The following is a 72089-nucleotide window of genomic DNA, read 5'->3' as shown; positions in this document are numbered from 1 at the left end:
AGAACTAGGGATGTGACAGTAGGTGATCGATACGTTGCATATTAGTAGCGGCAAAACCCTGTGTTTTCCAGCCAGTTCCGCTTTCCCGATTTATTTATGGTGGTTATGGTGTACCCCTATTATCTACACTACGATCTGCCTACTAGCTCTACGCTCTCATTATCATGGTATGGCAATAAACTTTCTATACGGTATATTATGAACCTATCATCTGCCAACTATCCTTACATCTGGAGTGTAACGCCCACGATGCGGCTATATCTCCCACGTGTCGAGGCACGACTTGGAGGAATAACCGCATGGTGGTTTTGTCGCAAGAAGGGTCATCTTCACACAATCCCATGTAATGAACAAGAATGGGATAAAGAGTTGGCTTACAGTCGCCACTTCACACAATACATAAATTAAACATACATCATTCAAAGTAAAATTAAGGTCCGACTACGGAACCAAAATAAAAGAAGACAACCCCAAATGCTAGATCCCCGATTGTCCCAACTGGGCTCCACTACTGATCATCAGGAAACGGAACATAGTAACGACCAAGTTCCTCGTCGAACTCCCACTTGAGCTCGGTTGCGTCACCTGCACTGGTATCGTCAGCACCTGCAACTGTTTTGGTAGAATCTGTGAGTCACGAGGACTCAGCAATCTCACACCCGCGAGATCAAGACTATTTAAGCTTATAGGAAGGATGGGGTAATGAGGTGGAGCTGCAGCAAGCACTAAGCAAATATGGTGGCTAACATACGCAAGTAAGAGCGAGAAGAGGAGCAACGCAACGATCGTGAAGCTAGAAGTGATCAAGAAGTGATCCTGAAACTACTTACGCACAACCATAACACAAGAACCGTGTTCACTTCCCGGACTCCGCCGAAAAGAGACCATCACAGCTACACACACGGTTGATGCATTTTAATTAAGTCAAGTGTCACGTTCTCTACAACCGAACATTAACAAATTCCCATCTGCCACATAACCACGGGCACGGCTCTCGAAAGTTTATACCCTGCAGGGGTGTCCCAACTTAGCCCATCACAAGCTCTCACGGTCAACGAAGGATATTCCTTCTCCCGGGAAGACCCGATCAGTCTCAGAATCCCGGTTACAAGACTTTGTGACAACGGTAAAACAAGACCAGCAAAACCGCCCGAATGTGCCGACAAATCCCGATAGGAGCTGCACATATCTCGTTCTCAGGGCACACCGGATGGGCAAGACGTCTGGTTGGCATAGACCCTGGTTGCCCAGGGGGCACCGGACATCACCCGGTTTGGACCAGCACTCAGAGGAACACTGGCCCGGGGGTTAAAATAAAGATGACCCTTGAGTCTGCAGAACCCAAGGGGAAAAGGCTTAGGTGGCAAATGTTAAAACCAAGGTTGGGCCTTGCTGGAGGAGTTTTATTCAAAGCGAACTGTCAAGGGGGTCCCATAAATCCCCAACCGCGTAAGGAACGCAAAATCAAGGAACATAACACCGGTATGACGGAAACTAGGGCGGCAAGAGTGGAACAAAACACCAGCCATAAGGCCGAGCCTTCCACCCTTTACCAAGTATATAGATGCGTTAATTAACTAAGAGATATTGTGATATCCCAAAATATCCATGTTCCAACATGGAACCATCTTCATCTTCACCTGCAACTAGCAACGCTATAAGAGGGGCTGAGCAAAAGCGGTAACATAGCCAAACAACGGTTTGCTAGGAAAGGCGGGTTAGAGGCTTGACATGGCAATATGGGAGGCATGATATAGCAAGTGGTAGGTAGCGTGGCATAGCAATAGAGCGAACAACTAGCAAGCAAAGATAGAAGTGATTTCGAGGGTATGGTCATCTTGCCTGAAATCCCGCAAGGAAGAAGAACGAGTCCATGAAGAAGACAAACGGACGTAGTCGAACGAATCCTCACAATCACAACATAACCGGAACTACCAAGGAGAAGCGCAACCGGAAAGAAGCAAACATCATGGTAAACAACCATCACATAAACATGGCATGATGCACAATCAAGTATGATGCATGTCCGCTTTAAAAAGGCATGGCATGGCAAAGTGCAACAAACAACACTACAAATTAAGTGGAGCTCAATATGCAACGAGTTGCATATTGACGAAACACCACATTCAAGTTATTTACTTCGCTCTCGTTTATGTACCCAACAATATTAAATGTTATTAAACATGGCAAGGGGTGAAGCATATGAACACTACCTATCTAGGCAAATTTAAATGAGGCCGGAACAACAAACAACAATTCCGAAAAATCCTCATGTCCATATTTTAGATTTGGTACTGTTCTGTCCCAAAGCATATTTTAGAGTTGTTAAACATGCAAAGTAATGCCACCATGTTAAACTATGCATTTTTCTACCCCATTTACATATAAAGTTTATTTAATTTGGAGCTACGGTTATTTAGTTATGAAATAAATCATTTTACATGGCATTTAGCAAATTAAACGCAAGCAGCATTTTAAACATTTTAAACAAGGATGCAAGCAGCATATTATGAAACTAGATGAAATTCTAAGCATTTTACATATATAATTCATTTTAATCCGATGCACGGTTGTGGAGTTATTAAATGCATGATCATGAGGGTTTTTCTGCAAAACAGTAAATCACTGGATAATGCTAAATTCGCAGAACTGGAAAAAAAAACATGTACGGGCCGAATCTGCACTTGGGCCAAATGTGGAAGGGGCGTAGCGCTGGCTCACCATGGGCTGAGGCCCAGATCGGTGGAGAGGGCGCTGGTTGGGCCGGATCTGGAGGCAACGACGCGGTCAACGGGCGCTATGGGACTTGGCGCTGGTCGTCCTCCTCGCACGCAGAAGCAGGGGAACAGCGCGACGAAGCGGTCAGGCACACCGGCGCGATGCAGAGGAGGCAGCGGGCGACGGGGCACGAGGACACCGGGCGGAGCTCGTCGTGGACGTCGAGAGGAAACGGATCCGGCGGCGAGTTGAGGCCAGGGCCGCGGGGTCGATGCGGATGAGCGAGACGAGCGCTCTGGCTCGTTGCAGAGGAGAAAAACCGACAGGTTCAGGGGACGATGCCTTGCAGGTGCGAGAGAGCGTCGAGGGGTTCCAGCAACGCGTGAAGGACGAGGTCGCCGGAGGGTGGCAAGGACGGGGCCTTGGGCGACGACTTGGCGGCGGGGACGAGGTGCTCGGGGAGCCCCTCGGGCGCGAGAGGAGGCTGGCGTCCCGGCGCTCGCGGGCACAGGGGCCACGAAGGAGGAGGACGAGGTGGCTGGTTGCATCGGGAGGATGGATCTCGGGCGCGCTGAGGGAGATGGACGTGGGTGAAGCTCCAAGGCCATGGCCTTCCTGTGAACCAGAGAAGAGGAAGACAGTGCGGTCAGGGGAGAGAAGAACCAGGGGAAGGGAGAGAAAGGAAAAGAAGGGGGCGCGTGGCTCATCTTGAACGAAGCTCGTCGGTGGCGCGGAGACGAGGCGGGGTCAGGCACTGCTCGCTGCTCCACCGGGACGAGAAGGAGCTGCCGGTTGGCTAGGGGCTGAAAACGAGGGGAGGTGGTGGATCGGTAGGGATCGCGATGGAGAGAGTGGCGGCTGGTGGATGGGTAGGCGGATGAGATCCCGAGGAAGGAGGAGAGAATGGACAGGGGTGGCGGCGGCTAGGAGGAATTTTAGGGAGTTGGTCCAGGGTTTGTCCAAATAGGCATGTGGGTGAACTATATATAGGGAAGGGGAGAGTTTGGACCTTCCGATCAAAAACCAACGGACGGGAATAAATAGGCTAGGGAGTCCAATAAAGAAAACGGAGATGTTTTATAGATGTTTGGGGATGATCTGAATCCAACGGTCACGACTGCCCGGGTCGGGTTCGGAGAAGTTTCGGACACGCACGCGAGGGGTTTGAGTATTGTGTAGAGAGGGTCAAACGGGCGGGCATCAAAAGAATGGTCGGTCTTGAGAAAGGTCAACAGAGACGAGGAAGAAGCGGCAACTATCACCGGGTGCAAGTTTTTTAGAAAACATGTGATGCAATGCTCATGATGACATGATGAATGCAACAAACAAAAATAAAACACACGGCGAACACGAAAAACAAGGAAGGCGTCTAGAGCGTCGGTCTCGGGGCGTTACAACACTCCACCACTACAAGAGGATCTCGTCCCGAGATCTAGGATGGCACCGGAGAGAAGCAGAAAAGAAAGAGAAGAGGTAAATCTAAGTTGCTTCTTGTACAAACGAGTGAAACCAAAGAACCTTGAGAGGTTAAACAATTTTGAGAAAAGAATACAACGGAGATGAACGAGATTACAAACACTCCGTTAGAAAAGGGGAACAAGGAACATTATGAGAACCTTGTGGGTTGAAAGACATGAAACAAGGGCTTAACGAACCAAAAGAATATGAAACCACACCGGTATAACGAGATAGCCAAGGAACAAGAATGACATAATTTTGGCAGCACTCTGGTTGAAAAAGAGAAGGAAAACTTGATAAGATGAAAAGAAATTGAAGAGATGACACAACACTCCGGTTAAATGGATAAGCAAGGAAAGAAGATGATCTTGACAAAACAAGAAGATGGGTCGAAGAGAGCAATATCACAATGCCTCCGGTAGAAATGAAAGAATGCAATGAAAAGAATGGGGAAGAAAACAACATGTTCTACCTTAAGTGAATTTGAGAGAGCATCCTTAAAAGAAGGATAGAATGGAGTTGTTGAAAAATCAACAAAGAAAGGATATGATCTTCATGGGCTTATGGAGACATCTCAAAACTTGAGGTGAAATTCTGCCACTAACGAAAACAATTGCTTGCTTGAGATCAATGAAGAGATGAAAACTTCTCTCGCTGAGAGGATAGGAGAAAACTTGGATCATTGATAAGCACCATAATTAGCAACATTCCTTCGAGAAGGCTTTAAGTGAAATCTATACCAAGATAACTCCAACAAAGAGATTATTATGGGTTGAAACAACTCATGGACGAAGAAAATATGATGGGTTTAAATATCTCATTCTTGACAACTTGTGAATCATGAAACATGAAGAAAATTATCAAGAATGACATAACACCACCTCAAAAGATAAGAGAGAAAGAATTGCACTTCGGAATGCAAGATGAAGAATGCTTGAACTCCTCAAAACAAACATGTATTGAGCACCATGTTTATTTTAGAGTATAGCTTGACGGATCTTGACTCCGAGAGAAATCTTGAAGAACAATTGAAGAATGAAAGGAATCCTTGATGAAGCACCATGTAGAGCCTCCATGAAGAACTCCGGTAAACAAAAGGATGATAGAAAGAAATAGAAGTTGACAACACAAGGTGAAGCCTTGCAATGATTTAGATGGAGCTTCAGGACGATATGATGAGAAAACTTTGAACTCCGGAAAAGAAAGATGAACAAATGAAATCAAGAATTTTGATGAACCTCCGGAATAAGGAATTGAATTTACTCAATGAAACAAGAATAAGAATTACATTATGCTCATCCTTCACCAATTAAATTGATGACAAGCAATGGATTTGGCATACTACTTACTTTCGTAGAAAGGATTAAGATAGATATGGCGCAAACTTGGGAAGGTCTTCAATGAACCACCGGTAGGATTGGAAAGAACGAATGAATCTATATGATAACGAAGGAAGAGAACTCTTGAACGAACCACCGTAAGAACTGAAAATGAACGAAGAAAAGATAAAGAAACATCGGGAAGAATTAGAAAATGAACGAAGATACTTGAGAGAATTTAGATACAAGTGAACGCAGAGATCCCGAGCTGATTAGATAATACTTGAATGATGCACTGGTATGATTTGGAGAACAAGAGCTGAAAGCTTGAATGAATAATTCTGAGATATGGGCTCCAGAGAATCAAACTGAAAAGACTCCTGAAATGCTCTGGATGGGTGAAAAGAATTCTCACAATCGAAAACAATTATGAGAGGATGGCATCAAGCTAGAACCATGAATCTTGAAGAGAATGGAGCAAGATTTAAGAGAAACTCTTCTTCGGTCTTCAAATATTGAGAATGACGATGAGAAACACCACCATTAATTGTTGAGGCACTCCGGAATGAAAATTGGAAAGGTTGAACCAACGACGAAAAGAATTTGAAAGATCTTGGAGAAAGACATATGACTGATGATAACCCATTCTTATGTCAAACTTTGAAAAGAATTTTAGAAGCTCCGGGAAAATTAGAAGAGTCAGGTAAGATCCTGGGAAAAGACCTGTGGGTTAGGGCCCACTCAAAAGATACACCGTTGAACGATTTAAAAGAGAGATTGCGCCGGTTCAATTAAATGGCTTGAATAAGGTAAGACCTCGAAATAGCTAGAAAGGATTAAGAATAGAAACATGAATCCTCTGGGATACCTTCAGCACTCCAGATAAACATGAATAGCAAGAGGTGGATGATTAAGAGGTGCACCGGCATGAGAAAACATTTGAATTGAGGAAAGGATATGATCGACAAAGCTTGAATTGAATCCACCAGAGAAGAAAATGTGACGAAGAATTGATAAACTTGAAGCTCCGTTAGTATCATCCTGAGAATCACCGGATAAGAACATTGACGGAAAAGAATGGAGAGACTTCCCATCAATAAAAAGGATACTTGATTAAGAGATCTGGGTCCTTGAAGAAATAAGGGTGGGAGGGCGGGAAAACAAAGGCAACTTGGGGACGGATGAAACGAACAACATTGGGAAAACTATGATATGAACTTGCGAATGTTGGAAATGATCGGATCCACTTGAAGAGAAGCACACCGGTTGAGAAGAAATTGAGATCACAACCTCCATGATCAAGAAGGATTAGTATCTCCACAGAAATATGAGAACACCGCTTAGAATAAGGTTTGGAATCAACATTTGACTTCGAAGCAACTTGAATACCACAACTCAAAACAAAACAACGGATTGGCTTGCAGAATAAGCCGGAACAAACATATGATAGAGATTTCGTCCGAAGTTTTCGTGGTGGGGCCCACACGGGCTTGATCGTACAGCACCATCATGTACAAGGCAGTGCACATGACATACGAAACGTCCCCGAGTCAGCATAGCCAAGGACTCTTTAAGACACAACGAGACCACTGTAAAACCAACCGTGGATAGGCGGACCACTAGACGTCGAACCCCAATCTCATATCATGCATCTGTCGGAAAGATATCCTAGGAGCTACTTGAATTCCCACTTATAAACTCCCGAAACTTTCTGGTTATGCAATCAGGTGTTGGGGATACAGGGGACGCAATATATCTCACCCAAACTAACAATACCTAGATCCAGTTGTATCCATCCTTCAACACATAACCAATAAACCTTCGGAAATCATTTACCTCAACCTTCGAAAAGCATCCGTTATACGAGTTATGGCAATACTGTCGAACTCCCGCCCCAGTACTGGGTGGCGTCGAGGTGATCTCACCAACAACTACATAAAAGAGATTTTCGATGTCGGCGAAACTCAGGTATTCCAGAACTGCAACGATAAAATTGTGACGACAACACCTCGGAGCTCAGCTCCCCGGGACACTGCCACAACCCCTAAATGTCAGGAGGCACCAAGAACAATGTTCTCGTCACAAACCCATCGAAACGATTCCAAGATACCCGCGTGATCCTAAAAAAATTTCCCGTGAAATTTGAGGAGAGGAAAGTCCAAACATCTACGTCAGGAGGCCTCACCAGAGCGACGAAGGGACTAAGGAGTAAAAATAATCCTACTCTCCGATATATATAATCCTAACACTCAAAACAATTTTTGTTCTACACTCAACAACATCAGCGATTCGATCAAGCATGGGGCTCCTAAGTCAGGGATGGCTCTGATTACCAACTTGTAACACCCACGATGCGGCTATATCTCCCACGTGTCGAGGCACGACTTGGAGGCATAACCGCATGGTGGTTTTGTCGCAAGAAGGGTCATCTTCACACAATCCCATGTAATGAACAAGAATGGGATAAAGAGTTGGCTTACAGTCGCCACTTCACACAATACATAAATTAAACATACATCATTCAGAGTACATTCAAGGTCCGACTACGAAACCAAAATAAAAGAAGACAACCCCAAATGCTAGATCCCCGATCGTCCCAACTGGGCTCCACTACTGATCATCAGGAAACGAAACATAGTAACGACCAAGTTCCTCGTCGAACTCCCACTTGAGCTCGGTTGCGTCACCTGCACTGGTATCGTCGGCACCTGCAACTGTTTTGGTAGAATCTGTGAGTCACGAGGACTCAGCAATCTCACACCCACGAGATCAAGACTATTTAAGCTTATAGGAAGGATGGGGTAATGAGGTGGAGCTGCAGCAAGCACTAAGCAAATATGGTGGCTAACATACGCAAGTAAGAGCGAGAAGAGGAGCAACGCAACGATCGTGAAGCTAGAAGTGATCAAGAAGTGATCCTGAAACTACTTACGCACAACCATAACACAAGAACCGTGTTCACTTTGCGGACTCCGCCGAAAAGAGACCATCACTGCTACACACACGGTTGATGCATTTTAATTAAGTCAAGTGTCAAGTTCTCTACAACCGGACATTAACAAATTCCCATCTGCCACATAACCGCGGGCACGGCTCTCGAAAGTTTATACCCTGCAGGGGTGTCCCAACTTAGCCCATCATAAGCTCTCACGGTCAACGAAGGATATTCCTTCTCCCGGGAAGACCCGATCAGTCTCGGAATCCCGGTTACAAGACTTTTTGACAATGGTAAAACAAGACCAACAAAACCGCCCGAATGTGCCGACAAATCCTGATAGGAGCTGCACATATCTCGTTCTCAGGGCACACCGGATGGGCAAGACGTCGGGTTGGCATAGACCCTGGTTGCCCAGGGGGCGCCGGACATCGCCCGGTTTGGACCAGCACTCAGAGGAACACTGGCCCGGGGGTTAAAATAAAGATGACCCTTGAGTCTGCAGAACCCAAGGGGAAAAGGCTTAGGTGGCAAATGTTAAAACCAAGGTTGGGCCTTGCTGGAGGAGTTTTATTCAAAGCGAACTGTCAAGGGGGTCCCATAAATCCCCAACCGCGTAAGGAACGCAAAATCAAGGAACATAACACCGGTATGACGGAAACTAGGGCGGCAAGAGTGGAACAAAACACCAGCCATAAGGCCGAGCCTTCCACCCTTTACCAAGTATATAGATGCGTTAATTAACCCGGGAGACTTGGACTCCACGACAAGAAAGCAACGAGGAAGGCACGAGGCAGGGGGGCGCGCCCACCCCCCCTGGGCGCGCCCTCCACCCTCGTGGGCCCCTCGTGGCTCCCCTAATGCATTTCTTCCTCCTATATATACCAATATACCCTAAAACCATCGGGGAACAGAATAGATCGGGAGTTCCGCCGCCGCAAGCCTCTGTAGCCACCAAAAACCAATCGGGACCCTATTCCGGCACCCTGCCGGAGGGGGGAACCCTCACCGGTGGCCATCTTCATCATCCCGGCGCTCTCCATGACGAGGAGGGAGTAGTTCACCCTCGGGGCTGAGGGTATGTACCAGTAGCTATGTGTTTGATCTCTCTCTCTCTCGTGTTCTTGATTTGGCACGATCTTGATGTATCGCGAGCTTTGCTATTATAGTTGGATCTTATGTTGCTTCTCCCCCTCTACTCTCTTGTAATGGATTGAGTTTTCCCTTTGAAGTAATCTTATCGGATTGAGTCTTTAATGATTTGAGAACACTTGATGTATGTCTTGCCGTGCGTATCTGTGGTGACAATGGGATATCACGTGATTCACTTCATGTATGTTTTGGTGATCAACTTGCGGGTTCCGCCCATGAACCTATGCATAGGGGTTGGCACACGTTTCTGTCTTGATTCTCCGGTAGAAACTTTGGGGCACTCTTTGAGGTTCTATGTGTTGGTTGAATAGATGAATCTGAGATTGTGTGATGCATATTGTATAATCATACCCACGGATACTTGAGGTGACATTGGAGTATCTAGGTGACATTAGGGTTTTGGTTTATTTGTGTCTGAAGGTGTTATTCTAGTACGAACTCTAGGGCTGTTTGTGACACTTATAGGAATAGCCCAACGGATTGATTGGAAAGAATAACTTTGAGGTGGTTTCGTACCCTACCATAATCTCTTCGTTTGTTCTCCGCTATTAGTGACTTTGTAGTGACTCTTTGTTGCATGTTGAGGGATAGTTATATGATCCAACTATGTTATTATTGTTGAGAGAACTTGCACTAGTGAAAGTATGAACCCTAGGCCTTGTTTCCTAGCATTGCAATACCGTTTACGCTTACTTTTACCACTTGCTACCTTGCTTTTTTATATTTTCATATTACAAAAACCTATATCTACCATCCATATTGCACTTTTATCACCATCTCTTTGCCGAACTAGTGCACCTATACAATTTACCATTGTATTGGGTGTGTTGGGGAGACAAGAGACTCTTTGTTATTTGGTTGCAGGGTTGCTTGAGAGAGACCATCTTCATCCTACGCCTCCCACGGATTGATAAACCTTAGGTCATCCACTTGAGGGAAATTTGCTACTGTCCTACAAACCTCTGCACTTGGAGGCCCAACAACGTCTACAAGAAGACGGTTGCGTAGTAGACATCAGTAATACCCTACTTCCTGCTTGATTGATCTTGATGAATATGAGTATTACAAGAGTTGATCTACCACGAGATCGTAATGGCTAAACCCTAGAAGCCTAGCCTGTATGACCCTTTTCGGACTACACCCTCCGGTTTATACAGACACCGGGGGGTCTAGGGTTACATAGAGTCGGTTACGTAAGAAGGAATCTTCATAGTTGGTCGCCAAGCTTGCCTTCCATGCCAAGGAGAGTCCAATCCGGACACGAGTACAGTCTTCGGCCTTCATGTCTTCACAGCCCACCAGTCCGGCCCATTGATAACTGGCCGGACGCCCGAGGACCCCTTAGTCCAGGACTCCCTCAGGTGGCCTCCTCCGTCACGGAGAAAGGCGTCAAGGAGCTCCGGGAGGCGGGGTACCTGACTACGGGTGTCGCGCACAGGCTCCCTGCCAAGAAGCAAGCCATCCCTACTCCGGAGCCCGGCGAGAGTGTCGTGTTCATCCCCCACTTCCTCCGCGGGCTAGGATTTCCCCTTCACCCCTTTGTCCGCAGCCTCATGTTCTATTACAGGCTAGATTTCCATGATCTAGCCCCGAATTCCTTCCTCCACATCTCGGCGTTTGTCGTCGTGTGTGAGGCGCTACTCCGTATCCCCCCACACTTCGGCCTCTGGCTCAAGGTCTTCAACGTGAAGCCGAAGGTGGTCGACGAGCAGCACGCGGACTGCGGCGGTGCCATGGTGAGTAAGATCCCCAACACCACCTGGCCAAAGGAGCCTTCTTGGAGACCGTCAAGGTATGACAACAGGAGTGGTTCTACATCACCAAACCCCGCGGCGCCAGATGGCCGGCCACTCCTGAGTTCATATCCGGGCCCCCTATGCGGCTCGCGTCATGGACCAACAAGGGTCTGGACTGGGGGTCGACCGATGAAGTGATGATGCTGCAAAAGCGCATAAAAAATATGATAGGCAAGAACACCAGTCTCACTGACGTGATTCAGGTGATGCTTTTCCGCCGGACCCTCTCCTGCCAGCGCCAGCCTCTCCATATGTGAGAGTTCAATCCGGAAGGGTCGCGGACCCTGCAGCGATTCTTCGGCACACCACATGAAGAGATCTAGAAGCTGCTCTTCAAGGCCCAGAAGACGTGGCCGAAGAAGACCAACGACATCGGCCTCGACAGTGCGAATCCGGCCACTCCGGTAAGTATTTTGTTTCCGTACATAATGTCGGTTATAGATTAGAGGATATACTGAGTTTTCTATTCCTCATTCAGGGCTGGACAACAAAGGCGGAGCGGATCAAGTGTCCGGCTCCGCTACCCGAAGGCCCAGCCACTCCTCTGCTAACGAGGATGCTAGTTCCGGCACCGTATCAGGCGCCGAAGAAGAAGGCCAAGAAGAAGAGCAAGGAGGCTAAGGATGGCCTCCACCGTAAAGGTACTTCAGACGCAGTGTCCAGAGAGACCGAAGCCCTCTCCTCCCACGAGGGAGATGAAGATGAAGAGGAGGAGGAGGAGGCAGAAAGTGATTCTCCCTTTAAGGGGAGGAAGAAGAAAAGGGTCGCCTCCGTAGACCCGGAGGCGGAGGCGTCCAAGTGGGGGAAGATAACCCTCTCGGATGGTTCGGGCACGGATGCCGAACACACCCCCAAGAGGCGCCCCAGGGAAAATCCCCTGGCCACATCGTAAGTACCAAAGGATACTTTACAGATATCCAGTCTTTTATGATTGTAACACATTATGTTGTGTGTTTCAGTCCGGCCTGCGACCTTCCCCCACCATCGTCATCTGAGGGGAACTCTCTGGCACTGAAGATGGTGGAGAGCGAGTCGCCTCCGCGAGCCTCTCTGCCAACCACCGTGGATGACACCGAGGTGTTGTCTCGAAGGGCCTCTTCGGGTCACGGAGAGGTGAGGGAGGCCGCCAAGACGGCGCCAGAGGGTAATGCCTCGTCTACCGAGAACATGGGGGTGCAACCCCCATGGAGACTGACGTCGGGGGCCCTAACCAGTCCGGCCCCCAGCCGAACACCATTTCGGAGACCCATGTGGCTCCGGAATCGAGCGAGCAACCCCCTTCAAAGGAGGGGGAGCGCCCACTCCAACGGCGACCTCCACTAATCCGAAGGCGCCGAACACTCTAGTGGAAGCACTGGGACGTGCTTCCATCATGGAGGAGCACCGCACCCTGATGGCTGTGGTGGTTGAGAAGATTTAGTCCGCAAAGAGCGGGCTGAATGAAGCCTTCACCAGCCTGCTAACAGGCTTCGAGGTATGCGATGTAATATTCTTAGCCGCTTTTCATATGAAAAATTATGCCTGGTATAGATAGTAGCCCCTGAGACTATGTTTGGTTTTGAAAAAGGCCGAACAGAGGATCACATAATATTCGACAGAGGTGACGGACTTTTCTATTTTTATAATAGGCTTCTCTATTGGCGGCGACCGCCCAGGCCGCAGAAGTTTCTGAACTCAAGCGGAGGCTGCAGCTGGCTGACGATGATATCGACCGCATGAACAAGCGGTTCGATGAGGCACAAGGTATGTTTAAAAGATCTCGTACATACCTGAACTAATATGCAAATCTTGAGTTTAAGCTCATGCGCTGCTATGTTCGTGATTGCAGGCAGCGCGGCCGAGGTCGAGACCCTCAAGAGTGCCCTTGCCCAAGCTAAGGAGCAGGTGAAGGCGAGCAAAGCGACCGATGATAAAGCGGATGTGGATATAAAGACCGAACAGGTCGCCCGCCGCCAGTACAAGGAGAGGGTGACCGAGGTGGAGCTAGATCTCAAGGACGCTGCTGGCAAGTGCGAGGCCTTGGAGGAGAAGAATAAGGCCCAAGCGGCCAATCTCGCCAAGGCCCTTCAAGAGGTTAAAGAGGCGCGGTCCGAGTCCCAGGCGGCTCGTGAGGAGATCCGGCAGGCCGAACAGATAGCGGCTGGTAAGCCCTTTCTTTTGCCGAGTATTTTTGGCGGTCAAAGATATGCCTTGCTCACTCGGCTGTGGAGTTCTCCAGACGCCTTTGCGGATCTTCCGAAGAGTGCTGCCGACGCCGTGCAATTCTTCCGGGCCCAGGAGGGCCATACGACGGAGAAGCTCTTCTGGTCACAGTACCTGGTGCCAGAGCGTCCGACGCTGTTAAACAACCAGATGATGCAATGGGCGGAGCTGCATAGGATGTTCGGATTGGCCATGAAGGACGTTATAGTCCAGTTCTGGCCGACCGAACCCATTCCTAGCAGCTACTTCGGCCTGGTGAAGCGACTCGCCGACGCACTGCCCCGAGTGGAAGCTGTGAAGCGCTCGGCATGCATAGAAGGTACGCGGATGGCCTTTGCCCATGTCAAGATGCACTGGGCGAAGATGAAGGCAGCTATCATGGCGACCGAGGGCCCACCCGAAGCCAAGGACCACCGCGAGCCGGAGCAGTATTTTGACGACGCCCTGGAGGGTGCCCGGATAGTAGAGGGCCGATGCTCGAAGGATATCATGTTTGAGTGAATGTATCCGAGCTTTCCGGGTGTTGTTTTATGAACCAAGGCTTTGTAATATATTTATGCATTTATCTGAAATTACTTTCCTCCTGTGTGGCCGTTTATTAATCTTGAGAGTTTTCCAGTTGTCGGCTTCAGCCCCCATGTAGATACTACGGGAGTGTTCGGAATAACGCACAATCACTCTTGACCCAACGTCTTGGTCTGTAAAGGAGGTGTCTGCGTAGCAAACCAGGCAATCAGACTATGCGGCTTTAGCACTTTCACTTAGCCATAGGAGTTTGACAGTGGGACTAAGTACTAGCCCCTGGTGCGTATGCGGCCATCCGAACTGGGATGCCTTTAGGCACATGACTGGACGGAGGCCAGTTCTTCGTATAATATGGAAGAAGTCGCAAGAGATTTATAATAAGTCATCGAATCACTGACCAGCTCTCACCGTATCATGACAGTCAGTTTTCGGCTTTCTCTACTAAGGTGCTTAACCGGACGAACCAGAAACACAATCGCAGTAGTTCTCCCTTTACTACCCTAGCCGAACGAGCGGAACATAAGGTAGTAACCACGGGAGCCGGGCAACCCAACTATTGACCAAAGACATGATTCGGAGTTGATGCATATAATGCAATATTCGGGACGCCGAAGTATACTCTGAAAGTGTTCGGACTTTATTTTTTTGAAAATATATGTGGCCGAATAGAGCCCCTGACATTTTAAGCCATGCTGAAGCGTATATGCCAATCTGACGTGAAGAGGGAATACAGATTATGAAATAAACCAATACCGAATAGGGTTGGTAAAAAACTGTTTCCATTATAGTCTGATTGATACGTCAAAACGTGCTCTTACAGATAATGCCATAAGCATCAAGGCTATTTTACATGCCGAGAATTTGTAAACAAGGGAAAGTTGTATACAGGTCCTAAAAGAGAAAAGGTGGTCTTGAAGATCCTTTGGACACCCTGCCGCACGTCTGCGTTGCTTTTTGCCTTGCTGGAGGATCCTTTGAGAGGATCGATGATCGTGTATATAAAAGGGGCCCGGGAAAGGTCCCCTGTACCACCGTAAAGTGGTTTAGGTTTTAAAGAACCTGAAATATGAGAGAAAAGAGAAAAATGAAGAAGGAAAAGAAGAAGAAGATCAAGGTCCGAATAGGGTCGAGCCGCATTATGGACCTCGTCCTCAGTGTGCCTCCGTCATCGCCCAAGGTATTTTGAGTGCGTAGTTATGCACGCGCAGTACATATGACGCGATTAGATGGGGCAACTGACGGAGGTGGAATTGCTAGTCCAGCTCTGGATGGACCGAGTTGTCGTTCTGCAGGGTAGACCGGACTCGTTTGACAGTGTCTGGGGGCTTGATGGCTGATGAAGTGTTTGGCTTGATAAGGCCGCTTCGTACCTCGGCTGCAAGGGCCGCGGTGTGCTCCTCAGTATGGAGGGAGTGCTCCATGTTTCCATTGACTGTGATAACGCCACGCGGCCCAGGCATTTTGAGCTTTAAGTAAGCATAATGTGGGACCGCATTGAAGTGGGCGAAGGCGGTACATCCGAGCAGTGCGTGATAACCACTGTGGAAGGGGACGATGTCGAAGATCAAGTCTTCGCTTCGGAAGTTGTCCGGTGAACCGAAGACTACTTCCAATGTTAGTGAGCCTGTGCAGCGGGCCTCGACGCCGGGTATCACTCCTTTGAAGGTGATGTTGCTAGTCTTGATTCTTGATAGGTCAATACCCATTTTACGGACGATGTCTTGATAGATCAAGTTAAGACTGTTGCCGCCGTCCATAAGGACTCGAGTGAGATGGTATCCGTCAATAATTGGATCGAGGACCAGAGCTGCCGAACCTCCATGACGCATACTGGTCGGGTGGTCCCTGCGATCGAAGGTGATCGGACAAGCCGACCACGGGTTGAATTTAGGGGCGATGGGCTCTACAGCGTAGACGTCCCTTAGCGCGCGTTTGCGCTCCCTCTTGGGGATATGGGTGATATAGATCATGTTCACTGTTTTCACCTTAGGGGGAAATTTCTTTTGTCCCCCTGTGTTCGGTGGGCAAGGCTCTTCATCGTCCTCGCTTGGCGGCCCTTTCCCCTTATGTTCGGTATTTAACTTACCTGCATGTTTAAAGACCCAACAATTTCTGTTGGAATGATTGGCAGGCTTGTCAGGGGTGCCATGGATCTGGCAAGGCTGATCGAGTATTTTGTCCAAACTGGATGGACCATCTTTATTTCCTTTGAATGGCTTCTTCCGCTGACCGAATTTAGAGCCACTGAATCCGGCATTAACCGTCGTGTCTTCACTTTCTTCATTGTTTTTGCGACGCTTATGTTTGTTGCGTCGTGGCCTGCCGTTGCCATCCCTGGGTTCGGAGGTGCCAGGGTTGCTGGTACTGTTGCTTCTACGAGCCAACCAGCTATCTTCTCCTGCGCAAAAGTAGGTCATGAGTGTGGTAAGAGCTGCCATAGACTTCGACTTTTCCTATCTGAGGTGTCGGGCGAGCCACTCGTCGCGGACGCTATGTTTAAAGGCCGCGAGGGCTTCGGCGTCCGGACAGTCGGCGATTTGGTTCTTTTTAATTAAGAACCTAGTCCAGAGTTTGCGGGCTGACTCTCCGGGTTGCTGGACTATATGACTAAGGTCATCAGCATCTGGAGGCCGGACATAGGTACCTTGGAAGTTGTCTCGAAAGGCATCCTCCAAATCTTCCCAACTACTAATGGAGTTCTCTGGGAGGTTGTTTAACCAGTGTTGTGCTGGTCCTTTCGGCTTTAAGGGGAGGTATTTGATGGCGTGGAGATCGTCATCGCAGGCCATGTGAATATGGAGAAGAAAATCCTCAATCCATACCGCGGGATCTGCGTTCCGTCATATGATTCAATGTTTACGGGTTTACACCCTTCTGGAAACTGGTGCTGCATTACCTCATCGGTAAAGCATAAGGGGTGTGCGGCACCTCTGTATCGGGCAACGTCACGACGGAGTTCGGATGACATCCGTGTTCGGTTTTCAGCCCGCGTCAGGTTATGCCTATTGCGCCAGGCTTGATGGTCGTCTTCTCGCGTTGGGGCACGCCCCCTTGATCCATAGATTGATCTAGCCTGGCCGGCTCTATTGTCCAGGTCCTGGCATAAGTCGTAGGTGTATCCTGGAGCCGCTACCTCTTTGCCTCTACGGCGAGGTGGTGCGGGTTGGTGTTCGGCGTAAGCAGCCGCTTTATCTTGCCCATGTGGTGGTCGGTCCGGTTCATCAGCGCGGTCATATCTTGACGGCATTGGCTCAAGGGCCTCGCCGTCGAATTGTGGCAGTAGCCGACGCTTCGGATAACTCTTTGTTGGGCGCTCGAGGCTGTATTCCTCAGCGGCTAGGACCTGTGTCCATCTGCCATTGAGCGTATCCTGCTCGGCCTGAAGCTGCTGTTGTTCCTTTTTTAGGCTCCTCGCAGTTGCGATTAGCTGTCGCTCGAATCGTTCTTGCTCGCGGGGTTCCTCTGGCACGATGAAATCTTCATTGCCGAGGCTGACATCCTCTTCGGAGATTGGTAGATAGTTACTATCCTCCGAATCCTCATTCCCGACCGGCTCATCGGGGTTTACTTGTCCCTCTTCCCATTCATCCTGCCCGGACGCAGGCTCGACCGGGTCTTCGGGGTCTTCCGCATCGTCCGGAGTGTTATTTTCTCTGGTGCCGGTGTTGCTGTCCTTTTCGCGGCGCGATTTTGAGCGGCGCCGCTGACGTCGACGTTTTGGTGGTGCCTCGACGGGCTTATCCTCGCTTGGATCCTCCCTGCCATCGTCGTCATCCTTTTTAGGTGTATCCACCATATACACATCATATGTAGAGGTGGCTGTCCAACACCCCGTAAAGGGCGGGTCTTGTTTGTCTCCGGCATCGTCGTCCATGTCATCGATGTCTTCGGATGCGTAGTCGAGCATGTCGGTTAAATCTTCGACAGTGGCGACCAAGTGGGTGGTGGGTGGGACGCATCCCTGCACTCAGCCCCTAGTTCGGGTTGGGCGTAATTCGGAGGTGATACCTCCGTGATGGCGAGAGACCACATTAAGTCCAAGGCATCGCTTAGGAGTGAAGGCCGGACAGGGAACCGAGGACCTGCGGGGCTAGGCATGGCAGATTCTACCAGGCTGTGTTCACTAGACGCAGGCCTCAAGAGTTCGGAGTCGGCATCCAGAGGCGAGTTCGGTTCTCCGATGACAAGGAGAGTCCTATTTGGTTCCAGGTTCGCCGGATACATAGTTGCCCCTGGGTCTTCGGCAGAGAGCTCCATGATAGGAGAGGGTCCGGTGGGTTTTAAGCTCCCATCTTCGGATGAGGTGGTCTGCCCTGGCTCTGTGGCCGGTGCAGGGGTGATAGTTCATCCTTGAGCGGTGCCTGATGATGGATCCGATGGGTTTCCTTCTTGAAGATGAGGAACAGTGGTCGAGGCTGTGAATTCTTCGAATATCAAATCTCCTCGGATATCGGCGACGTAATTCAGGCTCCCGAATCTGATCTGATGACCAGGAGCATAGTTGTCGATCTGTTCGAGGCGTCCAACTGAATTGGCGCGCAGAGCGAAGCCACCGAATACATAAAGTTGACCGGGAAGGAAGGTCTCCAAGGAAACAGCATCGTTGTTGATGATCGAACGAGCCATCGAACCTTCTGCCGACGACACATGGAACTCTCAATGAAAGCACCAATGTCGGTGTCAAAACTGGCCGATCTCGGGTAGGCAGTCCCGAATTGTGCGTCTGAGGATCGAAGGTAACAGGAGACAGAGGGGAATCGATGTTTACCCAGGTTCAGGCCCTCTTAATGGAGGTAATACCCTACTTCCTGCTTGATTGACTTTGATGAGTATAGGGGTTACAAGAGTTGATCTACCTTGAGATCGTAATGGCTAAACCCTAGATGTCTAGCCTATGTGAATTCTAATAGCCTCTACGGACTAAACCCTTTGGTTTATATAGACATCGGAGAGGCCTAGGGTTGTATAGAGTCGGTTTACAGAGGAAGGAAACTACACATCTGGACGCCAATCTTGCCATCCACGCAAAGGAGAGTGCCATCCAGACACGGGGAAAGGTCTTCTACCTTGTATCTTCACGGCCCATCAGTCCGGCCCATGCTACTTAGCCCGGACACCCGAGGACCCCTTAATCCAGGACTCCCTCACTCTTGAAGAAGAGTGTGCAGTAAACTTCTTGAATTGCTCCCCCCATCAATATGGACAAGGGCTTTATAGAGCCTGTCTTCACTACTAATGTAAGTTTGTCCTCCTCGAGCCTTCAAACTTTGTTGTGTATATTTGGATAGCTATGAGTGCAAATGCTGTTTATTTTTGTCGTTTGCATCAAATTGCTTGTTCAAAGTTTATAAAGAAGAAGTACATAAACATAAGTTTGTCCTTCTCAATTTCAGTCTTTAGTTGTACAACCTAGTTCCTTATTCGTACCATGTAAATTAAACTAAACATAGCAAGTTATCTTCTTTAGCACTATGTGTATGCTTGTGTTCTTGATCTGTAATCCAGTGATGTGGTGAAACTACCAACAACAGCACAATGTCATATCCTGCTATGTCTCAACTATGAACAATGCCATATTATATTAATGTTATTTAAATCGTGTCTCTTTATTTACCAATCTGAAATGGTATAAATTGACAAAGCACTCACCATTCATGCTTATACGTTGTTTAGAACTACATGTATGCTTGTGTTCTTGATCTGTAATCCATTGGTCTGGTGAAGCTGGCCACTCCTGCACAATGCCATTTCCTGTCGTCTTAACTATGAACAATGCCTATTATGTTAATGCTATTTTAAACCGTGTCTCTTTATTTCTGACAAAGAAATGAGATGAATTGACAGCGTTGATGCTTATACGTGCAAAACCTGTTATCTACCTACTTGTTTCTCTTTCAGGGTGACAGCACTGCTGCTAGGAAGAACTACCACAATGATAGTGAGACGAACCAATTGTTTGTCCCTCTAACATATATTCTAGAGAAGAAGGCAACACATCTTGAGGGTAGGGATACAACCACAAAGTCATATCTTGATGTAGTGTCGAACTTACTCAGTGACACAAGCTCGATGAAGTCGCCGCCTGAATCTGTTCGACTTCTTCAGTCTGAAATTCAAGTAGAAAGACATGCTTCCGCTCAAATCCGACTGGAACTCCAATCTCTATGCAAGATTAACCTTAAGTACAGGACATCTATTGATGTTATGCAACTTAAGTTGGTGGATATAAGCGTCAAAGAAGCGCAGTCTCATCAGGTTGCTAAGCTGCTTGCGCTGCAGCTCCTAGGCCGGGCTTACCTTTCTTGAACTATGTTGAAGTGCTATCAATTCTGTCTATTATTTTGTCGGCCTGTTAACTTCCACTGGTGGCGACCTGCCCAGTTTATGGAATCTGTTGTCTTGTTGCCCTTTATTATCACTGGCGGCGAACTTTGATGCCCAGGGGATATAACATGCTGTTGTATAGTCTAGGTTTATTCTCCGTCACGATGCTGTAATTTATTTGTTGTTTCTGCTATCGTCGCTCTGAAAAAAGGTCGTAATCTTCGATCGGTGCGCAATGAGCCAATAGGTTAGGTTTATAAAATAATAATTTATGTACTAAAACTGGCTGGCCGCCAATGTTGGAAATATGCCCTAGAGGCAATAATAAAATGGTTATTATTATATTTCCTTATTCATGATAATTGTCTATTGTTCATGCTATAATTATGTTATCCGGAAATCGTAATACATGTGTGAATACATAGACCACAACATGTCCCTAGTGAGCCTCTAGTTGACTAGCTCGTTGATCAACGGATAGTCATGGTTTCCTGACTATGGACATTGGATGTCATTGATAACGGGATCACATCATTAGGAGAATGATGTGATGGACAAGACCCAATCCTAAGCATAGCACAAAGATCGTGCAGTTCGTTTGCTAGACCTTTTCCGAATGTCAAGTATCATTTCCTTAGACCATGAGATTGTGCAACTCCCGGATACCATAGGAGTGCTTTGGGTGTGCCAAACGTCACAACGTAACTAGGTGGCTATAAAGGTGCACTACGGGTATCTCCGAAAGTGTCTGTTGGGTTGGCACGAATCGAGACTGGGATTTGTCACTCTGTGTGACGGAGAGGTATCTCTGGGCCCACTCGGTAATGCATCATCATAATGAGCTCAATGTGACCAAGTGTTTGGTCACGGGATCATGCATTACGGTACGAGTAAAGTGACTTGCCGGTAACGAGATTGAACAAGGTATTGGGATACCGACGATCGAATCTCGGGCAAGTAACGTACTGATTGACAAAGGGAATTGTATACGGGATTGATTGAATCCTCGACATCGTGGTTCATCCGATGAGATCATCGTGGAACATGTGGGAGCCAACATGGGTATCCAGATCCCGTTGTTGGTTATTGACCGGAGAGTCGTCTCGGTCATGTCTGCATGTCTCCCGAACCCGTAGGGTCTACACACTTAAGGTTCGATGACGCTAGGGTTGTAGAGATACTAGTATGCGGTAACCCGAAAGTTGTTCGGAGTCCCGGATGAGATCCCGGACGTCACGAGGAGTTCCGGAATGGTCCGGAGGTGAAGAATTATATATAGGAAGTCTGGTTTCGGCCACCGGGAAAGTTTCGGGGGTCACCGGTATTGTACCGGGACCACCGGAAGGGTCCCGGGGGTCCACCGGGTGGGGCCACCTATCCCGGAGGGCCCCATGGGCTGAAGTGGGGAAGGGAACCAGCCCCTGGTGGGCTGGTGCGCCCCCTTGGGCCTCCCCTGCGCCTAGGGTTGGAAACCCTAGGGGTGGGGGGGGGCGCCCCACTTGACTTGGGGGGCAAGTTCCCCCCCCCCCCTTGGCCGCCCCCCCCCCCTTGAGATGGGATCTCAGGGGGCCGGCGCCCCCCTGGACCCCTATATAAAGAGGGGGAGGGAGGGCAGCAGCACCCAAGCCCTGGCGCCTCCCTCTCCCTCCCGTGACACATCTCCCTCCTCCTGCAGCGCTTGGCGAAGCCCTATTGGAATCCCACTACTTCCACCACCACGCCGTCGTGCTGCTGGATCTCCATCAACCTCTCCTCCCCCCTTGCTGGATCAAGAAGGAGGAGACGTCGCTGCTCCATACGTGTGTTGAACGCGGAGGTGCCGTCCGTTCGGCGCTCGGTCATCGGTGATTTGGATCACGACGAGTACGACTCCATCAACCCCGTTAACTTGAACGCTTCCGCTCGCGATCTACAAGGGTATGTAGATGCACTCCTCTCTCTCGTTGCTAGATGACTCCATAGATTGATCTTGGTGATGCGTAGAAAAAATTTAATTTCTGCTACGATCCCCAACAGTGGCATCATGAGCCAGGTCTATGCGTAGTTTCTATGCACGAGTAGAACACAAACTTGTTGTGGGCGTAGATGTTGTCAATTTTCTTGCCACTACTAGTCTTATCTTGATTCGGCGGCATCGTGGGATGAAGTGGCCCGGACCGACCTTACACGTACGCTTACGTGAGACAGGTTCCACCGACTGACATGCACTAGTTGCATAAGGTGGCTAGCGGGTGTCTGTCTCTCCCACTTTAGTTGGATCGGATTCGATGAAAAGGGTCCTTATGAAGGGTAAATAGAAATTGGCATATCACGTTGTGGTTTTACGTAGGTAAGAAACGTTCTTGCTAGAAACCTATAGAAGTCACGTAAAAACATGCAACAACAATTAGAGGACGTATAACTTGTTTTTGCAGCATATGCCTTGTGATGTGATATGGCCAAAAGGATGTGATGAATGAGATATATGTGATGTATGAGATTGATCATGTTCTTGTAATAGGAATCACGACTTGCATGTCGATGAGTATGACAACCGGCAGGAGCCATAGGAGTTGTCTTTATTTTTTGTATGACCCGCGAGTCATTGAATAACGCCATGTAAATTACTTTACTTTATTGCTAAACACGTTAGCCATAGAAGTAGAAGTAATCGTTGGCGTGACAACTTCATGAAGACACGATGATGGAGATCATGGTGTCATGCCGGTGACGAAGATGATCATGGCGCCCCGAAGATGGAGATCAAAGGAGCAAAATGATATTGACCATATCATGTCACTATTTGATTGCATGTGATGTTTATCATGTTTTACATCTTATTTGCTTAGAACGACGGTAGCTTAAATAAGATGATCCCTCGCAATAATTTCAAGAAAGTGTTCCCCCTAACTGTGCACCGTTGCGAAGGTTCGTTGTTTTGAAGCACCACGTGATGATCGGGTGTGATAGATTCTAACGTTCGAATACAACGGGTGTAAGCCAGATTTACACACGCAATACACTTAGGTTGACTTGACGAGCCTAGCATGTACAGACATGGCCTCGGAACACGGAAGACCGAAAGGTCGAGCATGAGTCATATAGAAGATACGATCAACATGAAGATGTTCACCGATGTTGACTAGTCCGTCTCACGTGATGATCGGACACAGCCTAATTGATTCGGATCATGTTTCACTTAGATGACTAGAGGGATGTCTATCTGAGTGGGAGTTCATTGAATAATTTGATTAGATGACCTTAATTATCATGAACTTAGTCTAAAATCTTTACAATATGTCTTGTAGATCAAATGGCCCACGCTAATGTTGCCCTCAACTTCAACGCGTTCCTAGAGAAAACCAAGCTGAAAGATGATGGAAGCAACTATACGGACTGGGTCCGGAACCTGAGGATCATCCTCATAGCTGCCAAGAAAGATTATGTCCTAGAAGCACCGCTAGGTGAAGCACCCATCCCAGAGAACCAAGACATTATGAACGCTTGGCAGCAGCGTGCTGATGATTACTCCCTCGTTCAGTGCGGCATGCTTTACAGCTTAGAACCGGGGCTCGAAAAGCGTTTTGAGCAACACGGAGCATATGAGATGTTCGAAGAGCTGAAAATGGTTTTCCAAGCTCATGCCCGGGTCGAGAGATATGAAGTCTCCGACAAGTTCTTCAGTTGTAAGATGGAGGAAAATAGTTCTGTCAGTGAGCACATGCTCAAAATGTCTGGGTTACACAACTGCTTGACTCAGCTGGGAGTTAATCTCCCGGATGACGCAGTCATTGACAGAATCCTTCAGTCGCTTCCACCGAGCTACAAGAGCTTTGTGATGAACTTCAATATGCAGGGGATGGAAAAGACCATTCCTGAGGTATATTCAATGCTGAAATCAGCGGAGGTGGAGATCAAAAAGGAACATCAAGTGTTGATGGTGAATAAAACCACTAAGTTCAAGAAAGGCAAGGGTAAGAAGAACTTCAAGAAGGACAGCAAGGGAGTTGCCGCGCCTGGTAAGCCAGTTGCCGGGAAGAAGCCAAAGAATGGACCCAAGCCTGAGACTGAGTGCTTTTATTGCAAGGGAAGTGGTCACTGGAAGCGGAACTGCCCCAAGTACTTAGCGGACAAGAAGGCCGGCAACACCAAAGGTATATGTGATATACATGTTATTGATGTGTACCTTACCAGCACTCGTAGTAGCTCCTGGGTATTTGATACCGGTGCGGTTGCTCATATTTGTAACTCAAAGCAGGAGCTGCGGAATAAACGGAGACTGGCAAAGGACGAGGTGACGATGCGCGTCGGGAATGGTTCCAAGGTCGATGTGATCGCCGTCGGCACGCTACCTCTACATTTACCTACGGGATTAGTTTTAAACCTCAATAATTGTTATTTAGTGCCAGCTTTGAGCATGAACATTGTATCAGGATCTCGTTTAATTCGAGATGGCTACTCATTTAAATCCGAGAATAATGGTTGTTCTATTTATATGAGAGATATGTTTTATGGTCATGCCCCGCTGGTTAATGGTTTATTCTTAATGAATCTCGAACGTGGTGTTACACATTTTCATAGTGTGAGTACCAAAAGATGTAAGGTTGATAATGATAGTCCCACATACTTGTGGCACTGCCGTCTTGGTCACATTGGTGTCAAGCGCATGAAGAAGCTCCATGCTGATGGACTTTTAGAGTCTCTTGATTACGAATCATTTGACACGTGCGAACCATGCCTCATGGGTAAGATGATCAAGACTCCGTTCTCCGGAACAATGGAGCGAGCAACCAACTTATTAGAAATCATACATACTGATGTGTGCGGTCCAATGAGTGTTGAGGCTCGCGGAGGCTATCTTTATGTTCTCACTCTCACTGATGACTTGAGTAGATATGGGTATGTCTGCCTAATGAAACACAAGTCTGAGACCTTTGAAAAGTTCAAGGAATTTCAGAGTGAGGTTGAGAATCAACGTGACAGGAAAATAAAATTCTTACGATCAGATCGTGGGAGGGAATATTTGAGTCACGAATTTGGCACACACTTAAGGAAATGTGGAATAGTTTCACAACTCACGCCGCCTGGAACACCTCAGCGAAATGGTGTGTCCGAACGTCGTAATCGCACTCTATTGGATATGGTGCGATCTATGATGTCTCTTACCGATCTACCGCTCTCATTTTGGGGCTATACTTTAGAGACTGCCGCATTCACTTTAAATAGGGCTCCGTCGAAATCCGTTGAGACGACACCGTATGAATTATGGTTTGGGAAGAAACCTAATGTCGTTTCTAAAAGTTTGGGGATGCGATGCTTATGTCAAGAAACTTCAACCTGAAAAGCTCGAACCCAAGTCGGAAAAATGCGTCTTCATAGGATACCCTAAGGAAACCATTGGGTATACCTTCTACCTCAGATCCGAAGGCAAGATCTTTGTTGCCAAGAACAGGTCCTTTCTGGAGAAAGAGTTTCTCTCGAAAGAAGTAAGTGGGAGGAAAGTGGAACTTGATGAAGTACTACCTCTTGAACCGGAAAGTAGCGCAGCTCAGGAAGATGTTCCTGTGGTGCCTGCACTGACTAGAGAGGAAGTTAATGATGATGATGATCAAGGTACTTCGGATCAAGCTCCTACTGAACTTCGTAGGTCCACGAGGACACGTTCCACACCAGAGTGGTATGGCAACCCTGTCCTGGAAATCATGTTGTTAGACAACGGTGAACCTTCGAACTATGAAGAAGCAATGGCGGGCCCAGATTCCGACAAATGGCTAGAAGCCATGAAATCCGAGATAGGATCCATGTATGAAAACGAAGTATGGACTTTGACTGACTTGCCCGATGATCAGCGAGCCATAGAAAATAAATGGATCTTTAAGAAGAAGACAGACGCGGATGGTAATGTGACCATCTATAAGGCTCGACTTGTCGCTAAGGGTTATCGACAAGTTCAAGGGGTTGACTACGATGAGACTTTCTCACCCGTAGCGAAGCTGAAGTCCGTCCGAATCATGTTAGCAATTGCCGCATTCTATGATTATGAGATATGGCAAATGGACGTCAAAACGGCATTCCTTAACGGCTTTCTTAAGGAAGAATTGTATATGATGCAGCCGGAAGGTTTTGTCGATCCTAAGAATGCTAACAAGGTATGCAAGCTCCAGCGCTCCATCTATGGGCTGGTGCAAGCATCTCGGAGTTGGAACATTCGCTTTGATGAGATAATCAAAGCGTTTGGGTTTACACAGACTTATGGAGAAGCCTGTGTTTACAAGAAAGTGAGTGGGAGCTCTGTAGCATTTCTCATATTATATGTGGATGACATACTATTGATGGGAAATGATATAGAATTCTTGGAAAGTATAAAGGCCTACTTGAATAAGTGTTTTTCAATGAAGGACCTTGGAGAAGCTGCTTATATATTAGGCATCAAAATCTATAGAGATAGATCAAGACGCCTCATTGGTCTTTCACAAAGTACGTACCTTGACAAGATATTGAAGAAGTTCAATATGGATCAGTCCAAGAAGGGGTTCTTGCCTGTTGCAAGGTGTGCAATTGAGCACGGCTCAATGCCCGACCACGACAGCAGATAGAGAGAAGATGAGTGTCATCCCCTATGCCTCGGCCATACAGTCTATTATGTATGCCATGCTGTGTACCAGACCTGATGTAAACCTTGCCGTAAGTTTGGTAGGAAGGTACCAAAGTAATCCCGGCATGGAACACTGGACAGCGGTCAAGAATATCCTGAAGTACCTGAAGAGGACTAAGGATATGTTTCTCGTTTATGGAGGTGACGAAGAGCTCGTCGTAAAGGGTTACGTCGATGCTAGCTTCGACACAGATCTGGATGACTCTAAGTCACAAACCGGATACGTGTATATTTTGAATGGTGGGGCAGTAAGCTGGTGCAGTTGCAAGCAAAGCGTTGTGGCGGGATCTACATGTGAAGCGGAATACATGGCGGCCTCAGAGGCAACACAAGAAGCAATCTGGGTGAAGGAGTTCATTACCGACCTAGGAGTTATTCCCAATGCGTCGGGCCCGATGACTCTCTTCTGTGACAACACTGGAGCTATTGCCCTTGCCAAGGAGCCCAGGTTTCACAGGAAAACCAGGCATATCAAGCGTTGCTTCAACTCCATTCGTGAAAGTGTTCAAAATGGAGACATAGATATTTGTAAAGTACACACGGACCTGAATGTAGCAGATCCGTTGACTAAACCTCTCCCTAGAGCAAAACATGATCAACACCAGAACTCTATGGGTGTTCAATTCATCACAATGTAACTAGATTATTGACTCTAGTGCAAGTGGGAGACTGTTGGAAATATGCCCTAGAGGCAATAATAAAATGGTTATTATTATATTTCCTTGTTCATGATAATTGTCTATTGTTCATGCTATAATTGTGTTATCCGGAAATCGTAATACATGTGTGAATACATAGACCACAACATGTCCCTAGTGAGCCTCTAGTTGACTAGCTCGTTGATCAACGGATAGTCATGGTTTCCTGACTATGGACATTGGATGTCATTGATAACAGGATCACATCATTAGGAGAATGATGTGATGGACAAGACCCAATCCTAAGCATAGCACAAAGATCGTGTAGTTCGTTTGCTAGAGCTTTTCCAAATGTCAAGTATCATTTCCTTAGACCATGAGATTGTGCAACTCCCGGATACCATAGGAGTGCTTTGGGTGTGCCAAACGTCACAACGTAACTGGGTGGCTATAAAGGTGCACTACGGGTATCTCCGAAAGTGTCTGTTGGGTTGGCACGAATCGAGACTGGGATTTGTCACTCCGTATGTCGGAGAGGTATCTCTGGGCCCACTCGGTAATGCATCATCATAATGAGCTCAATGTGACCAAGTGTTTGGTCACGGGATCATGCATTACGGTACGAGTAAAGTGACTTGCCGGTAACGAGACTGAACAAGGTATTGGGATACCGACGATCGAATCTCGGGCAAGTAACGTACCGATTGACAAAGGGAATTGTATACGGGATTGATTGAATCCTCGACATCGTGGTTCATCCGATGAGATCATCGTGGAACATGTGGGAGCCAACATGGGTATCCAGATCCCGCTGTTGGTTATTGACCGGAGATTCGTCTCGGTCATGTCTGCATGTCTCCCGAACCCGTAGGGTCTACACACTTAAGGTTCGGTGACGCTAGGTTTGTAGAGATACTAGTATGCGGTAACCCGAAAGTTGTTCGGAGTCCCGGATGAGATCCCGGACGTCACGAGGAGTTCCGGAATGGTCCGGAGGTGAAGAATTATATATAGGAAGTCCAGTTTCGGCCACCGGGAAAGTTTCGGGGGTCACCGGTATTGTACCGGGACCACCGGAAGGGTCCCGGGGGTCCACCGGGTGGGGCCACCTATCCCGAAGGGCCCCATGGGCTGAAGTGGGGAAGGGAACCAGCCCCTGGTGGGCTGGTCGCCCCCCTTGGGCCTCCCCTGCGCCTAGGGTTGGAAACCCTAGGGGTGGGGGGCGCCCCACTTGACTTGGGGGGCAAGTCCCCCCTCCCTTGGCCGCCGCCCCCCCTTCAGATGGGTCTCAGGGGCCGGCGCCCCCCCTGGACCCCTATATAAAGAGGGGGGGATGGAGGGCAGCAGCACCCAAGCCCTGGCGCCTCCCTCTCCCTCCCGTGACACATCTCCCTCCTCCCGTAGCGCTTGGCGAAGCCCTGTCGGAATCCCGCTACTTCCACCACCACGCCGTCGTGCTGCTGGATCTCCATCAACCTCTCCTTCCCGCTTGCTGGATCAAGAAGGAGGAGACGTCGCTGCTCCGTACGTGTGTTGAACGCGGAGGTGCCGTCCGTTCGGCGCTCGGTCATCGGTGATTTGGATCACGACGAGTACGACTCCATCAACCCCGTTCACTTGAACGCTTCCGCTCGCGATCTACAAGGGTATGTAGATGCACTCCTCTCTCTCGTTGCTAGATGACTCCATAGATTGATCTTGGTGATGCGTAGAAATTTTTTAATTTCTGCTACGATCCCCAACAGCCAATCGCTAGTACGGGCCGAACCATGGGCCTACAATCATCTTGGGCCATTAGTTAGGTCTAGTCTTAATCTGGCCCACTATTAGTTTCGGGCCTTTAAAAGGCCAATTAAACCGCTTGCCTTAATTGGGCCAAAAATTAAATAGGCTTTTAACAGTGAAAACTAGATTCATCCTTAATTGTGGCGAACAAATCACGGCCCGACAGCGTGCTGTAATATAAATCGGCCCATTATTGGCCCATTCGGGTGACGGACCATTAACAGGGTGAAATGTTTCTGGGCCTTGGCTGACCCAATTACATGATAGGCGGGAAGCAGGCCGGATGTTATAACGGCCTAGATTAGGCCCAACACTCTCAGGGGCCTTTAACGGGCCAATAGGCAATTTGGATAGAATGTATCCACGAAGACTACGGGCCGTTAAGAGGCCAAAAGTAACTAGGGGACATAATTAGGCCCAGGTGCAACTCGGGCCTTTAAATTGCCGAAAGTGAAACCGGGCCAAAAGAGGCCCATATGTAGACAGGGCCGCTGACAGGCCGAAACTAATATCAGGCCGAACTGTTAAACGGGCCATTAAGAGGCCGAAGAGCAAATCAGGCCGCCAATGGGCCCAATGGCACAGTAGCTGTTAAAAGGGTCGTATCTGTTATGGGTCGTAATTTGGCCCAAGAAATGAAAGTCAGTTAACGGGCCGGATCAGGTATGGACCGTAATTTGGCCCAAACTATTGCAGGCTGTTAACGGGCTGGATCTGATATGGGCCGTAAACTGGCCCAGAATATTGCAGTCATTTAAGGGCCCGTATCTGATGTGGGCTATAATTTGGTCCAGCAAATGTTAGGCTGTTAACGGGCCGGCCCATTAGATCTGACGAAATCTTGTGGGCCTGTTCCTGGACCGACTTTTAAACCTATATGGGCCTCTATTGGGCCGTCCCACGTGTCAACGTTTCATTGGCGATTCTTGTCAAATGGACGGTTGACATCTGTCCCAACGCTGAGCCGACACGTGGATCGTCGACGAATGAGAATTTTACACGTGGAAAATCGTCATTGGTTCGGGCTGTTAACGGGTTATCGGATCCAAACCAGAACCCGATAGCTTAACGGCGACCCGTTACGGTGGATGCCACGTGTCGGTTACCCTTGACGAAAGCACTTCTATGACGCACGATTTATCGTCATGGAAGTGGACACTTCTGTGATGATAATTTTGGTAATGTCATGGAACACTTCTACGACAGCACAGGTATGACTATCTTGATTCTGTCATAAAATCGTCATGGATGTACATGCATGACAGAAAACGTGACCTACTGTGACAAACACGTATCATCACTGAAATGTATTTTTAGTGCTTGTTTGTTTCAGCTTCAGCGGGCTCCAAATTAACTATGGATTCACTTCACTAGCAAAGCTGAATTCGCATAATCAGCTTTGCCATTGAACTCCGCCGGAACATGCTTCGGGAAAATACACTGAAAATGGCCTGAATCAGATTCAAGATTTGCAACTAAAGCTAGTTCAAAATAGTTGTTTATTTCAGATTCAGATTTTTGAAAGCCGAAATAGACAGTGCCAAGCCCGGGTTATTTGAGGTTCAACGGCTTCGAATTGCATGTGCATTCGCTTCACTCGCAAAGCTGATTTCGACACTGAAGTACTCTGAGACGTGCTCCAGGGAAATACACTGAAAATGGATCTAATCGGGTTCAAGCTTCGTCACTAAGGTCCAGTTTGTTTCAGCTTCAAACGGGCTTCCAATCATATGTGGATTCGCTTCACCAGTAAAGCTGATTCTGGTATAGAAGTACACCGAGACGCGCTTCAGGAAAATACACTAAAAATGGATTGAATCGGGTTTGAGCTTTGCCATTGTAGCTAAAACAAACAGGGCCATGTCTTTAAAAGCTAAAACAAACAGGGCCATGTCTGGTATGTTTCAGCTTCAATGGGCTTCAGATCAGATGTGGATTCGCTTCATTGGCAAAAGCTGATTCTGGCACCGAACAACAGAGACGTGCTTCGTGAAAATACACTGAAAATGGCTTGAATTGGATTTGAGTTTTGCCATTGAACCTGATTTGAATAGTTGTTTGTTTCAGATTCATCTTTTTCAAAGCCAAAACAAACAAGGCCGCGTCCAGTTTGTTTCAGCTTCAACGGGCTTCAAATCATATATGTATTCGATTCACTCCCAAAACCGACTCTGGCACTGAACTACACCGAGACATGCTTCAAGAAAATACACTGAAAATGGCCCGAATAGGATTTTAGCTTTGCCACTGAAGCTGATTTGGAATAGTTGTCTGTTTCTGATTCAAAATTTTCAAAATTCAAAACAAACAGGGACAACTCCGGTTTGTTTCAGCTTCAATGGGTTTCGAATCGGATGTGGATTCAGTTCACTGGCAAAACGGATTCTGGCATTGAAGTACACCGAGACGTGCTCCAGGAAAATACAATGAAAAATGACCCTGAATAGGACTTGAACTTTGAAAATGACCATTAAAGTCGGTTCAAAATAGTTGTTTGTTTCAGATTAATTTTTTCAAAGCCAAAACAAACAATGCAAGGTCCAGTTTGTTTTAGCTTCAATGGGATTTGAATTAGATGTGGATTTGCTTCACTGGCACAGGTGATTCTAGCACTGAAGTACACGTGGACGTGCTTCAGAAAAATACATTGAAAATGTCCCGAATCGGATTTGAGCTTTACCACTGATGGTGATTCGAAATAACGGTTTGTTTCGAATTCATGTTTTTCAAAGCCAGAACAAACATGGCCAGGTCCGCTTTGTTTAAGCTTTAACGGGCTTCGAATCAGATGTGGATTCACTGCACCGCCAAAGCCGATTCTGAAACTGAAGTGCACCGAGACGTGCTTCAAAAAAATACACTGAAAATGACCGGAATAGGATTTGAGCTTTACCACCGAAGTTGATTCGAAATAGTTGTTTGTTTCAGATTCATTGCTTTTCTAAGTTGAAACAAACAAGGCCAAGTCCGATTTGTTTCAGCTTCAACGGGCTTTGAATTAGACGTGGATTCGTTTTCACTGCCAAAGCTAATTCTGGCACTGAAGTACACTCAGATGTGCTTCAGTAAAATACATTGAAAATGACTTGAATCGGATTTGAGCTTTTGCCACTGAAGTTGATTCAAAATAGCTGTTTGTTTCAAATTCATTTTCCTCAGAGCTGAAACAAATAGAGCTATGTACTGTTTGTTTCAGTTTCAACGGGCTTTGAGTTAGAAGTGGATTCATTTTCACTGGCACTGAAGTACATTGAGACGTGCTTCTGAAAAATACATTGAAAATGACCGGAACCGGATGTAAGCTTTGTCATTGATTCGAAATAGCTGTTTGTTTCATATTTAAAATTTTCCAAGATGATGGGCAGTTTCAGCTTCGGCGGGCTTCGAAGTAGAAGTGAATTCGTTTTAGTGGCAAAGCTAAACCGAAATAGGTGTTCCATTTTCAGGTTTTACCGAAAAAGGGCTTCCCCGCTTTGTATTCCAAAGCAACCAACACCGATACAGGATCGCTGGGGCGAACAGCACAACAAGCCCAAAAGAAAAAGAAGAAGAAGCAAATGCCAACAACAGCAGCTCGACAGAGCGCGGATGACCCGCCACCGCTACGCCCACCAGACACAAATCACTACAACCTGAGGCTCCGGACCACCGCGTACAAAACAGCACCTCCAAGAAGGAAAGCGACGTCGACGACGCTGCTGCCCGGACATGTCCTAGGGTTTCCCCGGCACGCGGAGGGAGGTGGGGGATGGATATCACCGACACCCTCCAGGAAGGAATGGTGGCACCCGCAAGTGTCACCGCATCGGGGCCGAAGACCGGCAAGGATTTCTCCCGTACTCCAATCCCCACCGCCCCACGGACCGGAGCCGACCAGCCAGACCGCCGCCCACCACCATGCGCCATCGTGGTTGCGCCGTCACCCACGTCGCCTCACTACGAACACCAACACGAGGCCAAGAGGACCGGGGAGAAGCGCCCCGCGGAGGGAGAAGCAGCACCGAAGCCGAACGGGAGGGAACCACCTCCACCGCCGTCGTGCGGGAGGCCAGAACCTCCGGCACCGTCGCGGTAGCTGTCCGGACGCGGCAGCAGGGCATGCCAGGCCACCCCTGGCCCGGCCAGGCCCGAAACGGGCCCGCTAAGCCCCGCCGCCACACTGCAGCAAGCCGGCGATGGCGCCGCCAACACCCTGCCGCTCATCGTCTTTCCCCCGCCTCCCAGAAGCCACGAAGCAGACCCGCCCCGTCGTCGGCCCGCCCAGGCCCAGATGGGGCCTGAAGGGCCCAGATCTGGGCCGAGCGGGCGCCGCTACGTCACCCCGCCGCCAACGGCGACGCCGCCGTCCAGAAGTCCGCCCCCGCTCGCGCCGGGAGCCCCGCCGCCGCCTAGAAGCACCGCCCGGGGTCGCCCCGTCCCGCGCCGGCGGACACCCGAGAGGGGAAAAGCCAGGGGGCCGCCGCCACCAGCGTCGCCCGGGCCAGGCCCGCAGCGGGCGCCGGCGACGGCGGCAGAGAGGAAGGGGGAGGGAGAGGCGCGCGGGGGAGAGGGTTGGGCATGGCCGGCCGCCCGCGGGGGCGGCGCGGTCGCGGGAGAGGAGAGGAGGGGGGAATTATCGAATATTTATTTTTGTCTTTGATATTCAGGTTTTCATAAAGCTGAAACAAACGGGGCCTAGCTCTCATGCCTTTGATCACCAAGTCGACACAGATTCATTCGGAAAAGAAAGTTGATACAGGTTGAGAAGGAGAGATTCGAACGAGAAAAGGAGAAACATAAACGTTTCATTCTATTGTGGAAAGCCAAGGCCACAAGAATGGAAGAGGAACCTGACCAGCAGAGAGAAACGAGGCGAGGTGACACTGTTACCGCACGACGCTTTCGACTTTGACGAGTCCTGGGCTGGATTCCTGCCTATCTACTCCGTCCGGAGGCCGCCCACCCGCTGCCTTTTTGCCGCGGCCGTCGCTTTTCGCGAGCCGACCCAGCAAAGTGGCAGCCATACCAAGTGAGGAAGAAAAACGACACCAAATTATACGAGCATCTCCATCTCCTCTCCCCTCGCGCAAAGGGAGGAGGGAGAGGCCATCCACTCCACGGCGCCGATCGATCGGAGCAGCGGAGAGGACGGCGCGCGCGTCGGCGATGCGGAAGGGCCCGTCGCGGTCGGGGTCGGCGCGGCACCAGCAGTTCCGCGCCCGTGCCAAGACCCGCGTCGACGACCTCCAGGACATGTTCTCCGGCCTCCAGTACGCCCGCAAGGAGGCCCGCTCCACCGACGCCGTCCTCCTCGAGGCCCAGCTCCACCAGATGCTCCGCGAGTGGCGCGCCGAGCTCAGCGTCCCGTCCCCCGCCTCCTCCCTCCAGGCAGTACGTTCCCTCCCTTTCCCTTCCTCCATTCCTCTGCGTTTTTCGTTTTTTGCGCCGTGTTGTTTCGCTGGTGTTTGATTGGGCGGCTGTGGTCGATGGCGCGGCAGGGGAACAACAACCGGGACCCGTCGGATCCGCCGTCCGAGACACCGCGGCCGCCGCAGCTGGCGCCGGCCGAGGAGGAGGACGACGCCACCAGCAAGCTCGTCGAGCAGAAGCCCCGGCCGTCCGCTAATCAGACTCACAAGCACCCGCGGGGAGACCAGGACATGAAGCCGGAGCCGCGCGAGGAAGCGATCGCGCATCCAGTGACGGTGGCGCAGCAGCCGCCGTCGCTGGGTCCGGGAGTCATCACCACTCCAGCTAGTGCCGGGTTCCACGATCAGGTAGTATAAACAGTTTGCTACTTGTGGCTGTGTTTTCGGCATAGCTTCGTGACTGTTTGTTAGATTGTATGTATAATTTTTAGTTGGATATGTGGCGTGCCCTGCTAGCAACTTCCCGTTCAGTTAGTCATTTGGTGAGGATTTCTGCATTTCTTATTGAAAAAAATACTTGCGCGTTCGTGGGGAATGACATGGAGCTCTATATCCTGATCAGTTGATCAGAATCACAAATATTCAAATTTGAATTTGTATGGAGATCTATGATTATCAATCTAGGTTGTCTTCAGTCCAGAGGTAAAACTAGAAATTTCTATATATCATAAGGCTTGAGCTATTGCCTTTTGTGATTGGGTGTGGCTAGGTCTTAGTCGACTGAGACTTAACCAGTCAAGTGACATAACACATAAAAAAGGAAGAAGAAAAAACTCAAAAGAAATTTTTGCACGAATCTCCATGAAAGATCTTACGAGTATAGCATCGACCGAGACTTGGTTAAGTCTCAATCGACTGAGATTTAGCAATCCCGTTTGTGATTTGGCTTTTGTAGCTAATCTCATTGCAGTGATACCGATAGACCGGATCTAGTTACTTACTCCCTCTGTCCCATAATATAAGATCTTATTACATCCAATATGCTGATCTTACATTATCGGACGGAGGGAGTATTACTTTATTTTAGGGTAGAAATCTGTGATTTACAACGACAATGGACATCATGTGGCTCCAGGAGTTGCATAGTTCTGACTAGTCCTTTTCTTCAACTTATGTTTGTTATATTAGTTTATATCTTCGAAACCGTCAGTTAAATCAAGCTCTTACAAGTGTTTTGTGCTTCTGTGGTCAAAATCGTAGCTTAAGAGTAAATATTTGGATTCTTTGGCATACATTTTGCCTTTGAACTAAGCGTAGACATAGTAACGCACTAAACTCTACCATTCTTCTACCCTTTCATTAATATGAGCATGGAAGGGCTGTATGGCAGGAGCTCTTGAAGGATCATCAGGTTAGACAGTAACATAGGAGAGGACTTAACATGGCCGTGGTCCGGGCCAAATAGATTAGCAGCTGGTCTGGCTGGGGGCATCTTCAGATATCAATGGAAGCATAGTACAGCAGTTTTCCCAATGAGTCTATTGCTCTATGCTTTCGATGGTCTTGGATAATCATTATCTACCTAGTCTTACACATTTGCATTACATAACAATAATAGATTCACGCAGACTGCAAAGCCACTGAGCTTTATGTCCTGCAATCCATGCTCCATTTAGTCAGAGTACAGCCTCCAGGTGGTTGCAATTTTTATGTCTAGCATACATTGAACTCAAGAATATGCTTGTTTATATATCTCAACGGGTAGCGTTCTGTGCTTCTTGTAGTTGGGGTCTAAATGCTGGTTAAGTGGTCAGTTAAGCTGATTTATAATGTACTTTACTATGCAAAGACACATGGAGAAGAAAACTAAAGCCCTTCTTGTGGTGTACAGGAGTACTTTGCTTTTGTGTTATAATTGCATAGCTATGAACTTGCCTGAAATTCTGTATGATTGCTTCTAGTATATGGACCCGAAACCATCGGGGTTAGTTCAGACTATTGTTAGTGTATTTGATGGGTTCTGAAAAAAAAATTGTTAAGCTGATTTGTAGTAATATTTGAGACAAAAAGTAAGTTTTTTTTGTCTTTAACCATCTTATGGGGTACAAGGGTGCTTTGTTTTTCATCTTAAGTTAGGATATCATCCATTTTGGTTTCCTTTTCTGCCTGCTTCTCTACCCCCTTAGCATGCTTGTGTGATACCCCTGCTGACGCCTTCTCTTCTTCTGTTGCGCGCTGCCACATACTAAATTTTGGCACCAGCACATATACGATAAGCGCAGACACTGGTCAAAGTTTTTGTAGAAGTAGCAGTATCTACTTCATTCAGTTAGGGGTGGGAAAAACCCTGCAAACCAAAAGCAAAGGATAGTTCTAAAGGACGAGGAGCAAGGAAAAAGGAACCAACCAACGTTGGATACTGTGTCTAGTAGCCTAGCAAAATCAAATCACCATCACGACAAATTTCAGAGGTGAAGGCAACGATGGGATCCCACTTTCTGCCCCCTGCCTTATTCACGCTAGAAGATCATGCACAGGGATTTTCTTATTTTGAAAAAAAAACAATCCTTTACCATCCGAAGTCTCCATACTTGGCCTTTTTAGACGTCCTCTATCTACTGCTTGCTTCTGCTCATGAACCACAAGAAGACTGAAGCCTGGTGATCTTAATCATAAAAGCCTCCCTCCAAAACCTGTCTTACCAAGCTCAAGCTGCATTCAAGAAGAGTGGTGATTTCCAGCTTTGTGTGATACAGCTGGCACTGGATGCAGGCGGAGCCGCGTCCAGCTGCATTCCTTGCATGAGCTACCAAATGTGGAAGCGCTGCTTCAGAGACATCCATGGTTTCCTTATGTTTTTTTTTTAATTTGGTTTGAACCAAACCAAGGAAATTCATGCTGTACATGGATTTGTCTTTTATACTTGCACGCGTAGGGTGAAGCGTCACATAATCTTGTACCTCTGCCCTGGATTAGTTGGGATTGTGCTGCCTGCAGGCATAGCATAGTGAATTTCTGGAGAAGGGGTCATCTCAGCGCTAAGATCATCAATCATCTTGCATTGTTTAGAAGAGCCGCCAGTGTTCTATGCTTTCTGCATGACATCTTGTTTAGGTTCAGTGCTAGGTCTTTTGAAGTTTTGCCATCTCTCTGTCACTTCCATTTCTTGAGTTCTACTTTTGGCATAACTGAGCTAAATTTAACAATGTTTTGCCATGTCCTTCCAGATGTACTATGTGAACCAGGAGCTTAGTGTTGAGGATTTTCTTTACGACGATGATTACAAGATAAACCTTCCTGGGTCCAATCCAGAAATCCTCAATAACCTTGAAGGGATTGGTCATCAAGAATATCTGCAGTTCAATTTGCCACAAGAGTTGCCCCCTAATGCATATCTTGATATGAACAACTATGGGCAGAATGCTGGAGATGGTTTCCTCCACATGTCAGACTTGCTCACAACAATGTCTCCAGCACCTGCTTCATTTCTGAGGCCAAAGTGCGCTCTCTGGGACTGCCCTCGTCCTGCTCAAGGATCTGAAAGCTGGCAAGATTACTGCAGCATGTACCATGCTGAATTGGCCGTGAAGGAAGAGGGCCCTCCAGGCACAATGCCTGTGATCCGCCCGAGAGGTATTGATCTAAAAGATGGCCCTTTGTTTGCTGCTCTTAGTGCGAAAATCCAAGGAAAGCATGTCGGTGTTCCTGTCTGTGAAGGGGCTGCAACTACGAAGTCCCCTTGGAATGCACCTGGTAACTTCTTGCCGCATAACTCATGTCCTCACATTTGTATCGGTATCGGTAATTATGTTCTGACTGTTGGTTGATTAATTTCTATCATTTGCAGAACTTTTCGACCTTTACATCTTTGAAGGTGAATCTATGAGAGAATGGCTTTTCTTTGACAAACCAAGAAGGGCATTCGACAGTGGAAACCGGAAGCAAAGGTCACTGCCAGATTACAACGGCCGTGGCTGGCATGAATCAAGGAAGCAGGTGATGAAAGACTTTGGGGGTCTAAAGAGGTCATACTACATGGATCCACAGCCATCCAGCAGCTACGAATGGCACCTCTATGAGTACGAGATCAATGACCGCGACGCTTTTGCCTTATACCGGCTCGAATTCAAGTCTTCGGAAGCAAAGAAGAGTGCTAAGTCAAAATTCACTTGCAGTCCACTGATTGAAATCCAGCAGCAAATGGTCAGGCTGAGCGCAGACGGTCACGTGGAGAACAAGCGGACTGCCCGTGTGCGGACACAGGATGTCAGCACAAACATCTACCCGGTTCAGAACAACACGGCTCAGGCCAGTGCTCCGGACGCTTACCAGGCAGCGTCGCAGGTGGACCAGATGACGTTTTTGAACGGCAGTGTTGTTTATGGGCCTCATCTCCCATATGGCTACTCGACCGAAGGAGGTGACTTCTATTGGAACTCAAATGACGGGGCTTGATAAAACCATCTTCGACTTGTGGCATATTTTCGGCTTCAAGTTCTAACCGTATCAGCTGTAATTAAGGGGTCTACTTTATTGGCAATGGCCTCCATAATTTCTATTGGGAATGGCCTCCGTGATTCTAACTGTAATGGTTGGGCCAAATTTAAATTTACAGGAAACGTCTCTTTGAGGCAAGGGGGGGACCCATTCATTGTGTCTGCGCCGCGTCCAGTGTCCTGATAGTAGCATCTCCTTGGTGCACAGCGCATGATGAGAGATGGATTACAACATTTGATAGGTGTCGACATCTTTGGTTAGAGGTTTATTGCCCATTTGATGGCTCTGTTTTGTGTGTTGTGTTGTGCATGCGTTTTTCTGTTCCGAATCAATGCTGAATTTGCGTATGTCATCCTTCAGCTGCAGCTACAGGTTTGCAACCTCTAGAAAGGAAAGCACATATTGGTATTTATCAAGGTTGTGAATCGTTTTGTTGTAGCGTCAAGGGCACAGCACAAGTTTCTGAAGAACAGCACATATTAATATTTTTTACATGTGCTGCCGGGACATGTTGGCAGCTACAGCAAAAAGACCGTATAGGGAGGCGCCTTGGCTCATGTCCATCGGGTCTCCAAGTTATCAGAATAAATAAACCGAAGGTTCATAAAAGAAATATCAAAGTGTGATCCTATGATTTTTGGTCAAGATTTCCTTTTGCTGCCAAAAACAAAAACAAATGTGTTTCTATTTTTTTGAGGGAAAACAAGTGTGTTTCTAAATACAACGTACTACTATATTGTAGAATCACATGTTTTTTTGTGTGTAGCACACATGACCATATTTTTAATAAGATTCTACATACACATAGCACGGGTGCTATTATGACTTTTAAGTGTTTTTGATTAATATTATTATTAGCATTATTTTCGAAAGGCTCCAAGAGATATACACCAAGGAAGTGACATTGGCTAAAACAGTTTATTCATAAGCTTTGGAATATATACCAAATTAAATCATCAGAAGATATAATGCATAAAAACACGCTCACTCGAGCAGCACAAGACAAGAGTTTCACATGGTTCATCAAGTAGAACAGGAGCAATTAGTAAATATAACAACATAGTATCGGAATAGATCCATTGTCACCGCAAGAATTTATTCTCAAGTTCTTAAGCCCTGACCATAAATCAACAACTTCTCAAAACATCACCATGGCACCCGATCTTCATTCATCATCTGTGCGCACAGCTGCAACATGAACAACCAAGTTAGTGTTCAAGAGAACAATACATCATGAAGTACAACCAAAGCAAGAAAGAGCCTCATTTGGTTATACTTGGTTCAATACCCACCAACCACCATGAGAAAGCAAGACGTTAAATATGCAAGTACAAAATCATCACAGAAGCTGGATAAGCAAATTATTCAGAATGGCGTAGATGTTGGATCCAACACTTCATGCAAATCACTCAGAGAGCAAACATAACAGTCACTTAAGCATTCCAAAACAAAACTACATCTACTTTTGCAGTTCCTGAAAGAATATCCAGGAGTTGCAATTAAAATATAGATAGTTATGTGAAACACGCAATCAGTATTGCTATAGATCACTACTCAGTGTTCACATGCAATCATGCATGCTGCTGAATAGTCTCCCTCTGCTTTGCTACCAGCTCTGTATCATACAAATAGGGTATGAAAAATCTTGAGGCATTTGCAGAACTATGAGGTACTGATGCATTGACGCTGAAAAGTGAAAACTACGGGTGCTAATTATTACCACACCAGTGCCTCTATTAGTAGACTTGCACATGCCTTTGCCTCATGAGGTTTCTTTATCGTTAGCATGAGTTCGTGAATGCTCTTGTGCACGCAGCAGACGTGGTGCCACGGATTAAGCTCATGATATTTTCCTTGCATCAGGGGAAAGAAATATATTGCAAAAAGCTTGCAGAGATTAATCAATAACCATGACTGCATAGAAGTTCAGGTGGGGTTCCTACAGTTAATCTTCAAACAGAGCCACCACTACCGAGTTTCTCCTGGTTTTAAAGGAAAACAGATATATTTTTTTATCTGGTAAAATTATGCATAAAACAGAGACGATAAGCATCATCAAGCCTATGCAAGGTCACACTCAGGGTAGGATCCTCGTTATGTATTACTTCATGCATTCATGGTATTCATCTCTATTTTCCAGCAGATATGTAACACTAAGTTAGTATTAAACTGTAAAACATAATCTTAGGATTCTAGCAGCTCCAGGCTATCGGACTGAGTTAAAATTCCCAATACATCTCATGTGAGCTGATACCAGAGTCCTTAGCAGATGACACAACAATCTTAAGTATATTATACACTGACAGCTAACTTTAAGATCATCCTTTTGCGTAGGTCAGTTTCCCCCCCTCTTCACAGCACATTTCTACGAACAGGGAAAAAAACGACGCACACTAGATCTGCGCCATCGTCAACGACGCACACATTTCTACGCAGGTGTGCAACAGAATCACGCGACGACGCGCAGCCCAACCAAACATGACTGCAGATCAGATCGTATTCAATCCAGCAGATCAACCAAACATAGACATGTAAAGCTCTAGACCTAGACCAAGATCCACATCCAACAGTACCAAGCCAGATCCACGAACCCTAGGGTTCATTCCGTAGCCAGGCAAATCAAACCGGATCGAGGACGCGGGACAGGGGCTTGATCGGATCGAGGAACTTACTGGGCTTCTGCTGCTTCTCGTCGGCCCACTTGGAGAGGGAGAAGTGGACCTTCTCGCGGGAGGAGACCTCGGTCTTGAAGGGCTCCTTGAGGCAGCTCCGCACCAGCGCCGCGCAGACGTTGGAGTAGCCGATGTAGGTCATCCCCGCCGCGCGCCAGAAGGGCACCGCCGCCGTCATCGCCGACATCGTCGCCTCCGCTTCCTCTCCTCTGCTTTTTTTTTTCTCTGCTAGGGTAGAAAGCTTCCTTTCCTCTGCTCGAGCCGCCGCCGCCGATGATAGAGATGGGGAAATGGGCCTTGAGGCCTTTTATCTTCTCGCTGGGCTTCTTTGCTTCTGCCCAAACAGTCGGGAACGAGGCGCAGACGCGAAACCTCCCGGTTCGATTAGTCCCACATCGCTCGCGGAGCTCGGCGGGGCAGGGTCGGACGGGTATAAAGCGAGGGGCAGGGCTCCGTTTCCATTCATATTTCCTTCGTTTCAAATTGCTTTACTTCCATTTGATTGACTAGCTAAGAATATATCTATACTTATTTAATGTCTAGATATATTCGTGTCTAGTTAAATGGAGGTCAATTAATATATTCGTGTCTAGTTAAATGAAGGTCAATTAATTTAAAACGAAGAATGGAACTTTAGTATTCGAATTAATTTAGAACGAAGGATGGAACTTTAGTATCCCAACCAAAGCTAACATAATTATTTTGATTAGCTAAGTTTTGGCAATAGAGGTGTGGCTCACTTAAGCAGGACTAATTTAATTATTTTGATTAAATATGATGGCTTACAACCAAAGCTAACATAATTATTTTGATTAGCTAAATTTTGGCAATAGAGGTGTGGCTCACTTAAGCAGGACTAATTTAATTATTTTGATTAAATATGATGGCTTACAATGGGCTATTAGGTGAGTTGGATGGTTATTTTTTAGTAAGATTTTTGGATGAGGCTGAAAGGCGAGCACTTTCTGCTCTGTGTCTGCATTCAGAATTAACAAAGCTTTTGAGAGAAAATAATACTTTACATGATTCTATCGTATATTTCATAAAAGGGTATCATGCTTCAATTTAATTCTTTATTGTCTTTGACTGACATGAAAAATTTGGACGAGGAAAACATGCTACACATCATGCTCCAATGTGTCCTCGCCAAGGAGGTGTGGAGCAAGGTTTTCGAGCCCTGGGGAAGCCGGATTGGATCCCTCCGAATGGGTCTTCTTTGGCGGATTGGTGCGGGGATAGAGAAGGAAGCCACTTTCGAAAGAGAGATCTTCGGGCGCTCTCGATCCTTGTCTTGTGGGAGCTTTGGAAGCACCGCAACAGTATCGTGTTTGATGGAAAGTCCCCATCGGTTGATCTGGTAATGCGTAGTATAGCTAGTGAGGGCCAAGCTTGGGGGTCAGCGGGCTTGACTAGTGATCAATTAGAGGATTTCCTGATGGCGTTGTCGGTGGGTAGAGCAACGAGTCCGTAGAGTCCTGTATTAGCGGTGGAGTTGGGGTGCGTTTGTAACATTATGTAACCACCAACATGGAGGGGCTCTTCCCCCCTTTTCTCTCCTTTTATATATAAAATATGCACACTCGTGCGTATTCGAGAAAAAAAGTTGGACGAGACTGGAAGATTCTGGTGAGCTATGCTTAGCATTGTACTTATGGTGGATGTTTTGTCTGCTACAGAATTTTGTAGATCTATTTCTCTGTTATGCTTTAAATATACAACTTTTGCACTAATGGTGTTTACCCAGAAAATGTAGATGGTTAGAGGGACAAGAATTCAAGTCCTGGTGCTCGCATTATTTCTGTATTTATTTTAGAATTTCCGGCGTTGCATTTTTAGTGGAAGGAGATGCTCCCGTTGATGACGAGACGCCTACGGTGACTTCGTAAATTTCAAGATGACATGTCGGCTCGGTCTTTCGGAGGTGCTCATAGGAGTAGGGTGTACGTGTGTGCGTTCATAGGGATGAGTGTATGCTGTTGGGGAACGTAGTAATTTCAAAAAATTCCTACGCACACGCAAGATCATGGTGATGCATAGCAACGAGAGGGGAGAGTGTCGTCCACGTACCCTCGTAGACCGTTAAGCGGAAGCGTTATGACAACGCGGTTGATGTAGTCGTACGTCTTCACGATCGACCGATCCTCAGTACCGAACGTATGTCACCTCCGCGTTCAGCACTCGTTCAGCTCGGTGACGTCCCGCGAACTCACGATCCAGTAGAGCTCGAGGGAGAGTTTCGTCAGCACAACGGCGTGGTGACGATGTTGATGAAGCTACCGTCGCAGGGCTTCGCCTAAGCACCGCTACGATGTGACCGAGGTGGATTATGGTGGAGGGGGCACCGCACACGGCTAAAAGATCAATGATCAATTGTTGTGTCTATGGGGTGCCCCTTGCCCCCGTATATAAAGGAGCTAGGGGGGAGGCGGCTGGCCAGGAGGAGGGCGCGCCAAGGGGGGAGTCCTACTCCCGGGCTCCCCACCGGGAGTAGGACTCCTCTTTCCTAGTAGGAGTAGGAGAAGGGGGGAGGGAAGGAGAGAGGGGGGAGGAAAGGGGGGCGCCCCCCCCCCCTTGTCCAATTCGAACTAGAAGGGAAGGGGGCGCGCGGCCTGCCCTGGCCGCCCCTCCTCTTCTCCACTAAAGCCCATTAGGCCCAATATACTCCCCGGGGGGTTCCGGTAACCCCCCGGTACTCCGGTATATGTCCAAAACCTCCCGGAACCCTTCCGGTGTCCGAACATAGTCGTCCAATATATCGATCTTTACGTCTCGACCATTTCGAGACTCCTCGTCATGTTCGTGATCACATCCGGGACTCCGAACTACCTTCGGTACATCAAAACAACAAAACTCATAATACCAATCGTCACAGAACTTTAAGCGTGCGGACCCTACGAGTTCGAGGACTATGTAGACATGACCGAGACACGTCTCCAGTCAATAACCAATAGCGGAACCTGGATGCTCATATTGGTTCCTACATATTCTACGAAGATCTTTATCGGTCAAACCGCATAACAACATACGTTGTTCCCTTTGTCATCAGTATGTTACTTGCCCGAGATTTGATCGTCGGTATCTCAATACCCAGCTCAATCTCGTTACCGGCAAGTCTCTTTACTCGTTCTGTAATGCATCATCCCGCAACTAACTCATTAGTCACATTGCTTGGAAGGCTTATTGTGATGTGCATTACCGAGAGGGCCCAGAGATACCTCTCCGACAATCGGAGTGACAAATCCTAATCTCGATCTATGCCAACTCAACAAGTACCATCGGAGACACCTGTAGAGCACCTTTATAATCACCCAGTTACGTTGTGACGTTTGGTAGCACAAAAAGTGTTCCTCCGGTAATCGGGAGTTGCATAATCTCATAGTCATAGGAACATGTATAAGTCATGAAGAAAGCAATAGCACTAAAATAAACGATCAAGTGCTAAGCTAACGGATGGGTCATGTCAATCACATCATTCTCCTAATGATGTGATCCTGTTAATCAAATGACAACTCATGTCTATGGTTAGGAAACTCAACCATCTTTGATTAACGAGCTAGTCAAGTATAGGCATACTAGTGACACTATGTTTGTCTATGTATTCATACATGTATTATGTTTCTGGTTAATACAATTCTAGCATGAATAATAAACATTTATCATGATATGAGGAAATAAATAATAACTTTATTATTGCCTCTAGGGCATATTTCCTTCAGTCTCCCACTTGCACTAGAGTCAATAATCTAGATTACACAGTAATGATTCTAACACCCATGGAGTTTTGGTGCTGATCATGTTTTGCTCGTGGAAGAGGCTTAGTCAACGGGTCTGCAACATTCAGGTCCGTGTGTATCTTGCAAATCTCTATGTCTCCCACCTGGACTTGATCCCGGATGGAATTGAAGTGTCTCTTGATGTGCTTGGTTCTCTTGTGAAATCTGGATTCCTTTGCCAAGGCAATTGCACCAGTATTGTCACAAAAGATTTTCATTGGTCCCGATGCACTAGGTATGACACCTAGATCAGATATGAACTCCTTCATCCAGACTCCTTCATTTGCTGCTTCCGAAGCAGCTATGTACTCCGCTTCACATGTAGATCCCACCACGACGCTTTGTTTAGAACTGCACCAACTGACAGCTCCACCGTTCAATGTAAACACGTATCCAGTTTGCGATTTAGAATCGTCCGGATCAGTGTCAAAGCTTGCATCGACGTAACCATTTACGACGAGCTCTTTGTCACCTCCATAAACGAGAAACATATCCTTAGTCCTTTTCAGGTATTTCAGGATGTTCTTGACCGTTGTCCAGTGATCCACTCCTGGATTACTTTGGTACCTCCCTGCTAAGCTAATAGCAAGGCACAAATCAGGTCTGGTACATAGCATTGCATACATGATAGAGCCTATGGCTGAAGCATAGGGAGCATTTTTCATTTTCTCTCTATCTTCTGTAGTGGTCGAGGATTGAGTCTGACTCAACTTCACACCTTGTAACACATGCAAGAACCCTTTCTTTGCTTGATCCATTTTGAACTTTTTCAAAACTTTATCAAGGTATGTGCTTTGTGAAAGTCCAATCAAGCGTCTTGATCTATCTCTATAGATCTTGATGCCCAATATGTAAGCAGCTTCACCGAGGTCTTTCATTGAAAAACTCTTATTCAAGTATCCTTTTATGCTATCCAGAAATTCTATATCATTTCCAATCAGCAATATGTCATCCACATATAATATTAGAATTGCTACAGAGCTCCCACTCACTTTCTTGTAAATACAGGCTTCTCCAAAAGTCTGTATAAATCCATATGCTTTGATCACACTATCAAAACGTTTATTCCAACTCCGAGAGGCTTGCACCAGTCCATAAATGGATCGCTGGAGCTTGCACACTTTGTTAGCTCCCTTTGGATCGACAAAACCTTCCGGTTGCATCATATACAACTCTTCTTCAAGAAATCCATTCAGGAATGCAGTTTTGACATCCATTTGCCAAATTTCATAATCATAAAATGCGGCAATTGCTAACATGATTCGGACAGACTTAAGCATCGCTACGGGTGAGAAAGTCTCATCGTAGTCAACCCCTTGAACTTGTCGAAAACCTTTCGCAACAAGTTGAGCTTTGTAGACAGTAACATTACTGTCAGCATCAGTCTTCTTCTTGAAGATCCATTTATTCTCTATGGCTTGCTGATCATCGGGCAAGTCAACCAAAGTCCATACTTTGTTCTCATACATGGATCCCATCTCAGATTTCATGGCCTCAAGCCATTTTGCGGAATCTGGGCTCACCATGGCTTCTTCATAGTTTGTAGGTTCGCCTTGGTCAAGTAACATGACCTCCAGAATAGGATTACCGTACCACTCTGGTGCGGATCTTACTCTGGTTGACCTACGAGGTTTGGTAGTAACTTGATATGAAGATTCATGATCAACATCATTAGCTTCCTCACTAATTGGTGTAGGTGTCACAGGAACCGGTTTCTGTGATGAACTACTTTCCAATAAGGGAGCAGGTACGGTTACCTCATCAAGTTCTACTTTCCTCCCACTCACTTCTTTCGAGAGAAACTCCTCTAGAAAGGATCCATTCTTAGCAACGAATGTCTTGCCTTCGGATCTGTGATAGAAGGTGTACCCAACAGTTTCCTTTGGGTATCCTATGAAGACACATTTCTCCGATTTGGGTTCGAGCTTATCAGGTTGAAGTTTTTTCACATAAGCATCGCAGCCCCAAACTTTAAGAAATGACAACTTTGGTTTCTTGCCAAACCACAGTTTATAAGGCGTCGTCTCAACGGATTTCGATGGTGTCCTATTTAACGTGAATGCAACCGTCTCTAAAGCATAACCCCAAAATGATAGCGGTAAATCAGTAAGAGACATCATAGATCGCACCATATCTAGTAAAGTACGATTACGACGTTCGGACACACCATTACGTTGTGGTGTTCTGGGTGGCGTGAGTTGCGAAACTATTCTGCATTGTTTCAAATGTAGACCAAACTCGTAACTCAAATATTCTCTTCCACGATCAGTTCGTAGAAACTTTATTTTCTTGTTACGATGATTTTCCACTTCACTCTGAAATTCTCTGAACTTTTCAAATGTTTCAGACTTATGTTTCATTAAGTAGATATACCCATATCTTCTCAAATCATCTGTGAAGGTGAGAAAATAACGGTACCCGCCGCGAGCCTCAATATTCATCGGACCACATACATCAGTATGTATGATTTACAACAAATCTGTTGCTCGCTCCATTGTTCTGGAGAACGGCGTTTTAGTCATCTTGCCCATGAGGCATGGTTCACAAGTACCAAGTGATTCATAATCAAGTGATTCCAAAAGTCCATTAGTATAGAGTTTTTTCATGCGCTTTACACCAATATGACCCAAACGGCAGTGCCACAAATAAGTTGCACTATCATCATCAACTCTGCATCTTTTGGCTTCAACATTATGAATATGTGTATCACTACTATCGAGATTCAACACAAATAGACCACTCTTCAAGGGTGCATGACCATAAAAGATATTACCCATATAAATAAAACAACCATTATTCTCAGATTTAAATGAATAACCGTCTCGCATCAAACAAGATCCAGATATAATGTTCATGCTTAACACTGGCACCAAATAACAATTATTCAGGTCTAAAACTAATCCCGAAGGTAGATGTAGAGGTAGCGTGCCGACGGCGATCACATCGACTTTGGAACCGTTTCCTACGCGCATCGTCACCTCGTCCTTAGCTAGTCTTCGCTTAATCCGTAGTCCCTGTTTCGAGTTGCAAATATTAGCAACAGAACCAGTATCAAATACCCAGGTGCTACTGCGAGCTCTAGTAAGGTACACATTAATAACACGTATATCACATATACCTTTGTTCACCTTGCCATCCTTCTTATACGCCAAATACTTGGGACAGTTCCGCTTCCAGTGACCAGTCCGTTTGCAGTAGAAGCACTCAGTCTAAGGCTTAGGTCCAAACTTGGGTTTCTTCTCTTGAGCAACAACTTGTTTGCTGTTCTTCTTGAAGTTCCCCTTCTTCTTCCCTTTACCCTTTTTCTTGAAACTGGTGGTCTTGTTGACCATCAACATTTGATGCTCCTTCTTGATTTCTACCTCCGCAGCCTTTAGCATTGCGAAGAGCTCGAGAATTGTCTTATCCATCCCTTGCATATTATAGTTCATCACGAAGCTCTTGTAGCTTGGTGGCAGTGATTGAAGAATTCTGTCAATGACACTATCATCCGAAAGATTAACTCCCAGTTGAATCAAGTGATTGTTATACCCAGACATTTTGAGTATATGTTCACTGACAGAACTATTCTCCTCCATTTTGTAGCTGTAGAACTTATTGGAGACTTCATATCTCAATCCGGGCATTTGCTTCAAATATTAACTTCAACTCCTGGAACATCTCATATGTGTTGGGGATCATAGCAGAAATTTAAAATTTTCTACGCATCACCAAGATCAATCTATGGAGTCATCTAGCAACGAGAGAGAGGAGTGCATCTACATACCCTTGTAGATCGCGAGCGGAAGCGTTCAAGTGAACGGGGTTGATGGAGTCGTACTCGTCGTGATCCAAATCACCGATGACCAAGCGCCGAACGGACGGCACCTCCGCGTTCAACACACGTACGGAGCAGCGACGTCTCCTCCTTCTTGATCCAGCAAGCGGGAAGGAGAGGTTGATGGAGATCCAGCAGCACGACGGCGTGGTGGTGGAAGTAGCGGGATTCCGACAGGGCTTCGCCAAGCGCTACGGGAGGAGGGAGATGTGTCACGGGAGGGAGAGGGAGGCGCCAGGGGCTGTGGTGCGGCTGCCCTCCCTCCCCCCTCCTATATATAGGCCCCCTGGGGGGGCGCCGGCCCTAGGAGATCTGATCTCCAAGGGGGGCGGCGGCCAAGGGGTGGCTTCCCCCCCAAGTCAAGTGGGGGGCGCCCCCACCCCTAGGGTTTCCAACCCTAGGCGCAGGGGAGGCCCAAGGGGGGCGCACCAGCCCACCAGGGGCTGGTTCCCCTCCCACTTCAGCCCATGGGGCCCTCTGGGATAGGTGGCCCCACCCGGTGGACCCCTGGGACCCTTCTGGTGGTCCCGGTACAATACCGGTGACCCCGAAACTTTCCCGGTGGCCGAAACTGGACTTCCTATATACAATTCTTCACCTCCGGACCATTCCGGAACTCCTCGTGACGTCCCGGATCTCATACGGGACTCCGAACAACTTTCGGGTTACCGCATACTAATATCTCTACAACCCTAGCGTCACCGAACCTTAAGTGTGTAGACCCTACGGGTTCGGGAGACATGCAGACATGACCGAGACGACTCTCCGGTCAATAACCAACAGCGGGATCTGGATACCCATGTTGGCTCCCGCATGTTCCACGATGATCTCATCGGATGAACCACGATGTCGAGGATTCAATCAATCCCGTATACAATTCCCTTTGTCAATCGGTACGTTACTTGCCCGAGATTCGATCGTCGGTATCCCAATACCTTGTTCAATCTCGTTACCGGCAAGTCACTTTACTCGTACCGTAATGCATGATCCCGTGACCAAACACTTGGTCACATTGAGCTCATTATGATGATGCATTACCGAGTGGGCCCAGAGATACCTCTCCGTCATACGGAGTGACAAATCCCAGTCTCGATTCGTGCCAACCCAACAGACACTTTCAGAGATACCCGTAGTGCACCTTTATAGCCACCCAGTTACGTTGTGACGTTTGGTACACCCAAAGCACTCCTACGGCATCCGGGAGTTACACGATCTCATGGTCTAAGGAAATGATACTTGACATTGGAAAAGCTCTAGCAAACGAACTACACGATCTTTGTGCTATGCTTAGGATTGGGTCTTGTCCATCACATCATTCTCCTAATGATGTGATCCCGTTATCAATGACATCCAATGTCCATAGTCAGGAAACCATGACTATCTGTTGATCAACGAGCTAGTCAACTAGAGGCTTACTAGGGACATGTTGTGGTCTATGTATTCACACATGTATTACGATTTCCGGATAACACAATTATAGCATGAACAATAGACAATTATCATGAACAAGGAAATATAATAATAACCATTTTATTATTGCCTCTAGGGCATATTTCCAACAATATGCTCCATGACGTTCAAAACGTCGTTGAAGTCCCGGTTATAAGCCGTAAAGCATGGCACACTGAACTATCGAGTAGTCATCAGCTTTGCTCTGCCAGACGTTCTTAACGTCGTCAGTTGCATCTGCACCAGGCCTGGCACCCAGCGGTGCTTCCAGGACGTAATTTTTCTGTGCAGCAAAGAGGATAATCCTCAAGTTACGGACCCAGTCCGTGTAATTGCTACCATCGTCTTTCAACTTTGCTTTCTCAAGGAACGCATTAAAATTCAACGGAACAACAACACAGGCCATCTATCTACAACAACATAGACAAGCAAAATACTATCATATACTAAGTTCATGATAAATTTAAGTTCAATTAATCATATTACTTAAGAACTCCCACTTAGATAGACATCCCTCTAATCATCTAAGTGATCACGTGATCCATATCAACTAAACCATAACCGATCATCACGTGAAATGGAGTACTTTTCAATGGTGAACATCACTATGTTGATCATATCTACTATATGATTCACGCTCGACCTTCCGGTCTTAGTGTTCAGAGGCCATATCTGCATATGCTAGGCTCGTCAAGTTTAACCCGAGTATTCTGCGTGTGTAAAACTGTCTTACACCCGTTGTAGATGGACGTTGAGCTTATCACACCCGATCATCACGTGGTGTCTCGGCACGACGAACTTTGGCAATGGTGCATACTCAGGGAGAACACTTTTACCTTGAAATTTAGTGAGAGATCATCTTATAATGCTACCGTCAAACAAAGCAGAATAAGATGCATAAAGGATAAACATCACATGCAATCAATATAAGTGATATGATATGGCCATCATCATCTTGTGCCTTTGATCTCCATCTCCAAAGCACCGTCATGATCACCATCGTCACCGGCGCGACACCTTGATCTCCATCGTAGCATCGTTGTTGTCTCGCCAACTATTGCTTCTACGACTATCGCTACCGCGTAGTGATAAAGTAAAGCAATTACAGGGCGATTGCATTGCATACAATAAAGCGACAAACATATGGCTCCTGCCAGTTGCCGATAACTTCGTTACAAAACATGATCATCTCATACAATAAATATAGCATCATGTCTTGACCATATCACATCACAACATGCCCTGCAAAAACAAGTTAGACGTCCTCTACTTTGTTGTTGCAAGTTTTACGTGGCTGCTACGGGCTGAGCAAGAACCGTTCTTACCTACGCATCAAAACCACAACAATAGTTCGTCAAGTTAGTGCTGTTTTAACCTTCTCAAGGACCGGGCATAGCCACACTCGGTTGAACTAAAGTTGGAGAAACTGTCACCCGCCAGCCACCTGTGTGCAAAGCACGCCGGTAGAACCAGTCTCGCGTAAGCGTACGCGTAATGTCGGTCCGGGCCGCTTCATCCAACAATATCGCCGAACCAAAGTATGACATGCTGGTAAGCAGTATGACTTGTATCGCCCACAACTCACTTGTGTTCTATTCGTGCATATAACATCTACGCATAAACCAGGCTCGGATGCCACTGTTGGGGAACGTAGTAATTTCAAAAAAATCCTACGCACACGCAAGATCATGGTGATGCATAGCAATGAGAAGGGAGAGTGTCGTCCACGTACCCTCGTAGACTGTTAAGCGGTAGCGTTATGACAACGCGGTTGATGTAGTCGTACGTCTTCACGATCGACCGATCCTCAGTACCGAACGTACGGCACCTCTGCGTTCAGCACACGTTCAGCTCGGTGACGTCCCGCGAACTCACGATCCAGTAGAGCTCGAGGGAGAGTTTCGTCAGCATGACGGCGTGGTGACGATGTTGATGAAGCTACCGTCGCAGGGCTTCGCCTAAGGACCGCTACGATATGACCGAGGTGGATTATGGTGGAGGGGGGCACCGCACACGGCTAAAAGATCCATCATCAATTGTTGTGTCTATGGGGTGCCCCCCTGCCCCCGTATATAAAGGAGCTAGGGGGGAGGCGGCCGGCCAGGAGGAGGGCGCGCCAAGGGGGGGAGTCCTACTCCCACCGGGAGTAGGACTCCTCCTTTCCTAGTAGGAGTAGGAGAAGTGTAACATCCCAAATTTTCAATTTGGAATGTTATACATAGATCATCATTTGCATATCATGTTTTGTTGCATTTTGACAAATCCTCGATAAATCCTAAGCAACTCAAGGACCCTCGGAGAGAGTTGGGGATTTTCTCAAATTTTCATATTTGATTTTTATCAAATATTAAGACGAGGATTTTGGTTTTAATTATTTTCCCTCCGGAAAAATATTTCATATTAAATAAACGAGAGGAGAAAATATGACTTCTCCAAAACAATTAAAATACTGGAGGAAAAATGTTAAAACCATTATTTGAAATTTATTTGGATTTTATTTTCAATTTTAATTGCATTAAAAATATTGCATGTTTTCAAAATATTTATTTTTGATTTTAAAAATGTTCACCCTATTCTAGATTTTCTAACTAGACGGGGAAAATTTATTTCATATTTTTCTGATTTTTATTTATTTTTCTACGCAATATTTTCCATGGAATTTTTTTTTTTAAAAAAAAAACGCGCCCGCGCCGACTGGGCCAAAGGCCCAGCCGACGGCCCAAGCCCCGTCGCCCCTCTCCTCTCTCCCCACGACGCCGCCGCCGGAGTCCGCCGGGAGCACGGGAGCCGCCGCCGCCTCGGGTGCCCCCTTCCCCAAGCACCTCGGACCCCCCTTCCATAAATAGGCCCCCCTCTCTTTCCTCACCACCGCCGCCGGAGGAGCCCCGCCGCCGCCGCCCGCATCACGCCCGCCGCCGCCGCCGTTTGCCTTGCCCGCCGCCGCCGGGAGCGCCGGAGCCGCCGCCCCTCGCCGCCGGAGCCCCCCCCCGAGCCGCCGCCCCTCGCGCCCGAGCCCCGCCACCGGAGCCCTCGCCGGAGCCCCGACGAGGTACTGCCGCCGGCCGTCTTCGTTGTTGACCCGTTTTCTAAAGAAAAACCTTTTGTTTAAAAAAAACCCTAGATCGGTTTTTTTCGGTTTTTCTTATTTCGCGAGCGTTCACCGAACCGTTCGTTTTAACGAACGCGTTCGTCGGTTTTTCTCTGTTAACGAACGTCCGTTATTTAACCGTTCGTCCGTTTTTCTTTTTCGTCGGATTTTCTCGTTATTTTCTCAGATTCGATTTCTGATCGAATTTTCGAATCTGTTTAACTTCTCGCTCGTTTATCGGAATCAGGTGATTCAAGCGCCTAGAGTTTCGTCTCGAAATTCTCTTTCTGTTTAACCTACTCAAACAAGTTTTTGCTACAGTAAAATTTGACCTAGATCCAGATTAGCAAACGAAGTTTCTTTCTTTCGCCGTTTGACTTTCGTTGCTTCTTTCGAGTTGATTCTTTTTGCAAACCGGAGTTCTTAAGTTGAACTTTTTGGTTGGATCTTTCATTCGAGTTTTACCTGTGCATTAGATGAGTACTGATTGTATGCTTGTTTGTTTGCGATAGAGTACCCGGAGTGTGCCGCTTGTTACTTCGACTCGCTAGGTTTTGCGGATCATCAGCAAGGCAAGTAACACTTTGATCATACCCCGTTCATACCCAGTTTTATTGCATTAGATCTGTTTTCCTCAAACACTTGCATGATTAGGATCTAATTAAACTGTGGGTATTGGGAAGTAGTTGAGGTAGTACCTATTACCTGTTTTATTTATCAAACCCTTGGGAGTTACTTCTACGTTGCTTTTATCAATGCCATGCTATGCGTAGACGTGGATTGGGTTTGAGTGAAATCCATGACAGATGTGAGATTGTTTATTAATGGTTCAACTTAAGGTGGCAACTAAAACTCACATCTGGGTGGATTGAGGCACCTGGAGAACCCAGTGTTGTCTGTATGTATAAGGTCCGCCACCCAGGCTCAAAGGGATCATAAGATTATTCATGCTAGAAACTTCCGTGTGCAGCCACAAGCTATTATGGGCTCTAGCATAGCTGAGTAGGTTACAGGATCTCTTGAAGAGGTGGACTAGCAGATGTAGGGGAAAGTAGGTGTACCGGTCCATCCAGAGTAGAGAGTGATTGTTTCTGAAAGACTGTGTCTTGGTCATCCGTTACTCAAACACCATGTAGTGCGAGTAATCCAACGGAGGAGATCAAGTCTTGTGGGGAAAAGTGCACAAACCTCTGCAAAGTGTACAAACTGATCATGATTAGCCGTGTCCCCGGTTATGGACAACTTGAGTATCTAGTATCTGGATTATCATTTGAATCTCATCACCGTGATACTTATAATTAATTTTGTTGGGTTAATGATGTTACTTAATTGGGATTGAGTTGGAGGTACCTTCTCAATGTTTCAACCACCATGATAGTTAAATAAAATTTATTCCTTTGCAGTAGGATAAAATTGGCTTTTCGCAAAACTGTAACCATAGAGCCTTTCCACCAGCCATATATGCATATAGTATAGCATTATTATTGTTCATTGCTCTCTATGTGTTACTTTGCCAGCATATTCTATGTGCTGACCCGTTTTCGGGCTGCAACGTTTCATGTTGCAGACTTTTCAGACGACGAGTAAGGTGCCTTAGGTCGTGGTCTTATACTCAGTGATGCCGCTGGAGTTGATGGACTCACTTATCTTCCAAGTCTTCCACTGTTATCGTTATTAGATGGCCTTAAGCCATGTTTTCATACTTATCTCTTTGGAGATATTCGATGTAATAAGTGTGTGATTGCTACTCTGTTATAAATCCTCCATTTGTACTGTGCGTGTCAGCATTACTAATCCAGGGATGACACTGGTGCACAGCAGCACAGACCATTTGAGGTCTGGTCGCTACAAAGTTGGTATCAGAGCACACGCTGACTATAGGAAACGACCACTAAGCTTAAGCCCTAGAAAACTTCTCTCTTCTCATTTCTGACCCCTCTCCACTTTCTACTCTTTTAGGAATGGCGAATGCAAGGAGCAAGTTCATGCAACCAGATGAAGACACGCCGTTTGGTCGACACTTGAAGGAAGTCACCAAGTACTTGAACATAGGAATACCAAGCGTCACCGGAACCTACAACGCCACATTACCTGAAGAGGAGAGCTGGAAGATTCAAGTTATCATTCCAGGAAGGATGTTTTGTGCCATGAGATTGGTTTTCGAAGCACCCACTTGGAGCTTAGGGAAGAGCATGGCCGCACACATCGCCATGGGACGCATTGGAGAAGTCTATCACCAGGAGCTTAAGGATACAATTTACCAAATTTGTGGACGTCGAGACGCGCAGTGGGAGATGATCAAGACCAAGAAGGATGGATCAATTGCAGCTTTCATCCAAGAGCAGAACGAACATATTCGACGCCAGGAGAACCAGATGTGCACGGACAAGGAAGAACTGAAGAAGGCATTCACGAAGATCAAGGAGCTCCAAGAAGAACTCAAGGCTACACGCGAAGATTATTTGGAGGAAATCAACGCACTAGTCGGGAAGATTGACGACCTGGAGAATAAGATTGGAGCATTCGTGGGAAATCCAGTGCCAAAAGCAGAAGTCGACGAATGCACTTGTCCAGATAACTACATCATCATCGACGACACCGAATCGGAACCAAGTGAAGACGAATGGATTGATGAAGCTGGAGCAGACATCATGGAGTCTTCAACGGATCAGAATTTCTAGTAGACCACCATATCAGCAGTAGTTTTTCCCCCATTTAGTAGTATAGTTCAAGCACTTTGTAACGCTAGTTAGATCGATTGTTTTGCCTTGTGTGGATTGATTGAGTGATATTGATTGAATTTGTCTCATGAGCATATGGGTAGTGTTTTCCCTCTAGACCTCATTCTATTCTTAATTCTCATCTTTTCTAAACCTATCAGATGCCACCGAGACGCGACACTGGATTTGTTTTCCTGCCAGAGATCACCCAGTTGATTCAGCAACAGAATGCCCTGATGCAAGTGTTAGTTCAGAACCAAGGCAACAACAACAACAACCCACCGCCACCACCACCTGTTGATCACTTAGCCCGTTTCTTAAGGCTAAACCCGCCGGTGTTTTCCAGTAGCACCGAGCCGATTGTTGCAGATGATTGGCTCCGCAAAGTTGGAAGGGAGTTGACCACTGCAGGATGCACAGATGCGGAAAGAGTGCGTTTTGCCGCACATCAGCTTGATGGACCCGCAGCATCATGGTGGGAGAATTATACAGCCACGCACCCTATTGACACTGTCACATGGGACCAGTTTCAGCAAGCTTTCCGTACAGCTCATGTTTCAGCAGGAGCTATGGCTATGAAGAAGCGTGAGTTTCGCAACCTACGCCAAGGAGGACGCACCGTAGGCCAGTATGTGGAAGATTTCAGTAAGTTAGCACGTTATGCACCAGATGATGTTGCTACAGATGCTGCCAAGCAGGAGAAATTCTTAGAAGGACTGAATGATGAGCTGAGTATGCAGTTGATGGTAGCAACTTTCAACAACTACCAGGAGCTGTTAGATAGAGCTCTCATGATTGAAGGGAAGCATCAGCAGATTGAAAACCGTAAGAGGAAGTATGGACAAGGGAAGTACAATTCTGGAGCCCAGCAGAAGCCCCGTTTTACCCCGAAGCCGGGAGGACAGTTTCAGCATACCCATGGAGGAGGTAGTTCGCACAACCATAATGGCTCCAAGAATGGTAATGGGAATGGAGGAGGAAACGGACAGAACCGCACCAACCCATCTACCCCAACCAAGAGGGATCTAAGTCACATTACTTGTTTCAAGTGCCAGAAGACTGGACACTATGCAACTGATTGTCCCGAAGCCCAAAATGGAAATGGCAATGGAAGCTCTGGGAAGAAGCCAAACCCGTTCAACAAAGGACATGTGAACCACGTGAGCGTGGAGGAGATTGAAGCTCAGCCTGATGCAGTAATAGGTAAGTTTTTGGTTAAGTCATTTACTGCAACTGTTCTTTTCGATACTGGTGCATCGCATTCATACATATCAAGGGGATTCATAAACAAGTTTAAGATGTCCACCCAAGTCCTCAAAAGCCCTATGTTAGTAACCTCGCCAGGAGCAGAGTATATGGCCACCCAAGGATGTTTTCAGATACCGTTGGCCATTGGTAGGCATGTTTTCCCCTCAGACCTCATTGTTTTGGAATCACAAGGTTTGGATGTGATTTTGGGAATGGATTGGCTATCGTTGTATGGAGGAAACATCGATTGTGCCAGCAAGACTATTTTGCTTACCACCCCGGAAGAAAAAAGGATCAAGTATGTATCCAGGCATATGCCGAAAAGGACTCAAGTGAATTCCTTATCAGGAGTTGTACAGGAGGAAGTACCAGTGGTGAAGGATTATCCGGATGTATTTCCAGAAGAGTTACCAGGCATGCCACCAGATAGAGACATTGAGTTCTTGATTGAACTTTTGCCAGGCACAGGGCCAATATCTAAGAGACCGTACAGGATGCCCGCAAAGGATTTGGAAGAAATTAAGAAGCAGATCAAGGAGTTACTGGATAAAGGCTATATTCGCCCAAGTTCGTCACCTTGGGGATCACCAGTACTTCTAGTAGAGAAGAAAGATGGATCACTAAGGATGGTTGTTGATTACCGAGGATTGAATGAAGTGACCATAAAAAACAAGTACCCACTGCCGATGATCAATGATTTGTTTGACCGCTTGCAAGGAGCTAAAGTATTTTCCAAGACCGATCTACGATCAGGATACCATCAGTTAAAGATTCGAGAGCAGGATATACCCAAGACGGCATTTACCACCAGATATGGATTGTATGAGTACACCGTTATGTCATTTGGACTGACTAACGCACCGGCCTATTTCATGAACCTGATGAACAAAGTGTTTATGGAGTTTTTGGATAAGTTCGTCGTGGTGTTCATTGATGATATTTTAATTTTTTCCAAGGATGAAGAAGAGCATGAGGAGCATTTGCGATTGGTACTTGAGAAGCTCAGAGAACATCAGTTGTATGCCAAGTTCAGTAAGTGTGAGTTTTGGCTGAAGGAAGTTGGATTCCTTGGACATGTTATTTCTGGAGAAGGAATAGCAGTAGACCCTGCCAAGGTTGACACAGTGACAAGTTGGGAATCACCCACGACAGTTGGAGAAATCCGGAGTTTTCTTGGACTTGCAGGATACTACCGGAGATTTATCGAGAATTTCTCAAGGATTGCTAAGCCCATGACTGAGCTATTGAAGAAGGACACCAAATTCGATTGGACTGAGGAATGTGAAGCTAGTTTCCAAGAGTTGAAGAAACGATTGGTTACATCACCAGTGTTGATTCTGCCAGATCAACGCAAGGACTATGAAGTTTATTGCGACGCTTCTCGTCGAGGACTTGGAGCAGTGCTTATGCAGGAAGGAAGAGTTGTTTCGTATGCTTCACGACAACTTAAACCCCATGAGAAGAATTATGCTACGCACGATTTCGAATTAGCAGCAGTGGTGCATGCATTGAAGACATGGAGACATTTTCTCATCGGAAACCATTGTGAGGTGTACACGGATCACAAGAGTTTGAAGTACATTTTCACGCAGAAGGAGTTAAACCTCAGACAGAGGAGATGGTTGGAGCTCATTAAAGACTATGATATGAGATTGCATTATCACCCTGGGAAGGCTAACGTAGTAGCAGACGCGTTGAGCCGCAAGAGTCATGTCAACACCCTCATGACAGGAGAGTTACCTCAGGAGTTAGCCGAGGACCTACGTGAGCTATGTTTGGAGATAGTCCCTAGAGGCTATTTAGCGACATTGGAGATTCAGTCTACCTTGATGGAAAGGATCAGAGAAGCTCAGAAGACAGACAAGGAGATTGAAGAGATAAAGGAGAAGATGAGCAAAGGAAAAGCCAAGGGATTTCGTGAGGATGAGCACGATACCTTATGGTTTGAGGACCGTGTATATGTGCCAAATGATCCGGAGATCAGGAAGTTGATTTTGCAAGAAGCCCATGATTCACCATACTCGATTCACCCAGGGAATACCAAGATGTATTTGGATTTGAAGAATACTTTCTGGTGGACCGGAATGAAGAAGGATATTGCGGAGTTTGTAGCAGTTTGTGATGTATGTCAGAGAGTGAAGGCAGAGCATCAGAAGCCAGCAGGATTGCTACAGCCATTGCCGATACCCGAATGGAAGTGGGATAAAATAGGCATGGATTTTATCACGGGATTACCCAGGACTCGTTCAGGCTATGACTCGATATGGGTTGTAGTCGACCGTTTGACGAAAGTGGCTCATTTCATTCCAGTGAAGACCACTTACACCAGTGCTAAGTTGGCAAAGATATACATGACCAGGATCGTATGTTTGCATGGAGTTCCGAGGACCATTGTATCAGACAGAGGAACCCAATTTACCTCGAAGTTTTGGAAGCAGTTACATGAAACATTGGGAACCAGGCTGGAATTTAGTACAACATTTCACCCGCAGACAGATGGACAGACCGAGAGAGTCAACCAGATTTTGGAGGACATGTTGAGAGCATGTGCACTAGATTATGGATCTAGTTGGGACGACAATTTGCCATATGCGGAGTTTTCGTATAACAACAGTTATCAAACCAGTTTGAAGATGGCCCCTTTCGAAGCTTTGTACGGAAGGAGGTGTAGAACACCGTTGTTGTGGGACGAAGTTGGAGACCGTCAGTTGTTTGGACCGGATTTGATTAAGGAGTCTGAACAGAAAGTAAGGTTGATTCGCGATAGGCTCAAGGTAGCCCAGTCCAGGCAGAAGAGTTATGCTGATTCTAAACGCAAGGAGACAGTTCACGAAGTCGGAGACAGAGTGTATCTTCGAGTATCGCCACTTCGAGGAGTGAAGCGCTTTGGAGTTAAGGGAAAGTTAGCGCCTCGTTTTATCGGACCATACAGAGTGTTGGAACGTATGGGAGAAGTTGCCTACAAGCTGGAATTGCCCGAAGGATTGTCTGGAGTACATGATGTATTTTATGTTTCGCAGTTGAAGAAGTGCCACGCAGAAATGGCTGAGATATCACTAAGAGATACTGTGCCACTGGAAGCGATTCAGTTGGAAAGTGATTTGACTTATGAGGAGAAACCCGTTAAGATTCTCGAGTATGCCAGCCGAGTTACCCGCAGCAAGGTTATCAAGTTTTGCAAAGTCCAGTGGAGTCACCACATGGAGGATGAAGCCACCTGGGAGCGAGAGGAAGATCTACGGAAAAACCACTCCCACCTGTTTTCTAGCCAACCCGAATCTCGAGGGCGAGATTCATCTTAAGGGGGGTAGGTTTGTAACATCCCAAATTTTCAATTTGGAATGTTATACATAGATCATCATTTGCATATCATGTTTTGTTGCATTTTGACAAATCCTCGATAAATCCTAAGCAACTCAAGGACCCTCGGAGAGAGTTGGGGATTTTCTCAAATTTTCATATTTGATTTTTATCAAATATTAAGACGAGGATTTTGGTTTTAATTCTTTTCCCTCCGGAAAAATATTTCATATTAAATAAACGAGAGGAAAAAATATGACTTCTCCAAAACAATTGAAATACTGGAGGAAAAATGTTAAAAACATTATTTGAAATTTATTATGATTTTATTTGCAATTTTAATTGCATTAAAAATATTGCATGTTTTCAAAATATTTATTTTTGATTTTAAAAATGTTCACCCTATTCTAGATTTTCTAACTAGACGGGGAACATTTATTTCATATTTTTCTGATTTTTATTTATTTTTCTACGCAATATTTGCCGCGGAATTTTTTTTTTAAAAACGCGCCCGCGCCGACTGGGCCAAAGGCCCAGCCGACGGCCCAAGCCCCGTCGCCCCTCTCCTCTCTCCCCACGACGCCGCCGCCGGAGTCCTCCGGGAGCACGGGAGCCGCCGCCGCCTCGGGTGCCCCCTTCCCCAAGCACCTCGGACCCCCCCTTCCATAAATAGCCCCCCTCTCTTTCCTCACCACCGCCGCCGGAGGAGCCCCGCCGCCGCCGCCCGCATCACGCCCGCCGCCGCCGCCGTTTGCCTTGCCCGCCGCCGCCGCCCCTCGCCGCCGGAGCCCCCCCCCCCCCCCCGAGCCGCCGGCCCTCGCGCCCGAGCCCCGCCACTGGAGCCCTCGCCAGAGCCCCGACGAGGTACTGCCGCCGGCCGTCTTCGTTGTTGACTGGTTTTCTAAAAAAAACCTTTTGTTTAAAAAAAACCCTAGATCGGTTTTTTTTTGTTTTTCTTATTTCGCGAGCGTTCACCGAACCGTTCGTTTTAACGAACGCGTTCGTCGGTTTTTCTCTGTTAACGAACGTCCGTTATTTAACCGTTCGTCCGTTTTTCTTTTTCGTCGGATTTTCTCGTTATTTTCTCAGATTCGATTTCTGATCAAATTTTCGAATCTGTTTAACTTCTCGCTCGTTTATCGGAATCAGGTGATTCAAGCGCCTAGAGTTTCGTCTCGAAATTCTCTTTCCGTTTAACCTACTCAAACAAGTTTTTGCTACAGTAAAATTTGACCTAGATCCAGATTAGCAAACGAAGTTTCTTTCTTTCGCCGTTTGACTTTCGTTGCTTCTTTCGAGTTGATTCTTTTTGCAAACCGGAGTTCTTAAGTTGAACTTTCTGGTTGGATCTTTCATTCGAGTTTTACCTGTGCATTAGATGAGTACTGATTGTATGCTTGTTTGTTTGCGATAGAGTACCCGGAGTGTGCCGCTTGTTACTTCGACTCGCTAGGTTTTGCGGATCATCAGCAAGGCAAGTAACACTTTGATCATACCCCGTTCATACCCAGTTTTATTGCATTAGATCTGTTTTCCTCAAACACTTGCATGATTAGGATCTAATTAAACTATGGGTATTGGGAAGTAGTTGAGGTAGTACCTATTACCTGTTTTATTTATCGAACCCTTGGGAGTTACTTCTACGTTGCTTTTATCAATGCCATGCTATGCGTAGACGTGGATTGGGTTTGAGTGAAATCCATGACAGATGTGAGATTGTTTATTAATGGTTCAACTTAAGGTGGCAACTAAAACTCACATCTGGGTGGATTGAGGCACCTGGAGAACCCAGTGTTGTCTGTATGTATAAGGTCCGCCACCCAGGCTCAAAGGGATCATAAGATTATTCATGCTAGAAACTTCCGTGTGCAGCCACAAGCTATTATGGGCTCTAGCATAGCTGAGTAGGTTACAGGATCTCTTGAAGAGGTGGACTAGCAGATGTAGGGGAAAGTAGGTGTACCGGTCCATCCAGAGTAGAGAGTGATTGTTTCTGAAAGACTGTGTCTCGGTCATCCGTTTCTCAAATATCCTGCAGTGCGAGAATCAAGCGGAGGCGATCGAGTCTTGTGGGGAAAAGTGCACAAACCTCTGCAGAGTGTACAAACTGATCATGATTAGCCGTGTCCCCGGTTATGGACAACTTGAGTATCTAGTATCTGGATTATCATTTGAATCTCATCACCGTGATACTTATAATTAATTTTGTTGGGTTAATGATGTTACTTAATTGGGATTGAGTTGGAGGTACCTTCTCAATGTTTCAACCACCATGATAGTTAAATAAAATTTATTCCTTTGCAGTAGGATAAAATTGGCTTTTCGCAAAACTGTAACCATAGAGCCTTTCCACCAGCCATATATACATATAGTATAGCATTATTATTGTTCATTGCTCTCTATGTGTTACTTTGCCAGCATATTCTATGTGCTGACCCGTTTTCGGGCTGCAACGTTTCATGTTGCAGACTTTTCAGACGACGAGTAAGGTGCCTTAGGTCGTGGTCTTATACTCAGTGATGCCGCTGGAGTTGATGGACTCACTTATCTTCCAAGTCTTCCGCTGTTATCGTTATTAGATGGCCTTAAGCCATGTTTTCATACTTATCTCTTTGGAGATATTCGATGTAATAAGTGTGTGATTGCTACTCTGTTATAAATCCTCCATTTGTACTGTGCGTGTCAGCATTACTGATCCAGGGATGACACTGGTGCACAGCAGCACAAACCATTTGAGGTCTGATCGCTACAAGAAGGGGGAAGGGAAGGAGAGAGGAGGAAGGAAAGGGGGGCGCCGGAGGGGGCGCGCGGCCTTCCCTGGCCGCCCCTCCCCTTCTCCACTAAAGCCCATTAGGCCCAATATACTCCCCGGGGGGTTCCGGTAACCCCCCGGTACTCCGGTATATGTCCAAAACCTCCCGGAACCCTTCCGGTGTCCGAACATAGTCGTCCAATATATCGATCTTTACGTCTCGGCCATTTCGAGACTCCTCGTCATGTACGTGATCACATCCGGGACTCCGAACTACCTTCGGTACATCAAAACACAAAAACTCATAATACCGATCGTCACAGAACTTTAAGCGTGCGGACCCTACGGGTTCGAGAACTATGTAGACATGACCGAGACACATCTCCAGTCAATAACCAATAGCGGAACCTGGATGCTCATATTGGTTCCTACAGATTCTACGAAGATCTTTATCGGTCAAACCGCATAAAAACATACGTTGTTCCCTTTGTCATCGGTATGTTACTTGCCCGAGATTTGATCATCGGTATCTCAATACCTAGCTCAATCTCGTTACCGGCAAGTCTCTTTACTTGTTCTGTAATGCATCATCCCGCAACTAATTCATTAGTCACATTGCTTGCAAGGCTTATTGTGATGTGCCTTACCGAGAGGGCCCAGAGATACCTCTCCGACAATCGGAGTGACAAATCCTAATCTCGATCTATGCCAACTCAACAAGTACCATCGGAGACACCTGTAGAGCACCTTTATAATCACCCAGTTACGTTGTGACGTTTGGTAGCACAAAAGTGTTCATCCGATAATCGGGAGTTGCATAATCTCATAGTCATAGGAACATGTATAAGTCATGAAGAAAGCAATAGCAGTAAACTAAACGATTAAGTGCTAAGCTAACGGAATGGGTCAAGTCAATCACATCATTCTCCTAATGATGTGATCCCATTAATCAAATGACAACTCATGTCTATGGTTAGAAAACTCAACCATCTTTGATTAACGAGCTAGTCAAGTAGAGGCATACTAGTGACACTATGTTTGTCTACGTATTCACACATGTATTATGTTTCCGGTTAATACAATTCTAGCATGAATAATAAACATTTATCATGATATGAGGAAATAAATAATAACTTTATTATTGCCTCTAGGCATATTTCCTTCATATGCACGTATGTATGAGCGCTTGCGTCTGTAGTGATGTTAAAAAAATGTAGGTTTAAAATATAGGTTTGAAAAATACTATATTTGTCTATGTATTCACACATATATATAGGACAACACTATTATGATCATGGTATTACAATAGTTATTTGGATCACGGCAGCGAAAAAAAGCCCACCCTTCCTCGATCCACCTCCCTCGATCTCCCACCTCCCGCACCTACGGCCCCCTACAGCAACGCACCCGCCGCCCCGTCCCCCAACCAGAGACGCGACCGCCGCTGCCCCGCCGCCGCCACCAATCCCCCAACCAGAGACGCGACCGCCGCTGCCCCGCCACGCCCCAACCAGAGACACCGCCGCCGCCACCTGCTCACATCGCCGGCGTTGTGGTCCCAGGCTTTCCCCGCCGCCGCGCCCAGCCTCCCATGCGCTCGCCTCCTACCTCTGCGCACCGCCGCCCTACCTCCCGCGCGCCGCAACCCGCCTCCGCGTACCACCGTCCCCCATCCGGCCATCCTATGCGCCGCCGCTTCACCTCCGTGCGCTTATGCCTTCTTCCACCGTGGGGATGCCCTCCCTCTCCCCGACGTTGCTGGAAAAACACCGTCGGCAGGCTCCTCTGTGACTGCCGACCTCACCAGCACCATTTTTATTATTTTTCCTGAAGTTCAGATTTAGCGTACAAAGAAGATTTAGCGTTCAGAACGCAGACTCCTATCAACATGGATTTAAATTTCGCGTTGCTGATTCATGTATCTTGTTTCTATGTTTTCCGCGACAGTATGCTGGTGCTGCGCTTCCACCATGGCCACCTGTAACCACCAAATAGTCGTTGTCGCCTGCAGTCCGACCTCGTTCGCCTGCGCCGTTCAACTCCTTCCTAGAGTACGTCGGCGACGGATGCGTGCCACCCCCGTCTATGGATAAGGTGTGATCCGCCCTAATCTTCTCTCATGGGGCGCACGACTCTCGGAGCACCTCGGGGCATGCTGGGGCGCCATTCAACTGGGCCACCTCGAGCACCATCTCAGGCCGCCGTTCAACTACACCAACTGGCGTCGTTCAACAAACTCACCCGACAACGTCTGAGGCCGAGTCCCAGCGAGGGCCTGTGGCGGCGCTCGGTTGGTTGACCTTCTCGCAAGGGCCGCCTCAACCTTCCCGATGAAGGTTGCTTCCGGGGCAAAGGATCACCAGGTGCACGCAATCTGCCCTAACCGGCCCATCATCACGCTGCTGGGTGAAGATCCGCCAGCCTGAAGACGCGAGAGGAATACTTTCCAGCTAATGCTCCCGCTACACTTTCTGCCAATGCTGTTTTTCGTTCTCTCCCGATGAAGGTGATGGCTTTATTTTGTTGGATAAGCAAGAGTACAAATAGATGGAGAGAGATACAGAGCATATGCAGAATTAGATAAACGAATAACAGGGTAACACTGAAAGTGTGTGTGCGATGCAGATAGAGTACTACTTGTACAGGAGGTGGTCAGGTGGGCATGTACTAGTTGAGATGGCTATACACCAGGTTCTAGTACATCTATATGTTGACCGCCGTGAAGGTCTAGTACGGCTATACGCCAAGTTCTACTACGGCCATACGCCTACTATCAGGGTTGTCTGCGTGACTTGCTGCTGCTAACTACTAAACATGTGTGCTTGCAGGCTACTTGTTGGACGTGTGTTCGTTCTTTTTTCATGTTACATACTCACGATATTTGCTAGCTTTGGTCGTCGCCTGCTTGTACATCCCATTGAGCTATGGAGAAAGAAAATGCATAAGAGAGGGACATTGTAGTGGTTAAAAAATAAATAAGAGAGAATAAGAGCAAAAAAGCGTGTGGTGGGAAACACCCACCGCTTTACCACAAATGGCCTACCACGGAAATGTTGCGTTTGGAAAACAAAGACTATAGTCATTTTGTAATTAGCCTAATGAATGTTTGTACCTTAGTATGATGTGTCGGCCTCCTATTCTCTTTTCTCTTGTTCTGTATTATTTCATGAAGTTCAATAGTATCTGTGGAAGCAAAAAAAACTAGTCTTGTTTTAATATATTGGTTTCAATTCAAAAACTATAAAACAGAGAAGCCCGAGTAAGGACTAATACTACTACAAAAAAGACATCCAAAAAGGAGCAAAAGAACACAAAACATACATGACATGAAAAACAAGAAGAAAACAAAAAGCTTCACCCAAAAAAAATGCTAACTCTAGAAGTTCAAATATGAGACAATAGGAGTAAAAAGGCGAAGTCCAAAAATTTTGTTGCTAGAAATTCAAGTGCACAGACCGGGAAAATTCAAAAGGTTCCTCCTGTTCAACAAGTTTCCACAACAGAAGCTCAAATTAAAATAACGAAAAATAGTTTAGAAAAATTAATTAGAAAAAGAATGTGGAGGGGATCCAATATTTACGACAAAACTAGGATATTTTGATGCTAAAAGAAATAAACTAAGAAGTCCAAATTATAAAAAAGAGAAGTTCAATATTTATAAAAAAACACAGGTTTTGTTCGTTACTAAAGAATAAAATTAAAGAAGTTTAAATAAAAATAAAAATGAGTAGTTTGATGTTTACGAAAAACTCAAATTCTTTCCATTTCTAGGAAAAATAAAAGTATGAGGTTCAATTTTAAAATGTTTGATGCTTATTTTAAAACATATTTTTTTCTAAGAATAAGACTAAGAAGTTCAATTTGAAATAACAGAGAAGTTCGAAGTATATAAAAAACTCAGATTTGTTACAAGAAGTTCACGTGCACCTCCGTGCACGGTTCAGAATTTATATTGCGGGGCGTTCGACCTCCAATTACATGTTTTAAAATGGCAAAAAATGACGTCCGACCTTCAATTGTGTGTAATTCGACGTATACACAAAAATGTGACAGAAATTCATAGTGAAAATAGCAAGAAGTTCAAGTACTACAAGGAATGCATTTCAGGTGAGAATAAAAGTAGAAAAATAAAAGATTAAAAGGTTTGTTGACAGAAGTTCAACTGCTGTGTCCGGGGAAGTTCAAAAATTCTTACGAGAGAGGTTCACCTTGCATTTCCATGTTCAAAAACACAAAAAAGAAAAAAAATTTGCGTTTTAAAATAATTCTCTCAATCCACGAAGAAGTTCAGTTATTATTTGGGAGCAATTTGATTTCAAAAAGAAAATATAAATTCAAATTATAAAAATGAAAAAAGTTCATGTACTACATGGTGTGTGTTTAATATGATAAAAATGAATTAAAAGGCAAGGTCCAATTTATTTTGTTATAAGTTCAAGTACTCGGTCGGAGAAAGTTAAAACAATATTGTGAGAGATGTTTGTACAAAAGAAATATCATTTGTGTAACATTGATGAATGGATGAGAAAATTACAAATTAAAATATGTCACAGAAGTTCAACGTGAAAACAGCAAGAAGTTCAACTACTACACTGAATGAATTTCAAATGAAAAAACTTTTAAAACCGTCGCGAGTATGAAAAAAGATCAACACGGGAAAGTTGCGTGTTTACAACAGCTTTTCATCGGTATATCACTTGCTCAATTCCGGTGAGTGTATGGAGAGCTATGAGCAGTGGATGGAGATATATGAACAAAGAAAGCACGTGAAAAACAGAGTGAAGTTCAAGTACACACGCCGAGAAGTTTAAGTTCTTCACGCGGTGCATTTTCGACGAATCTTTTTCACGATAAAGGCAGAACGAATCATCTCGACATTTTCGAAAGTACTTGAAAACGGCTAGGAATCGGAGAAAACCGTCAACATGAAAAAGTTTCGCATTTTTCGTAGCTTTTTAACGGTATATTATTTGCCCAATTCCGATAAAGTTTGTAGAAATTACGGTGAAACTATGTTTTTTTCCATTTTCGAAATTGACTTAAAACTGTAAAGAATTGGGAGAAACAACACATACAAAAACATTTCGCATTTGTTCAAGCTTTTCAACGCCATATCATTTGCTGCATTCGGACGCACGGTTAAAAAATGAGCTCGAAAATACGAACTCGGTAAGACTTGTACCGTTTTCTAAATTACTCTTAAACTGTTCAAATTAGAAAAAAACTTTCAACATGAAACGGTAGCGCATTTTCATAAGCTTTCCAACACCATATCATTTGTCTCAATTGGATTAGCCATTTAGAAATGTCATCAAAAATACGAACTCGGCTGTTCGGTTTGTGAAATTTTACGTTTTTCCAAATTACTCTTTAACCATAGGGAATTAGAGAAACTTTCAATATGTGGAAGGAGTGGTTTTGCAGCAGCTTTCAAACGCCATATTATTTGCCTCATTCCGATAAACGGTTTAGAAATGCGATAAAAAATACGATTCACGTTTTTTGTGTGAAGAAAAAACGGTTTTTAAAACTGCTCTTAAACCGCTTACATTTTGACAAAAATTTAAGTTGGGTGACGATACTGGTGTCCATAGCTTTCCAACGGTATATTGCAAGCCCCGTTTGGGCAATGTTGGCGGAAGTTCAACCTAGTTCAGGGGCAAGTTCAACATACTACTAGCGGGCAGGTCAGGTTGTGATCAGAATATTATTCTCATCCCGTGATCAGAATATATATATATATATATATATATATATATATATATATATATATATATATATATATATATATATACCACCGGTAGTTACCAGGAAGATATCAGGTGATACCAAGACTTAGGTGATACCATGATACGGGCTCCCGAGAGCCGTTGGAGCCGTTGGATCTCAGATCCGATGGCCATGGAAAGCTCTTGAACATTTTGCAAAAAAGTCATCCAAGAGTCTCAAAATCGCGCGCAGGTACAATAGCTCTTTAGATGCCGTTAGATTTGAGATCCAACGGTCAAGAAGTCTGTATCACGGTATCACCTAAGTCTCGGTATCACCTGAAATTTTCCCGTAGTTACCACCATTTGCGTTTTGTATGTTGTATGTAGTATCTGTCGAAACCGAGAGTATGCACGTGTAGCATGTAGTATATAACAATGTTTAGGTAGTATATGGCCACCGGGTCTATTTTTCATCATATAAGTTTCCGATCTACTATTTGACAATCTTTTACTTTCCAATCTATAAACCAAAAAAACCCAAAAATATTTACTTTATCTTTTGTTTAGTTTCATCTATCTCTATCAGATCTCACTTTTGCAAGTAACCGTGAAGGGATTGACAACCCCTTTATCGCGTTGGGTGCAAGTTGTTTGATTGTTTGTGCAGGTATTGGTGATTTGTGTGTTGTCTCCTACTGGATTGATACCTTGGTTCTCTAACTGAGGGAAATACTTATCTATACTTTGTTGCATCACCCTTTCCTCTTCAAGGGAAAAACCAATGCAAGCTCAAGAAGTAGCATACATCATGTCCACATGAGTACAAACGGATTGTGAGGTGTAAGGAGGGTGAAGGCTAGACCTCACAGGCAGAAACACTCGGTTATCTTGAAGTTCTAGCAGAATCGTTCTGAGCTCGGAGCGCGAAACATCGAAAGATGAACAAGAGTCGTATCGAGATATGATCGGCAAGTTTGCCTACCGATTGAAGTTCACGTCATCGGTGATGTCCACATCAATGGTCGTGAATAAGATCAGGGTCTTGAATCACCCACTTTCAACTATGAGAGATATTGATTTGAGTGGGAGTTCACATTGTATTAAAACTTGTTTAAGCATTAGTGCGAATTCATTATGAACAATGTCTAAATGAAGCTTGTGTTTATCGTTGTAGATCAATGGCTCACAATGTTTTCAACTTAGCACCTATGTTTGAGAAAGAAAGGTTAGTTGCAAATGGTAGAAACTATGTGGATTGGATCCACACTGTGAGATGTGTTTTCAGAAGTGCTATGAAAGAATATGTGCTGGATCAACAACTTGGTGATCCTACTGCGCCGGGAGCAGCTCGGGATGTCATCAACATGTTATATCTTGCAAGAACGATTTCAATGTTGTCAAGAGTATTATGTTATCTTGCATGGATTCAGTGTTACAGAAATGTTTTGAACAACTTAGTACCGTTGATATTGTCAATGCAGTGGAAGTTCTGTATCACAAAGAAACAACTGAAGTTCATGAGATGACTGAAGCAATGGAAGAATGCAAAATAAGAAAAGAATCTCTAGTTGACGAGCACTGTGTCAGATTACCATACTATTATGATAGTATTACTACAACGGGGATTGATTTTTCCGAACACATCGTGTAACAATTTGATCTTTACTTTGCTTTATGTATCGACACTCAAAACAAATGATACTGAAATGCAAAATCAGCAAAAGTTGCTGGTGAACAAAACATAATGTTTAAAGAAGAAAGGCAACACCAAAAGAAATAAGGGTGGAGCTTCTTATGAGACTATAGGTTTCTACCATAGTGAAAAAGGACACTGGAAGGGAAATTGCTTGAAATATCTGGCAGATAATAAGAACACCTCTTCTGGTAAAGGTATAAAATTTATACAAGTTAATGTTATCGATATTCTACTTTCTGAAAATTCTTGTAAGTCATGGTTATTTGATACCAGATCGGTTGCTCACATTTGCAAAATGATGCAGGGACTGCAGAAAGTTCGCAACCCAAAAAGAAATGAAGTCGTGATGCGTGTCAGCAAATGGTGATGGGACCACTGCTCAAGCCGTCGGTGTCATGTCTTTAAGTTTACCTTCAATATTTATCTTAGAACTGAATAATTGTTACTTTCTTTCGAAGTTATACAAGAACATTATGTTGGGGAATGCAGTATTTTAAAATTTTACCTACGATCACGCAAGATCTATCTATGT

General features: G+C 46.1%; 2 protein-coding genes across 2 annotated transcripts; one reads left to right on the top strand and one right to left on the bottom strand.

The window, feature by feature from the left end:
* The first annotated feature begins 34385 nt into the window (after nucleotides 1-34385).
* LOC109786968 (transcription factor VOZ1) lies at nucleotides 34386-39622 on the top strand. The gene is made up of 4 exons (XM_020345529.4): nucleotides 34386-34856; nucleotides 34964-35242; nucleotides 38062-38587; nucleotides 38682-39622. Exons 1-4 carry the CDS (start codon nucleotides 34632-34634, stop codon nucleotides 39287-39289), a joined length of 1638 nt encoding a protein of 545 aa, XP_020201118.1. The 5' UTR covers nucleotides 34386-34631; the 3' UTR covers nucleotides 39290-39622.
* A 657-nt stretch (nucleotides 39623-40279) lies between these two features.
* On the bottom strand, nucleotides 40280-42406 carry LOC109786969 (ATP synthase subunit epsilon, mitochondrial). The gene is made up of 2 exons (XM_020345530.4): nucleotides 42004-42406; nucleotides 40280-40519 (listed from the first exon to the last, which is right to left on the bottom strand). Exons 1-2 carry the CDS (start codon nucleotides 42188-42190, stop codon nucleotides 40497-40499), a joined length of 210 nt encoding a protein of 69 aa, XP_020201119.1. The 5' UTR covers nucleotides 42191-42406; the 3' UTR covers nucleotides 40280-40496.
* Between the last annotated feature and the right edge of the window lie 29683 nt (nucleotides 42407-72089).

The sequence above is a fragment of the Aegilops tauschii genome, chromosome 3 (assembly GCF_002575655.3).
Source record: "Aegilops tauschii subsp. strangulata cultivar AL8/78 chromosome 3, Aet v6.0, whole genome shotgun sequence".
Lineage (NCBI taxonomy): Eukaryota > Viridiplantae > Streptophyta > Magnoliopsida > Poales > Poaceae > Aegilops > Aegilops tauschii.
This window is presented reverse-complemented; position numbering and strand designations above follow the sequence as displayed.

What these genes read in the sequence shown, in the direction of transcription:
- LOC109786968 (XM_020345529.4), top strand. Translation starts at nt 34,632, where the DNA reads ATGCGGAAGGGCCCGTCGCGGTCGGGGTCGGCGCGGCACCAGCAGTTC. An exon ending in CCGCCTCCTCCCTCCAGGCA is followed by an intron (nt 34,857 to 34,963) that starts GTACGTTCCCTC and finishes ATGGCGCGGCAG; the next exon opens with GGGAACAACAACCGGGACCC. An exon ending in GTCCCCTTGGAATGCACCTG is followed by an intron (nt 38,588 to 38,681) that starts GTAACTTCTTGC and finishes TATCATTTGCAG; the next exon opens with AACTTTTCGACCTTTACATC.
- LOC109786969 (XM_020345530.4), bottom strand. Translation starts at nt 42,190, where the DNA reads ATGTCGGCGATGACGGCGGCGGTGCCCTTCTGGCGCGCGGCGGGGATG. An exon ending in CGAGAAGCAGCAGAAGCCCA is followed by an intron (nt 40,520 to 42,003) that starts GTAAGTTCCTCG and finishes TTCATGTTGCAG; the next exon opens with CTGTGCGCACAGATGATGAA.